Source organism: Miniopterus schreibersii (assembly GCF_964146895.1).
Source record: "Miniopterus schreibersii genome assembly, chromosome: 11".
NCBI lineage: Eukaryota > Metazoa > Chordata > Mammalia > Chiroptera > Miniopteridae > Miniopterus > Miniopterus schreibersii.
In genome coordinates this window covers 68,206,736-68,278,628 of record NC_138111.1, presented here as the reverse complement: position 1 = coordinate 68,278,628, position 71,893 = coordinate 68,206,736, and the positions used below count along the sequence as shown (strand labels likewise).

Here is a 71,893-nt window from a genome sequence, read left to right as displayed (position 1 = left end):
ATTGCTGTGTCTCTTTAGGCAATTTACACAGTGGTGGTTTTAGTTTCATTTATTTAATTTTATTTTTTTCAAAATATACTTTAATTGATTTCAGAGAGAGGACGGGAGAGGGAGAGAGAGATAGAAGCATCAATGATGAGAGAGACATTGATCGGCTGCCTCCTGTACCCCCCCACTGGGGATCGAGCCCACATCCGGGGCATGTGCCCTGACCGGGAATCGAACCTCCATCTCCTGGATCCTAGGTCGATGCTCAAGCGCTGAGCCACGCCAGCTGGGCTATACTGGTGTTTTTACATTCACGGCACAAAGGCTTTACTCAATGTGACTTTATTTCAGTTCTTGATCCATTCACCTAGATTTGGGCCCCTCCACCTGCTTCCTACGTGGCTCTCTGCTCACCTCAGCACAGGCTCCACTTTCTGGACAAAATTCAGAATATACTCCTGAGGAAATAATGGGAACTGATGGCCGCAGGGGACCCAGTCCGCAGAAATTAGGACCCACTCCGCAGACCCAGCATGTTGGGTGCTGTGTGCACGTCCTTCTTAAGGAATCAGGTCTGTGCCCCAGGTGCCCTCCAGCGCTGGGGCTCTGCAGGCTGCAGCCGGCCCAGCCTCACCAACGATGCCCTTTGCTCCCCGGTCCATCAGGGCAGCGCCAGTAGCCTGCACGGCAAGACCAGAATCACTGCTTTCTGCTTCTCAGTATTATGCTGTTCAGTGTTTAATATTTTTACCTTTTGAATGATTTTAATGTAACGTTTTATAGAAATAATGACTTTGCATAGGTCACAAACTGCAAAATGGAAAATGCAGTGATGAGTCTTTCTCCCACCGCTTTCTCCTCTTGCAAATGACCGGGAAGAGGGTCAGATGATTTCTGTTTCCTTGGAAAGTATGACAAACTCAGGTCAGGGAGCTGATTCTGCTACTACATATACATGTTCCATTGCCATCTGCAATTCTGCAATATAATATGAAAAAGGAGGGAGGGGAGGGAGAAATTGTTCCCGTGCTACCTGCTGTGTCACTGGAAACTGGCCAGGCTGTCAAGTGTCATAACCACAGCTCTGCAATGGAAACACCTGTGAATCAGCATTCACTGAAAAGCCTCCCGTCCTAAATAAACGCACCCAGGCAAACACTCCCGCACAGCGAGTGCGTCTGGAAAACCTCCAGGGACGGAGTGAGGCGCAGTCTCTCTCGAGCGTTTCCCGGGTCTAAAGTTCTTGGCCAGAACTGTGGGGTGGAACCCCCAGACTCGCCGGGAGGAAGGCCCCCTCCTTAGACACCAGGGACAGGCAGCGCGGAGGGCCCGGGGCGCTCGCCCGGCGCAGGGCATGGGCTCTGGGCGCGCCCCTCCCAGACCCAGGAGGGCGGCAGCTGAGCGCGCGGGTTGCGCGTTTGCAATTTTGAAATCGCGGGAGCTCGCTGCACGCTCGCTGGTTTGCACGAGGGAGAGTCAGGGAGGCTCCCGAGGGCCAGGACCTGCCCTCGAAGCTTCCCAGGCGCCCCCGCCCTGCGCCTCTCTCCTCCCCTGCAGGGGCGCCTGGGCCTTCCCAGGGCGCCTCGCGCCAGGACGCAGGGGCACGCCCCCTGGGGGCGGGGCTCCGCCCTGCAACGGCTCCCAGCGTCCGTTGCGGCGGTTGGCTGTGGTTGGTGCGCATGCGCTTGCGCGCACCTAGGGTCCCAACGGCTGTCCTGGCCCCGCGGGGCTGCGGGCGCCGGGCCTGGCATGGCGGCCTGCAGAGTCCGTTAGGTGACCATGGAGGTGAGGGGCGCGCGGGCTCTTCACCCCTCAGGCGTCCCCCCTTCGCTGTTGTTCGCCCTGTGGGCTGTTTGTGCCGGGTCTGTGTTCAGGTGACCCCGGGAACTGGCCCCGCGGGCACCTGGCTGTGCGGGGGGCGGGGCGGGGCCTGCGGGGCGCCGCGGGGCTGACGGGGCCTGCGAGCCGGGCACCTGCGGGCCGTCCGGTGTCCCTGCGTTCAGACTCTATTTGCCTTGGTGGTTTTGAGCAGCTGTCTGGGCCTGTTTCACTCTCCCGAGGGCACGTCGGTGCCTGTTGTGCAGGACAGGTGGGTGCTGGGTGCTGGTGTCAGGTCGTGTTTGTGGGACTTGATGTGGGGGCGCGTGTGTGAGTGGCTGTGGGACTGTGTTCTGCGAGACGGAGGAGTGAGTTGTGGGTGAGAGTGGGGAGCGTGGGGTCGTGCATGTGCAGGTCGTGTGGCATTGCACGTGTATTGGGACATGGGTATAGGGTGATATTTGCATATTTGTCGTGTGCTGGGTATTTGTGCGTGTGTTTGGGGCCTGTGGAGAGTTGTGTGCGTGTTGAGTTCCGTGTGTATTTGAGGGCCATCGCTGTTTGGAGGGATATTTGCTGGAGCTACGTGTTTGTAGTTTTCCGTAGGGGCCTCTAAGGCTCACATATTTCGGGAATTGAGTATTTTGTGTGTTGGGAATAGGTTTCGACCGTGCGGCAAATAAAGACCAAGGAATGGAAAGTAGTGGGCGAGGCCACTTCGCTCCTGCAGAAGGGCCGGCGCTCCCGGGCCAGGCGGCGAGCGCACCCCCGGGGCGCGCCTGGGCTCTGAGCCCGCCCCGAGCGCCCTGCGCCAGCCCTGTGGTCAGGGGGAGGCCTCCCAGTCTAAGCCCACAGCCTGACTGGGAAACCGCGCGTGGGGAGCGGGCCCTTGGGTTGGACAATTGCCTGCACATACTCTGAGTACAAGTGGGGGCTGCCACGGTGAAATGGGGGGTGTAAGGGGGGCATCTATTCAGTTTGGCCTGTCCTAATCCCTTTGACAGAAAAGATGATTTCCTTCTCACATGTGTCTATAATGGAGAGACGGGTTTCTTTGCTTATGTAGGGGAGTGGGAGACTTGTATCTGTTCGTAGGCGGTGGTGTGTGTGATATGGTTGTCAGTGTTTGTGGATGTGAGAGCTGAGTCGTTAGCTAGGGGTAATCTGGTATTTGGAAGTTGTTTCATAGGTGGTTTGCTGGAGATATTTCTGTGTGTTGCGCATGCATACTGGTTTGTGTGTATATCCATCACCGGGTGCGTGGATTGTCAGTTTGTTCATAGGGTTGTTAGGCATATTTAAAGCATATTTCTTTGGAGAATACTAGGGTGTTTCTAGAGGTGTTTGGGAGTAGGTAGTAAGAGGTGGTCTGTGTGTATATTCAGTGAAGGTGAGGGTGGAAATGTTTGTGTATGTTCATATATATATTCCTTTTAGGTTCTCTGCCTGGGGTGGGAGTTGAGGGTCCTACCCAGTGTGTAAGTGTATGGTGTGCACATATCATATGAAAAGGGATGGGCGCACTGGAAGTGGCTCATCCTAGCCTGGGATAGTCGATGGCATACCTCTCTCCTGGGCTAGGTGTTCAGTGACTTCAGGTGAGTAGCTTGAAATGAGTCATGCTGGGGATATTTGTACCAGGTACACAGCACACAGAGTGTTCCCTGCGGCCCCCTGGCAGGGTTAGTGAGCATTCACCAGCACACCACTAGTGAAAGAATTCCCAGGCATCGGCGGGCATCTGTATGGGAGGCTCTGTGTGAATTGTGAGCGAGGCATCTGGGGCTGTGGGCCCTTGTATGTGTGCATGGACCCTGGTCATTGTAAATCATTGCACTGCTCTTAATCAGGTCGGTTCACATTTTTAGGGCCAAAGAATTGCCGCAAATGTTGGTGATTTCTGGCCCCTCTTCATGCAGATGAGTGCAGGGGTGTCTTTTCCTTAGGCAGATGGACACTTCTTTAGCATTTGTACGGTCCTGGCATCAGGGACCCTAGATGGGTGGGCCTGGTAGACAGATAGCCCTGTAGAGCAGAACCTTCACAGGTGTGTTACTGGTGTGACAGGCAGCAGTCAGGAAGTCTTGGGGCTTCCTGGACAGGAAGTCAGGTGGCCAAGTGTTCCCCAAGGCAAAGTCCCTGAGAATCAGCTGGGCAGCTACAGGTATTGTGGCCCTTCTGGGGTACGACTGGTTGGCAAGGACTCCCTTCACATGGCGTTGAGGTGGTGAACGTCTGCAGAGCCTTGTGTCCCTGGGTCCTTCTGCCCCAGGGTGGTATCTCAACTAGGTCTATCAGTAGTTCTCAACCCACCTATCTCCATGGAAACCTCAATCCTTAGGTATAGGAAGGACTTCCGGGGTCAGTGAGGTGACAGGGATGGAGGTGGGGAGGCTTTGGGCCTGTGGAGGGCTGGGGGCTGTGACCCGGAGAGACTGGGGGTGTTACTCTGAGGAGATACATGTCTCTGACATTCCCAAACCCTTTAGACGTGCTCTCCTTTCTTTTCCTAAGGCTGGGGATGCTTCTGGCAGTGAGATTAGGCTCATTTCCGCTTCCTGTTTTGCTGGTAGTATGGCCTAACCCTTTTTTCTCTATTCCATGTATAGCTGCAAACCCACCAGAGGGAACCACGTGATCAACGTAGCCACCAGCTGACCCCACAGCTGCCTCCTGGCTCCCTTAATTCCACCCCAGAATTTCTGGGCCTGCCTTCCTTATGGCAAGTCTCCTTCTGGCCTTTCTCTCTCATGGTGAATCCTCCTGACAACAGAATGTGCCAACCTCCCTTGCTTGAGTGCCCAAATAACTGCTTGTCTCACTACAAGTGGAGTCCTAGTGGCTCTCACTGCCCCCTTCACGGCCTATTCGCAATAAAATGACAGTGTGTTGCACTGATCGTATTGTGTGGTGTTGGTGGAATGGAGCTGGGTCTGCTTTTATATTTTAAAATGTTTTATATTTTAAATAAAAATGCAGTATAAAGTGTATACAAGGTATGTGTTTTGGGTTTGTTAATTTGATAGGTTTGGTTTGGTTTTGAGATGAGAAGTCACAGGCTCTGAGTTTTAGTGGGGAGGGACAGGAGTATCGCAGTATCTTGAATCAGCACTGAAAACCCCTCACCAGGTGGAGTGAATGGAAATTGCTGGAATGGCTGAGGTTGGACAGAGCTAGTTGTCCTGGGCTGATATTTTTTTGGAGTGTATGTCATTCCCCTACCTCTCCACGGACAGAAGGAATCCTCTGCTCTTTTGTCTTAAAATAATTAAAAAAAAAATTTAAATTATATATGCCATTCAATATTATATTACTGTCAGGTGTATAAGATGGGGATTAGACATTTATAGAACTTACAAAGTGATTACCCTGATAAGTCTGGCGCCCACCTGACACCAGGCATAGTTCTTACAGTGTTATAGTAAGTATTATGCTGTCCTTTATATCCCTGTAGCTGTTTTATAATTGGCAACTTGTGTATCTTTCTCCCTTCCCCCTTTTCACCCATTCTCCCAACCTCCCTCCCATCTGGCAACCATCAAAATGTTGTCTGTACCTATGAGTTTATTTCTGTTTTGTTTGTTCACTTATTTTGTTCTTTAGATTCCACGTGTAAGTGAAATCATATGGTATTTGTCTTTCTCTGTCTGACTTATTTCACTTAGCATAATACCCTCCAGATCCACCCGTGTTGTCACAAATGGCAAAACTTCATTCTTTCAGCTGAGTAATAGTCCATTGCATACAGTAGCACATCTTTTTTATCCATTCCTCGCCGGACAATTAAGTTGCTTCTGTACCTTGGCTATTTTATGTAATGCTGCCGTGAACATAGGGATGCGTATGCTTTTTCGAATTAGTGTTTTGGGTTTTTTGAATAAATACCCAGAAGTGGAATTGCTGGGTCCTTCATTGTCTCTTGTTATAGCCTCTTTAAAAATAGCCAATTTAATCTGATATAAATACTGCTATCTCAGGTTTATATTGATTTCCATTAGCATAAAATACCTTTTTGCATCCCTTTACTTTCTGTGTGTGTCTTCTGGTCTGAAGGGGGTCTCCTCTAGGCAGCATATGTACAGGTCTTGTTTTCTTACCCATTCATCCATCCTGTCTTTTGATTGGAGCATTTAATCCATTTACATTTAAAGTCATTGTTGATAGGTATGTAGTTATTTGCATTTTCAAATTTTTACCTGTTTTTTTCATATATTATTATTAGTATTATTATTATTAAAGAAGTCCCTTTAAGATGTCTTGTAATACTGGTTTGGCGGTGATGAACTCCTTGAGCCTGTTCATGTCTTGAAAGCTCTGTATCTCTTCTTGAATTCTAAATGACAGCCTTGCTGGATAGAGTAATCTCTTTTTTAAAATTTTTAATTAATCTTTATTGTTGAAAGTATTACAAATGTCCCCCTTTTTCCTCTATTGATCCCCTGCACTCAGCATCCACCCCATTCACAGGTCTTCCCCATAACAATGTCTTTGTCCATGGGTTATGCTTATAAACATGTAAGCTCTTTGATAAATCTCTCCCCACCCATTCCCCTACCCCCACCTTCCCTCTGAGACCCCTCAGTCTGTTCCATGCTTCTATGTCTCTGGATGTATTTTGTTCATCAGTTTATTTTGTTTATTACATTCCACATATGAGTGAGATCATATGGTACTTGTCTTCTCTGACTGGCCTCTTTTGCTTAGCATAATACTCTCCAGTTCCCTCCATGCTGTCCCAAAGGATAAGAGATCCTTCTTTTTTACAGCTGCATAGTATTCCATAGTGTAAATGTTCCACAGCTTTTTTATCCACTCATCTACTGATGGGCACTTGGCCTCTTTCAGATCTTAGCTATTGTAAATTGCCCTACTATGAACATGCATGTGTTTGAATGTTTTTTAGTGTTTGCATTGTAGTTGATTTCTAATTTCATGCCATTGTGGTCCAAGAAGATGCTTGATATGATTTCAATCTTCTTGTACTTGTAGAGACTTGTTTTATGTTCTAATATATAGTCTGTCTATGAGAATGTCCCATGTGCACTTGAGAAGAATGTATATTCTACAGCTTTGGGGTGGAATGTTCTGTAAATGTCATTTAATTTAAATCCATCTGATCTAGTGTGTCATTTAGGGTCACTGTTTCCTTGCTGATTTTTTTATTGGAAGACCTATCCAGTGAAGTCAGTGGGGTATTAATGTCCCGTAGTATGATGGTGTTGTATTGCTGTTGATCTCTCCCTTAAGGTCCTCTAGAAATTGTGGTGTTTTTTTTTAATAAATTTAGGTGCTCCTAAATTGGGTGCATATTTGTTTATTAAGGTTATGTCCTCTTGTTGGATCGATCCCTTTAGTGTTATGCAGTGGCCTTTCGTGTTTCTCATTATGGCCTACAGTTTGAAGTCTATTTTGTGAGGTATGAGTATTGCTTCTCCAGCTCGTTTTTTCATTTACATTTGCATGGAAAATTTTTTTCCACCCCTTCACTCTCATCCTGTGTCTTTTTTTTTTTTTTTTTTTTTTGAGGTTGGTCTGTCGTAGACCCGCATATATTTGGGTCATGTTTTCTTATCCATTCAGTCACCTTATGTCTTTTGATTGGAGCATTTAATCCATTTACACTTAAGGTTATTATTGATAGATGCTTATGTATTGCCATTTTAATTCTTTATGCCTATGTTTCTCTCTCTCTCTCTGTTTGTTTCTACTTCTAATTACAGCAGTTCCTTTAACATTTCCTGCAATGCTGGTTTGGTGGTGATAAACTCCTTTAGCCTTTTTTTTTGTCTGGGAAGCTCTTTATTTCACCATCTATCATGAATGATAGCCTTGCTGGATAGAGGATTCTTAGTTTCAGGTGCTTGCTTTTGATTACCTTGAATACTTCATGCCGTTCCGTCTGCCCTGTAGAGTTTCTAATTAAAAGTCAGCTGACAGCTTTATGGGATCTCCTTTGTAGGTAACAGATTGCTTTTTTGTAGCTGCCTGTAAGATTCTCGTTTTGTCTTGAATTCTTGGCACTCTACTTATGATGTGTGTGGGTGTGGGCCTCTTTGGGTTCTTCTATCTTGGGACTCTGTGACCTTTTGAATTTGTATGACTTATTCGTTCCCCAGGCTAGGGAATTTTTCTTCCATTATTTCTTCAAACAAATTCTCTGTCCCTTGCGTATTCTCTTCCCCTCTGGCACTCTTATAAAGCAAATATTGTTATGTTTCATGTTTTCCCACAGGTCCCTTAGAATGTCCTCCTGTTTTTTAATTGTTTTTTTCCTTTTGGATCTCTGATTGAGTGATTTTTTTCTGCCCTGTCTTCAAGTTTATTGATCGGATCCTCACCTTCCTCTAATCTGCTGTTTATTCCTTCCCATGTATTATTATAGTTTCCATATCTTTTTTCAGGCTGGTGAGCAGCCTCACCATCAGTATTCTGAACTCTATATCTGATAGATTGCTTATCTCCATTTCATTTAGCTCTTTTTTCTGGACACTTCTCTTGTTCTTTCATTTGTGGCCTGTCTTTTTGTCTTCCGATTTTGGCTGCCTGTTTGGGTTTCTTTTCTATGTATCAAGTAGACCTGCTAAGACTCTCAATCTTTTTGGAGGGTCTCTGGTTCATGCCAATGTTAGACTTAGTTTGTGGCTGGCCCTGAGTACCCTGTTTGGAGCTATCAACAACCCTTGGTTTGAGGTCTCCTCTGCTGGGGTTGGGTGCATTTGGACAGGACCAAGATGCACACCATAGTCTGCTTTTCCAAGGCCCGGGTCCAGAAGCGGATCAGGCAAAGACTCAAAGCACTCTGAGGTCTGCCTCTGCCTGCAGGCTGATTTATCTGGTTCTCTCAATGAACCTCAGGCTGTAAAAACTCTTCCAGTTATGGAGAGATGTTTTCCAGCCAAGTGTGGCAATGTCTTTCCCCCGGATCCCCCAGGCAAAGGCAGCCAATGTCTCCTGTGAAAGATGTCCTCTGCAGTCTGGAGGAGTGACGCGGCACAGGAATCCAGAGGGGTGAGCTCTGAGCTCTATCTCCAGAGCGCACAACCCTAGATTATCCTCACACAGCTCCAGTGCACTCTGCTGCCCTTTGCTGGAGCCCAAGGTGGGTGGCTGCACAGGAACATTTGTGCATTGGTTCTTTAAGAGGGTGCCTACTTTTCCAGCCATCTCTCTCACAGACAGAAACCCTGCTGCTTTTCACAACCAGATGTTATGTGGGCACCTTTCTCAGTTCTGGTGCTCTTGCCTGGGAAGTCCAGCTTGGGGTTTAGGCCCCAGAGTTATTAGTGGGAACCCTGCACAGCTGATATCCCTCTGTACCTTCAGCTGCTGCCTGTGGGAATCCAGCCAGCCCTCTTGCACTTCCTTACTTCCTACCAGTCTCTATGCAGTCTCCGCTTTACATCCTTGGTTATGAGGGTGCTCTCCAGCTAGTCTTCACTTGCAGTTAATTACTCAGGATGGTTTTTCTATATTTTAGTTGTAATTCCACTTTGGTCCCGGGAGAGTGTCCGTGTAGCTCCCACTCAGTCCGCCACCATCTTTAATCTCCCCTAGAGTAGTCTTGATTGTAGGTTCTTGCTTTTCATCATTTTAAATATTTGGTGCCAATCCAGTCTGGCCTGCAAAGTTTCTGTCAGGAAGTCAGCTGACCGTCTTACCAGGAGCTCTGTTATATATAACCTACTGCTTTTCTCTTGTTGCTTTTCAGATTCTCTCTTCCACCTTAACCTTTGGCATTTTAATTATGATGTGTCTTGCTGTGGGCCTCTCTGAGTTCATGTTGTTTGGGACTCTATGCCTTTCCTGGAATTGTATATCTATTTCCTTCACCAGGCTAGGGAAGTTTTTCTTCATCATTTGTGCACATAGGTTTTCAGTCCCTTGGTCTCTCGCTTCTCCTTCTGGTATCTCCGTGATGTGAATGTTTTTACACTTGATGTTGTCCCAAAGGTCTTATAAACTATCTTCATTGTTTTGAAGTCATTTTTCTCTTTGCTGTTCTGTTTGGGTGTTTTCTGCTACTTTGTCATCCAAATTGATTTGGTCGTCTGCTTCATCTAATCTAATGTTGATTGACTCTAATGGATTCTTCATTTCAGTTATTGTATGCTTCACTGCTGACTGATTCTTTTTGATATTTTCTATCTCCATTTTCGTGTTTCCTATCTCTTTGTTAATGTTCTCACTGAGTTAATGTACTGTTCTTCTAAGTTTATCGAGCATCGTCATGACCAGTGTTTTGAACTACGTGTCTAGTAGAGTACTTGCCTCAGTTGGCTGAGTTTCTTTTGTTTTCTTTTTTCTGGAGTCTTGTTCTGTTCTTTCGTTTGGGATATGTTTCTTTGTCTTCTCATTTTGACTGCCTCCCTGTGTGTATGTCTGTGTATTAGTAGATCTGCTCTGTTTCCCAATCTTGGTAGAGTAGTCTTATGTATTAAGTGTCCTGTAGGGCCCAGTGGCATAGTCTCCCGGGTCACCTGTGCTGGGCGCTACAGGGGTTGTCCCTCGTGTGGACCATGTGTGCCCTCCTGTTGTAGTTGGCACATCAGTGTGAAGGATTGACCCTCAGGCTGTGACTGTGAGTACAGGAGACAAAAGGTTGTGCAGAGGCTGACCCCCCGGAGCAGGATTCACTTTAGCAGGGCTCTGATGCCTGCCGAATCCCACCTTTAGTTGTGTCATTTCTGGAGATGTTTGGGGGGTGCTCTGGTGTGGTGCTTCTGGGGCCTTTGTGAGAGGCTATTGGGTATGCCAAGGTCTTTTGCCCAGCCTACAGCCACCTGGCAGGAGCTACAAGTGATCTTCAGATGATTGGCACTTGTGCTAGGGTTGGAGACATGTGGGAGATGCTAAGATACGAACCGAGGCCATGCGCCTGTAGGCCACTCTTGGGGCCACTTAGCAAGTGGTATGGGACACCCCTAGGCCAGACACTGCTCATTTGGGTTTTCTGAAACTGTGAGAGATTTTATGAAAGTCTGCATTATAAACCAGGACAGGCCATTTGTATGGATATGCCCCTGGAAGTGATTTGGGTGTACCGTAACTTTAGCACGGTGGGGTCAGTGGTCTCAGCCAGGTTGATGGAGACTCAGACTTTGAGCCCACCTGCACCTGTAGGCTAGGGGGAGGAGGAAGGATCCACAAAGGAACAATGTTGCCTGACAGCACTTTTGTCCTGGAAAGAGCAGCCCCTCCAGCCCTTGCCCTGAAGCCCGACAATTCATTTCCTTCTCGTATGTCTGTGGCGTTTTTCGAGCAGCTGCCTCAACGCTGGAGCTCAGAATAAGTGAATCCATGAGCAAGTACGTCTGTGCATGGGCCCTTTAAGAAGAACACTTGAGACTCTAGCAGCCTCTGTCTCACTCAGCCACAGTCCTCACTGGTCTCCACAGCCAGAAGTTATGAGGACTTCTCTTTCCAATCACTGGAACCCTAAGGTGGGGAACCTGGTGTGGGGCTGAGACCCCTCACTGCACATGGGGGACCTCCTCAGCAGAGATATCCCTGCTGATTCCTAACTGCCCCACGCAGGTATGGGACCAGCACAGCATATTTTGCATCTCCACCTCTCCTACCAGTCTTGATGTGGCTTCTTCTTTATATCCTTAGTTATAGGAGGTCTGTTCAGCTAGTCTTCAGGTGGTTCCAAGAGTGGTGGTTCTATAATGTATTGGTAATTTTGATGTAGTGCTGGGAGGAGGGGAGCAGAGCATTTCCCTACTCTGCCATCTGGAAGGTCGGAATACCCTGCTCTTTACTGAGTGGACCATCTGCCCAAGCCATCAGAAGCCTCTGCCTGTTCTACTTCCCAAAAGTTGATGGGAAAAGGGTCATGAACGCTTCTCATCCACACTGTTGTGTGGGGTCCTAGGGCCCTGTAGCGACACAGTGATGGTTCTGACGAGACCCAGAAGCTGTCCATGCAGCCACTAAGGAGCTGCCCTGGCAATGGAGGCTGTTCAGATGTCGGCTGTAGGAGCCCGGATCGCAGGGGAGGAGGCTTGCTGCCTGCAAAGCCCAGAAAAAGCAGAACAGGCTCAATGAGACACTAGGAACAGGGCAGGGAGAGGATGGGAGCCCGGACAGGGCTGGAAGTAGGCTGTGACTGTGCAGGAAGATTTGGAGACAAATCTCCAAACTCAAGAGTGCCCTCCCTATGCTCTCCTTGGCCAGACTCACCTCCTGTGGCTGCAAGTAGCAGGCAGATTTATTTGTGGTCTCGCCGAGTTTGGAATGAGAAACTATGATTTGAACAGTTTTATAATCTTGCTCTTTGGGAGAAACTTGAGTGGATTTTTTTTTCTCCAGGCAAGATACTTTTGACATTTGAAATTAAATTTCAAAATCGTCTCTGGAAGAGACCAAGAGCATGAAGAAAGCGTTGGTGATTTGGAACTTCTGCAGGTTGTTTTGCCAAAATCTTCCATGAGAGCATGTGTGGCACTTGTTTGTTTCCTTAGTGTTTTGTGATTTGCTCTTTCTTAGAGGGTTGTTTAGAAGAAAACAAGTGTTTAATTTTAGCTTTAGTGAGGTATAATTGGCCAATAACATTTTAAGATATTTAAAGTGTACAACATGATGATTGGACATACGTATACATTGTGACAGGACTTCCTCATTGAGTTAGTTAAGACATAAATCACCTCAGATATTTATCTGTGAGTGTGTGAGTCTGTTTGCTCATGAGAGAGAGACAGAGAGAGAGAGAGAACTTCTAAGTTCTACTTTCTTAACCTCTATGGAAAGCAGTATGTAGGTTCCTTAAAAAGTTAAAGATAGAAATATCTCATTCCTACCAACACTGCACGAGGGTTCCCTTCTCCTCCCATCTTGTAATCTCTTGTCTTTTTGACAGGAGTCATTCTAAGGGCTGTGAGGTGACATCTCTAGTGGTTTTGATTTGCGTTGGCCTGATGATGTTGAGCACCTTTTCATGTACCTGCTGGCCATCTGCATGTCTTCTTCAGGAAAATGTCTGTTCAGTTCCTCTGCCCATTTTTTGATGAATTAGTTTTGTGGTGTTGTTTTTCTCTTGAGTTGTGTGAGTTCTTTATGTTTTGGATATTAGCCTCTTATTAGGTGTATGATTTGCAAATATTTTTTCCCATTTTATATTGATTGTCTTTGCATTTTGTCGATGGTCTCCTTTGCTGTGCGGAAGCTTTGTAGTGTCACTTGTTTATTTTTGCTTTCTTTTTTTTTTTTGGTCTTTGTTTTTGGTGTCATGAAGAAAAATATTTTAATTAAAAACAAAACAGATTCAGTTTAAAAGGTGACTTGCTATTAACAGTTGTCTTTTCTCTTTATGTCAACAGCAAAGAACACATACTGGTCTTTCAAAACCTTCAGTGTGATGAATAAAACCTGTAAAATCACGATATAATCGATGCATTTAATGCCTCTTTTAACAGTCACCATTCATATTACTTCGTACATAAGGAATACCTTGAATCCAAAATTCTCAAAATATTAAAGTCAGTTGCTCAATTAAAGAATATTTAGCCCAGCCGGGCGTGGCTCAGTGGCTGAGTGTCGACCTGGGATCCAGGCAATCGGAGTTCGATTCCCGGTCAGGGCATATGCCCGGGTTGTGGCCTCGATCAATGACTCTCTCATCATTGATGTTTCTCTCTCTCTCTCCCTCTCCTTTCCTCGCTCTGAAATTAATAAAGATATATTTTTTAAAAAAAAGAATATTTCACAGAAGCTATACATTTCTTACTTTATCCTAATGCTTAGCTAAGTGGTATCCGTAATTAACCTCTTTGCTGTTGATGCACATTGACGTACAGAAAAACTTCCTAGAAGCTGACATCTGTTACCTGAGACAGCGTGGATCGAAACTCATCGTGTCTTGTGTTCCAGGGCCCCCCACTACCTCTCTTGGTGCACTGTGTCCTTGGCCGTCCAGTGTTGGCACCTACACTGGGCTTTCTTCTGGGGAAGTTCCTTTAACATTGACATTGTAAATTAAAAATACTAACGAGCCAAAGGGTCTGTCCATGGACCTGGGAGAATCATGGAGGAATGAGAGCAGAGTCCTTGTGTAGGGCAGTGCTCTGGGTTCACCCTGAGACTCCTACCTTGCTCTACAGACAAGGACGTTGTCATTTCTCTGGAGCAGAGAGAGAGCACCCCGATGGCAGCCTGAAACCAGGTGCTGTGAGTGAGTGAATGGACATGGAAGGTCCTGAGTGAAGGGGGGGAACTTATGACCATCCAGTAAGGTGGTCTTTTCTTAGCCCAGGGAGTTCCTGCCATGCTGAATGAAGACTTGGAGCTGCTGGATTTGGGGGTTTTTTTCTTCTTCTTTTTTTTTTTTTTTTTTGGAGAAGCCATAATCTAGACATTTTTAATGGGAAATCTCTAAAATTTTACACATTGGTAACTATTTCTGTATTTTTTCAAAAGCACACTATGGGCCAAAGGAAACAGAAATGAGGGCCCACAGCCTTCAAACATGCATTTTCCCATTGTCACTTTTGCTGAAGTGGGACAGAAAGAAGGACCTCTGCTTGGGAAGGACTGACTGCGTGCTGCTTTTCGTCTGACGACATGGGTGAAGATTCTCGCCATCCTGCTGAACAGACTCATTCCAGGCTATGTTATCCTTAGGTGATCTCAGTTCACTGACTCCAAGCTGGGTTTCAGTGAGAGCTTTGAAGTAGTTCGTAAAATGCCCATGAAAATGTCAAGAAGGGAAGGTCCCATGGTTCCCCTCAGAGGATCTGTGGTCCAGAGAGACTCACAGGTGAACACGGGCCAGGCTAGGCAGCTTCTTTGCTGGCTTGCTTGGCAGTGCCCTTCTGCAACTACCATCTACCCTACCCTTTCCTCACATGTCCATGTGCTTGCTTGTTACGTGGTCCCACCTGGGATAGGAACAAATGAGGAAGTGTGTGGATGACCTGTTCATACGTGCCCTTCCTGGGAAATCGTCATCACCTTTCTTGCTCCTGCTCTGCACGCTGAGGAGGACCTCACCAATGGGAACCCTTACAAATGGGGGCCTTCACAAGTGCATTGAGATGATCCCACCAGGTGTCTCTGTATCTGCCACCATCCTGTTTGTTGTGGTGGTGAAGTGACTGTCTCCTGCGCTCGTATGACCCAGTAACTTTTCTCAGTGTCACACAAGGTGCTTTTGTCCTAACTCTGCCTTCCACTTGTGTTGGCACGGAGGAACCAGTGAGCCACCTGCTGGCTGCCAGTGTGGTGGAAATCAGATGAAGAACTAAGCCTAATTAAGGACGGTAGATTCTCGTCTCCCTGCACCCAGCAGAATCTATAATGAGTTTCTCAGCATTTCTGTGGACTAGAAAACTTCTAGTAACTCTAAGTATAACCTATTAGAATGATGGCAGAAAGAGCTGAAATAGGCCATGGCTGTCTTACATCCTTTCCCTGGTAAAGACGTTTATTTATCAAGCTTGTGATTCTGTCTAGATGGGTCGACACTCATCACCACCACAGAAGCTCTGCTTCCTGGGGTGGGAAGCACATAGCTCGCCTGTCAGGGAAAGGGTTTATTCACACCTAGTTGTCATATAAGTGCTTTCAGCTCTTTGCTGTTGATATAAATTACTGCTGGAGTACAGAGTGAGTATCCTCCAACAAGACTAACTCTTTTCATGCCATGGTGCTCTGAAGACTGATGCGTGAGGGTGCCCTGTGCACGTTGAGAGCCTCCCTTTATAAAGGGCATTCACTGTAATTTGGCACCTGCCACTGATGCTAATGTGTGAGCCTGGCTCTGGGAGCGTGCCTCATTGGCTGGGTCATCCACTGCGAGAGCCCAGACTGGGCAGAAAACTTAGCGTCACAATGCCAAGCAACCTCGGAGCAGATGAATCTGTGAGTCCCACTGGGAAAATCTGTTTTAAACGAGCATGTAAGGGCTTTTTTTTGTTTTTTTTTCCTGTGTTGTTTTTTTTTATATATCTTTATTGATTTCAGAGAGAGGAAAGGAGAGGGGGAGAGAGAGAGACAGAAACATCAATGATGAGAGGGTCATTGATCAAGGCCGCAACCGGGCATGTGCCCCGACTGGGAATCAAACACCAATTGCCTGGATCCTAGGTCGAGGCTCAACCGCTGAGCCACGCCCGACCAGGCATAAACGAGCATGTAAGTTTAAATAGCCAAGGCATTTAAAATAAAGTCCTTACTTTCTCTCTTTATAACACCTCAGGCGCTACTGCTAATGATTTTCAACTCAAGCCTGTGATTCCATCTCTGTGCACAATAAACTGACATGGAAATTATTCAAAGGGCATCTTTATTGCTGGACCTGGGAGTTTCAAAAACTAGGTATGTGTATTATATTGGAGTGTTTTAATAGATATTTTAATGAGGCCACAACAGAATAGAAACTGTTTTCAAAGTTGACAATAACTCCATGTATAATATGATCCAGATGGTTGTCAGAGACAGGCATCCAAGGACTGTGTGCCTCATATCCCTATAATGGAAAGTATATAAATTACACACTTTTTATTGGGATATTTGAATGTCAGTTAATGGAATCAGAAAAGTACCAACAGATGTAACAGGCAGACAATTTCAAGATGCAGTTCAAAAGATTACTGCCTAGTTTCCCCTGGTTTTGCAGGCTCTTTAAAATAGATCCTTTGGAAAGAGGTTTCCTTTTATAGTAATTTCTTCCTTAATTTGGCTTGTTTTTGATGGGAAAAAATGTTTAAACAATTTATTTTGCAGATTCTTATTTGAATGCATTAACTGCTTTTCTCACTGAAATCACTGGAGCCCATTGTTAACCTCTCAAAGACACATTTGTATAACCTCTACATCACCTTTCCATCTACAAACTCCAAAACACGTGCTCTTGGACTTGTTTTTTCAGATGTCCATACAGCAGCTACTTGTTTTGTAAAAAAGCTGGGAATATTATGAAAATTAGTGCTCTCTGGGAGGGGAGTGGATTTCTAGGAGCTCCATTCCTATTTTGCCTTCTTTTCAAGGGGATGCAAGAGTAGGCAGGCCTGGGCTCTGGCCACCACCCACTGTGCCTGGAAGAGCAGTTGCCCTGTGCAGCCTTGTCTGTTCCCCCCAGCCTCAGGCCTCACCTTCCGCTTTACTTGCAGGCAGCTTCAGATTGTCTCCCCAGCAATACCCAGAGGTCATTTGCATTGTAATATACCCAATTCCAAGAAGGTACCTCATGGAAATGTATTTGACTTCCCCAAACAGAAAATGTTCATATACCCTTAGCTGGTTTGGCTCAGTGGTTAGAGCGACGGCCCTCAGACTGAAGGGTCCTGGGTTCAATCCTGTCAAGGACACATACCTCAGTTGCAGGCTGGATCCCTGGCCCTGGTCAGGGTGCATGGGGGAGGCAGGCAGTTGATGTATCACATCGACCCTCCCTCCCTCCCTCCCTCCCTCCCTCCCTCCCTCCCTCCCTCCCTCCCTCTTTCTCTCCCCCCCTCCTCTCTCCCCCCTTTCCCCTCTCTGTGAAAAGCAGTGGAAAAAATATCCTCAGATGAGGATTTTAAAAAAAAGAAAGAAAATGTTCATATTAAAATGACACTAATAAGATAGAGTCTCCTGTCTCTGCACAATGGCATTTCCCCAGCTTTCTTTCCAAAGTGAAGAGGAAAGCTGGTTTTCTCAGACTGAGAAATACCATGGTGACAGTTCAAGGAATGTTTGATCTCATCGCCTGATTGTAAGAATGGAAATCTAGAGAGAGAAGCAAGCATGGAAGATGAGCAGTTAAGGATTTGGAGGTGCCTGCCATTAAGAGACTGAAAGTTTTTGATGACTAGCTCAAATACCTAACAATACCAGATTTTTGGCTTTAGATTTATTTTTCAGTGTAGTTCTCACCAGTCGCCGTGTGTTGTGTGTTGTGTTTTCTGTGGCACGAGGAGGGAAGATCTCTGTGCACAGGGCCTGGTTGCACCAGCAGTGTAGGAGCCACCAGACAGAGTTGTACTTCAAGTCACCCCAAGCAGGTGTTGACCTAGTGGGACACTTCTGCTCTATTAAGGACCCTTGGGAGCATCTTGACTTTAGTTCATGTGGCCATACGTCATGAGAGGTCCTGTACTGGTACACCAGTTGAGCTGTTTTTATGCTCTTGTCTCCCAAAGTCAGTTTACTGGGATCTCACCCCTTAGAGCAGGAGTGGGTATGTCTGGCCCGTGGGTCCTATATAGCCACCTGCAAAATCATTTGGTCTGGCCCAGCCAAGGCAACCGCAGGCGGGACTCAAAATTCAATAAATGTAGGAGCTTTTTTCATAGCTAATTTTTAAGTTGATAATTTTGTATGGCCCGCTGATGATGTTATAAATATCTAAATGGCCCTTTTCAGAATAAAGACTCCCCACCCCGGCCTTAAAGGAACACCTTTGAACATGTCATAGCACACTCATTTTTTAACAAGTGAACAAACATTATAAGGTACAGTTTACATAAGTAAGATGTATCGCTTTTAAGGGTTCCCTCTTCGGTGCGTTTTCACAAAGGCACACAGTTGTGAAACCACTGTCCCAGTCCTGACAGAGAGCAGCGCCGTCACCACAGGTTTCCTTGTGGCCCTTGCGGTCCATCTCCGTCGCCTGCCCCGCTAGGCCCCCACTAACCTGATCTCCACAACTGCTGCGTGGGTGGTTTCCTGCCCTAGAACTCGGTGTCAGCCGAGCCACAGCCCACGGCCCTTTGTGTCTGACTTCTTTGTGCTACATGACGTTTGATCATTTTTGTTGCGAGTAGTATTTCCTTGTGTGAAGACAGCAGCTTGGCTTAACCGTTCTCCTGTTGGTGGACATTTGGGCTTTCAGTTGGTAGTTTGGGAAACGCCAGTGTGGAGGAGTGTCATAGGGTCACACGCATGCACCCCGAGAAACCATGACGGCTTCCAGCGGGCTCCCAGTGGGAGTGGACAAGAAGGACGCTCTTTCAGGTTTCCTCCGTACTCATGTGCGACAAGAGTGCTCTGCACTCTACATGTTTGTAGTGATCAGTAAACGAGAGAGATTTTATGCAGTGGAGGACACATTCTTCGGGCAAAGTCTCAAAGGCGTATACTTTATCCACCCAGCTGGTTTGGTCATTTTCCTTGGAAAAGAATTAAAACTTTTTTTCATATAGCCTTTTAAAAGCGCATAGATGGTTTATATCAAAACATATGCTGAACAGAATAGTCAACTTAAAAAATATAACATCTGCCCTATCCAGTTTGTCTCAGTGGTTAGAGCGTTGGCCCATGGACTGAAGGGTCCTGGGTTCGATTCCCAGTCAAGGGCACGTTCCTCCGGTGCAGGCTCCATCCCGGGCCCCAGTCGGGGTGTGTGCAGGAGGCAACCAGTCGATGTGTTTCTCTCACATCCGTGTTTCGCCCTCCCTGTCCCTTCTGCTCTTTCTGAAAAGCAATGGAGAAATATCCTCGGGTGAGGATTCCAAATAATAGTGATAAAATAATAAAATAATGAGATAAAATAAAATAAAATATAATAATATAAAAAACAAATAAAATAGGACCAAGCAAAAGGAGACTGCAAAGATGCCAACGATAAAGGCCAAAATAATTACTGAGCTTACAGTTGGACTGGGCTCCTGTGAGAATCCACGCAAGAAACATAAGCCATGCTGTTCTTGTCACCACGTGACAAACGGAATCCCCGCAGAAGAGGTGACGTTCTAGCCTTAATGAAATTCTAGCACTGATGTAAAGAGACAACCAGTGAGTTCAACAGATAAGTTTTGTTTGCTTTTTAATCCTCACCAAGGATATTTTTCTATCGCTTTTCAGAGAGAGTGGGAGGGGGGGAGAGAGAGACATCGATGTGACAGAGACATCAATTGGTTCCCTCCTGCACACGCCTCTAACGGGGGCCGAGCCTGCAACTGAGGTACCTGCCCTTGGCCGGAATTGAACCCGGGGCCCTTCAGTCTGAGCACCGATGCTCTGACCACTGAGCAAAACTGGTTAGGGCCAACAAATAAGTTTTAAGATTTCAAGTGGTCCTCTGAGAAACTGGTTTCCTTTCTATGACTAACGTGTATGCACTGCCCATCTTCCCTGGTGCCCATGTGTGTGCCCTGATGGGGACGTTGGACTCCAGGCTCAGAGACGTACTTAATGGAAGAAGAACTTAGGGGGGACTTGGGCCATTGTACTTGGGAGCATATGTAGGACCCTTAAAATGTGGTGTAAAATTTCACAGTGGCAACCTTGTTCTTACAGGACCCAGAAAGAAACTGGATTTTAAGATGGTGCACAAAGGTTGAGAATGAGAACATATTGTAAGGCTTCAAAACCGTGGATTGTTAATTCTTATGTTTCATTGCAAATTTTAACTGGAACTCTGTTTCCTTTCTTAGGGACCACAAAGATTTTTCACGGCATGGGCAACAAAAGCTCTGAGGTAACAGGAGACACAGAGGTGACTTTCTTCTAGCAAAAATTGACCTACTGACAGGCCAAGAGCTTGCAGGAGCAACACGAGGCCACTCTACTCTTTATTTTCCCGCCACAATTAGCAAAAAATGTGTTTTCCGGTGAAGCATTCAGAAACAGGAATATAGAAAAATGCAAGTTTAACTTTCAATTTCCATTTATGTTTCACTTCAGACGAGTGGAAACGTCATTGAAAATGTCTCCCCTTGATGGTGGGAAGAGTCAGGGTCTGGAACAACTGGAGGCAGCGGTGGTGACCAGACTAACTTCACGGAAGGAAAGATATTTTGCATCTGCTCTTTCCACTAGAAATGCCAATGTGCTCTGTGACAGAGCCAGACTGGTTTCCCATCTCCCAGGAGTTTACTCTTTAGTTAAAAGGGTTGTTGGTCCCAAAGCCTTTTCAACTGCAAGATCTTCGGGTTCTGATGAGTCCCATGTGGCCACTACACCTCCCAATATATTCTTTTGACTAGTATGGCCGGATGAAATTTTGGGACCCTTTGGACCTCAGGACCAGAGATTCCAGCTTCCTGGGAACATAGGTTTTGACTGTCACCTCAATGGGACCATGTCACAGAAGAAAAGCCAGGTTCAGAAAACTTTAGCTGATGTTCTAGCAGAACCTTTATCAAGGGAAAGACATGAGTTTGTGATGGCACAGCATGTGAATGAATTTCAGGGCGACGGTGCCCCTGTTGAACAAGAAAGTAACAGTGCAGAAATGTTCTTTGAAAGTGCCAGAGTAGAGTGTGCAGTCCAAACATGTCCAGAATTGCTGCAGAGATTTTCAATCACTGTTTCCAGATATGGCCACCAACAAACCATCGATTCTGACTGCAACCCTGGAAACAGAATGGTATGACTCTTTGGAGGGAGAAGGGAGAAAGTGAAAGAGAAATGCTCTCAGAGATGCTCATCAGTGGTGCTAGGGAAATATGCTACGCTCTTCGAGCCGAAGGCTGTTGGGCTGACTTTACTGACCCATCATCTGCTTTGGCATGTTTTTGAACCATATACAGGCAACACCCCTTTTGTTTCTTCTTGTTGTTTTTTAATTCTCGCCGGAGGATATTTTTCCCATTGCTCTTCAGAGAGAGTGGAAGGGGGAGAGAGAGAGACATTGATTGGTTGCCCCCTGCATGGGCCCCAACTGGGGCTGGGGATAGAGCCTGCCACCGAGGTACATGCCCTTGACCAGTATCGAACCCGAGACCCTTCAGTCCATGAGCCGATGCTCTAACCATGGAGCCAGAACCGGCCAGGGCAAAACAACACTCTTTGAAACAGATGAATGCTATCAATATTTAAAATTCTCTGTCGATGATGTTGGCTGCTGTAGAGTGATTCGTCCTAGTCTCTGGGGTACCCATGTGATTGTAGGAAGTATCTGTACAAATGCAACTCCAGACAGCCATATTATGGAGAAATTTAGTGGAAACTAGTAGTATTGTCAATTTATTTGCCGTACAATTTCTACTTAACATTTGGGTTGACCTGTAAACACTGAAAGGCTTCAGTTCTTAAAATTTACTTATTTCTAGGTATTTACCTCTACATTTATGAATTTGCAACGTTGACGGGTTTGTGATTTTTAAATCTCAGAGGTTCATATTGTCAATGAATACATGTTAAGCACATCCACATTGTTCAGAAGGTGGTAATTAGCATGTAACTATGCTATGATCTCCTATTGTTATTTCTCCCCTTTATTGGAGAAACCTTAGTTTTAATTATTTTCTCCAGGATTAAATTGTACATCTGCTTACGATGATATATTTTATTCACCGCAGTATTTTTTGGTTAATCCTCACCCAAGGATATTTTTTTCATTGATTTTCAGAGAGAGTGGGAAGGAGGAGGCAGGGGGGAGAGAGCGAGAAACATTGATATGAGACAGACACATCGATTGGATGCCTCCCACACGAGCCCCGGCTGGGGCCAGGGATCGAACCTGCAACTCAGATACGTACCTTGACCCAAAGTCGAACCCATGACCCTTTGGTGGGCAGGCCCATGCCCTTACCACTGAGCCACACTGGCCAGGGCTCATTGCAGTATTTTAAAAATGTGGTTTCTAAGATTTCCAAGAAAGTGTAATATTAATCTTTTCAAGTGTTTTTTAAGATGAGTGCAATTGAAAATTCTAGGTTTAACTTTTCATAATTTTCTTTTTTTTGGTACCACTCTTAGTACTACTTTGAAATAATGTACATACAGGAAAAGAAGACTAAGAATAATACTCATCTTTATGAATCTCAAACATACTAAAAACATGATTCTTAACTCCTGGGTTGTAATAAATCAATGTCAGTTAACGTAGCTCTTTCTGAGACAAAAGAAGGAAAAGAAAATGCCTCCATCCACAGGCTCAAAGGCTTTTGTTAATTTCTTCTCCTTTCCCCCCGCCAAGGATCCAGGGTACTTTACACGGATTGCGATACTTTGGAAGGAGCATCCCTCACAAGTAGCGTATACGTTGTACCCTGAGTAACTGGGACACACCAAGGGACAATATTTAATTTGTCGTGACAGTCTGGTCAAAAGATACTTGATGGAAAAGATACAGACTGAACAAGAGAGCTATTACTGTTTCATCTCATATAAATGACCGATGTAAAAAATTGCATTTAGTAATTTATCAGCAAATATGACACATACCCTCATGTTCTGTCTGTCTGAATTAAAATGTGATTTTTAGTAAAACCTATCAGAAATCAGGCTACAAGTGACAGAAACCTCAATCCCATGGGGAGTCCATTGGCTCAAGCTGCTGAGAAGGGGCTGATGCAGCGGTAGGTGGCGCCCTCGAGTTGGGCAGCACCCTGGAGTTTGGCTCCTGGCCTCTGAGAGCCTTCCTGCAGGGAGCCGGCCCCTCCCTGCCCTTGCTGTGAGAAGGCAGCTCCCCTCAGGTTTCAGGGAGAGGGGAGCATCCTCAGGGCTCCTGCCAGAGTGGGAGCAGGGACTCTGCCCGTCCTGCGAGGCTGGCACACGCCCTCCCGGACCTCTCCTGTGGCCAGGGCGGTGGTTGCGCATGGGGCTTCAGCACAGCCCCGGCCTGCCCTGGGCTAGGAGCAGGGTCCGTGCCACGTGGGCCCATGCCTGAGAGCAGAGGGTGGTCATCAACTCCTGGAAGGAGGAGAAAGGGGTTCTGACCCAGCATGAAAAGTTCTTCTCCAACCAACCGAGAAGTTAGGAGGCATTCTCAAGCTCAGACGTTCCTCATGGTGCCTTGCAGGGCCTTTCAGCTGGTCCTCCTGTCTTGGGAGGACTGTCATGGCCGAACTCTTGCTTTCTTTACTATTTTTATTATTTATACAATCCATTGTATTTATTTTTAAATTTTTATTTTATTGTGATAGGCACACTTAACATGAGAACTACCCTCTTCACAAATGCCAAGTGCCTGTCACTGCCACAGGCACAGTCTCTAGCACTTTCTCCTGCAGAGCCAGCACTTTATATCCATTGAACAGCAGCTCTGCGACCCCCTCTCCCAGCCCCTGGCATTCACCATTCCACTTTCTGCTGCTATGAATGTGGCTACTCTAGGGCCCTCACGTAAGTGGGACATGAGGTGCTGGTCATGCTGCGACTGGCTGATTTTCAGAGCATAATGCCCTCCGGGTGCCCGCGTGCTGCAGCAGGGGCAGGGTTCCCTTCTCTTTGAAGGCTGTGTGATGCTCCGTTGTATGTCTGTACCTCATGGTTTTACCCACCATCGGTCAGTGGACACTTAGGTGGTTTCCACATCGAGGTTTTGTGGCTGAACTCTTTCCTCTCTCTCTGCAGATGGAGCAGTTGTCATCCAGGCAGATGTAACCTGGTGTGGTCAGCATCACTTGTAGCAGCAGTTTAGTGAGTGTTTGAATGTTTGTGGATGTCAGCATTTGTGAGCCCCCCATCCCTTTGGAAAATGTCTCCAGGATTTTCAAAACCAGTGACGCTGGGGCTCAGACGTGTCCCCAAATGCCCCAACCGATGTGGCTCTCGGACCTAAGGTGCCCCTGGGACACGGACCATGCCTCTCATTTCAGTCTCCAAGGTGTAGCTGAATGTGGCATTCAGACTCTCCTAATTTGTAAACCTGTGCCATCATCCAGGAAAAAGGGACTGGATTTAATAGGCCATAGAAAGATCTTTCAGGATTAGGGAGAATTAGAGTTTCAGAAGTTGGGCTGGGGGAGGCCTTGAGGGAAGCGGGAAGAGAGAAAGAAGCATTTCCCTGAAACAGAGGAGGGGCAGGCGTGGAGGAGAGTGAGGGCCTTTGCTCAGCACGGTGACATCAGGGGTCCCAGGCCTGCGGACCCTGTGCTCTATCCTGTCATCCCATGTGGTGCCCCACTGGGCGAATGTCCCAGGATACCCACCAGCCCAGGAAAATGGTGAAGTACAGGCGATGCACTGAGGTGATGGTGGGGAAGCCCCAGGATTGCCGCCCCGCTCAGGGTAAAGCCGGGGCCTCCCTGTGGTTGACGAGGTGCTCCTGGAGCTGACCTGCCCCCCATCCTGGGCTTCTGCCACCCAGGCCACACTCACTCCCTGACCGAGGGCTGCACCACCCTCAGAAATGAACTGAGGGAGAGAGGCCCTTCCTCACTCTCTGGCAGAAAAAGAGCACCCCGTCAGTCTCTAGCACTTTATTCTGCTCGACTTTTCTTGGGTATCATTCCCAGAGACTATTTATTTTAAATTATTAAATGGGAATACAGCGTTCAGAAAATAAACGATTTTCCTATTTAGTTTTGTTATTTCTGCTGTGCCCTAAAAGGTGCCTGCTGTTTAAAGACCGTCATGCTCACTTACTATTTAAGTTACCAAGAGAACTCCTTTTTCTGCCCCACCCCTCTCCCTCCTCCCCACCGCTCCCCCCACAGGAAGAGAATGCAGTGGCCAGAGGCAGCAGCAGATGGTGCTATAAAGACAGACTGTGTGCACCTAAAACCACTCTAAAAATACAGTATACTTAAGAAAAAAGTGCTAAATGTTGGACAAAATTGAGGAGTCTGTAGGGACTGCTCGTTTTGTTAAAAGCGAGTGACACTTGCTGTAAGACTTACCACCATTGCTCTCTGTCTCCACCCCTGAACTACAGGAAGCCCGGAGTGGAAAGGTTAGTGCCGGACCAGGGAAGCTGAGCTGCCCGATTTCCCACACTCACTCCAAGGCGGGGTGGCTCGTGGATCCCCAGCCTCTGGCCTCGGTCCTCTGTAAGGAAGGGTCCGCCACGTTGGGAGGAGGCTGTCCTGAAGACGTCTTCTGGGAAGTCTGCGAGGCCCCTGGGAATGTGGAGATGGAGAGTGGGTGGCACAGGCATGTTGGCAACTAAGGCCCTCAGAGTCCTCCTTAATGATGAAGGTGTTTCTATCTTCAGCTTTTAAAACTTTTTAAGTCTGGTCTCTTTTGGACATAAATAAAGAGTGTGTGTGTGGGACGAGGCGCTTCTCTTTTGTCACAACAGCGTTTCATAGGGTCTCAGCACCAGCTCGTGTGCTTTCTCCAAATGGGAGTAATGGGGGAGGGGCATTAGTCAGGCTTCTCGGGGAAGCAGACAACAGGGCGTGTGTTTGGAGAGAAAGATGCATCATAAGGAATCGGCTCCCCTGGCTGTGGGCTGGCAAGTCCACAGTCTGCAGCGAGGCGGCAGGCGGCAGGCCCAGGAGAGACGATGGTGCAGGAGGGGTCTGAAGCCGTCTGCTCGAGAACCCTTCTTACTTGGGGGAGGTGAGGCTTTTCGTTCCCCTCAGGTCTTCAGCGGATCGGATGAGGCCCACCCACAATGGGGCCCCTTTAGTCTACTGATTTCAATGTCGGTCTCATCCAAAACCATCCCTGCAGAACCACCCAGAGTAATGTCTGGCCAAATATGTGGGCACCGCATGGCCCGGTCAAGTTGACACGTGATATTGGCCTCACGCTCGTTTTTCCCTTCCCCCTTCCCCCTTCCCCCTTCCCCCTTCCCCCTTCCCCCTTCCCCCTTCCCTCCTTTTCCTCCTCCTCCTCTCCTTCCTCCCTTCCTTCCTTCCTTCCTTCCTTCCTTCCTTCCTTCCTTCCTTCCTTCCTTCCTTCCTTCCTTCCTTCCTTCCTTCCTTCCTTCCTTCCTTCCTTCCTTCTCCTCCTTCTCTTCCTTCTCCTCCTCCTCCTCCTTCTCCTCCTCCTACTCGCCTTCTTGCTTCCTTCCTCCCTCCCCCCTTCCTCCCTCACCCCTTCCTCCCTCCCTCCCTCCCTCCCTTCCTTCCCTCCCTCCCTTCCTTCCTTGCCGGTACATGTCTTCCACCCTTTTTTACCCCAGACTGCTTTCCTCTGCTGTGTTACATCCTGCACCCGACTCAGTATAAACTCTTATAACACAAAGTAGACCAAGGTCTGGATATTGTGCCTCATAAATAATCTGAGGCAGGGAAGGCAGATATTTAATTTAATTTCATCACCAATAAGTGGTACTTCAGAATTTGTTTTTTAAATCTTCAGCATGGAAGCTGTTTTAATGTGAAATCTATTTGTTTTATACTGAGAGACCATTTAATTTTGGTCCATTTATTGATGAAAGTTAAATATTTTAAATATCTCTGATAGTGTTTTTAGTCACATATAATGTCATATTTTCCACATGCTACACTCTCTCATTCCATCTAAGATAGGTTGAAACTTTCCATATAAAATGTCACGTGTGAACTTTATGAATAGAGTGTCTGAATATCATCATCTAGAAGGTATGGACTGGGCAGTGAGGGTAAGGACTGGGCCTTAAGGTCATGGGCATAAAAGTGTACACATTCAAACTCATTTTTTAAGGAAAGCACTTTGCATGGCCCGCCAGAGTAGCAATAAACCGCAGTGCGGGCGCACACTCACGCTGACTCCCCTGCTCCACAGGGGCACTGGCGAAGTCAGCACAGGAGACGCACACACTCAGGTGCCTGTGACGTCCAGACAGGTAACCCAACTAGATGACATGCTGACCGCTGCCGTGGAGCTGCAGAGGGCACACTTGTCGCTTTCCTCCCGCAGCAGGAAGAGGCGTCCGCATGTGCAGGAGGGGGACGTGCCCGTGTCTGAAATGGAATGGGGAAGTCAGGGAGTACATGGGAGGGAATCACGACAAGTGTAAGGGATTTTAAAGACAAATGCTGTCCCTATTACGCAAAACCAGAAGACCATTTTCAGAGGCGCCTGGCCGCCCCAGCGCTCTCATGGCTCATCACCTGGTCAGCAGTGCGAGCGGGTGAATGATGAACTGTGTCTGCATTGAGTTCTCAGCTGGCAGGTAAGCCCGGGGATGCTGGTTTTCTACAGCGACTCTGCAGGGGCCTGAGCTCCGACCTAAGGTCACGTCTTCTCCCATCCTGTCCCACTCCCCCAGCCACTGTGGGTCCTCTCTCCCACAGCACACGTTAGCATGTACACTACCTGTCATTCCGGCTTCTGTTTAACTTATTTCCAGAAAAGTCCAGGCAATGGTTTTATCTGCAAAAGAGGGAGAAGGGGAGAGAGCACCGCGTGTCTTTCAGTGTTCACAGAAACTGGGCAGGTTGTGTTTCAGGCCATAGTCTCCTTGAGAACGCAAAGAGAACTTTGACCACCTCTTTGGTCTGGTTTGTGAAGAGGGAGACTCTTGTGCCTGCTTTGAAGGTGTTTTTAACATCAGGCGTGTTGAACTTGACACTTTGTTCCAGAGAAAAACTCATTTGGGGAGGCAAAATAATTTCCTTCATTTGGAGTATCCAGTAAGACCTCCCTGGCTCGAGCCTCGGTGCAGCCACTGACTGCGCCGATCACCCGGGCTCGCCACTCTCGCAAAGCCTCAGGCCCTTTGCTTGTCAAGCAAGCGTCTCAACATCCCTTTTCGGTTTCCTTAGCCTCGCCTCCGCTTCCACGTGGAGTCCTTTCATTAATGTGCTGATTTTCTTTTCTTTAGTAAAAATTCAGTTTGTTCATCTGTTTACGACACAGTACACTAGAGGCAAAGTGTTTCACATCACAGATTTCACTCCCAGCTCCTTGGAATGCTCATTTCTTTGGCCGGAAGGAGAGACTGCACGGGAAAGCCCGGCGATGCCGAGGCACCTGAAATAAGGATGGGGCAGGAGCAGCGCTAATGCCATTCACAGGACTGGCACAAGGCGGCTGTCAGCTGCAAACTGCGTTTCCAGGATTGTTAGCGGGAAGTGGAGCCCCGCCACTCCCGGACGCTGGAGCCATCGCAGCTCTGTCACCCCCCCCCCCAGGAACAGCAGCGCTTCCTGGGGGCCCCCTGAGTGTCTTTCTGGAGGTAGCAGTACAGGGACTTGCTGTGCTTTCTCTTCAACTCACACCCAGCTTTCAACACGTCTGCTTCACTGCCGGGGACCATGATCCTGACCCGGTCCTTATCGGGAGTCCCCTGCCCTCCGTGAGTACGGTTGGTCCACAGAATACACCCCCAGTACATCCCTGACTGGATACACTGGGGCAGGTTCAGGAGAGCATTTTCCAGGGCTCCAGGGACCTCCTCCTCGATGCTCTTCAACATGTCAGAGGGGCTATAGCTCTTGTACCTGTCAAATACTTTCTGGAGGTGACGCAAGCTCTGCTCGGTCATGATGCTGAGCCACTTGGGAATGCCAGTCCCTTTCCCCTTCACTCCAGCATCACAGATACTGGGGGCATCTTGGTGAGTCGGGGCATGAGCCATGACAGAGCCATCTCTGCTCTTCTGCCTTTTGCGAGGGCAACCAGCTTGCGGAAGTCACAGGGGGCCCTGGAAATCATGTCTCCTACATTTCCCTGTAGACTGTCAGTTTCCTGCAGCTCCTGTTGGTCCTTGAGCGAGGATCTCAATGGGAGAGCCCTCGTCCGTCCCCAGCTCTTTCATGGAGGCCTTTGGCTTGGAAGCATCATACTGAGCGGGTGTTTCAACAGGCCCCCAGGCCCCATCTCCAGGTGGCCAGACGAGGCTGACGTCAGTGCTGAAGCAAGTTCCTTTTTGGCCCTTCTCTGGAAGGAGAAGGCAATATCTTGCCTCTGCTTGTTGCTGTGGTTGGTCAAAATGTTGAGGATGGTGGCCTCATCCACACTGTTGGTTAATGGCGGTTTCACTGCTCAGAGCATCCTGGTGGGCACCAAGGTTGGTGTGTGCTTTGACTGACCCATATGCACTTTGGGGTGTAGAGTGATCCCCTTCCAAGCTGAGCTTGTGCAGATCAAGTCTCATGGTCACTGGTGTCTGTGGAGCAGGACGTGAGATGCACTACAGTGGAGAAACCATTCAGAGGCAAAGCCCTACCAGGCCGGGGTGTATCTGGGCTTTCACACGGATCACAGGCATCCAGTCAAATGCCCTGCTGGAAACGTTCCCCTGAATTTAGTTTTTGGAGGCCCCAGAAAAACTAATTCTTGCAGGTTTGAACTTGGACTGTGTAAACGGAAGAAACATTCAAACCTGTGAAGAAGTTTTGTGAGTTTTTGAGCCAAACTCTCGACACATGCGGCGAAGCAGAATCTCAATGATTTGAGTTAATGCTCCTGAGAGTGGCAGTTTTGCGCCTTGTTTTATGCATTACAGTCAAAAGAGGAGACCCAAGTGGGCTACATGAAATCCATTGGTGACAGATTAGGGAGGCGGGAGAAAGCAGAGCGGGGAAACCTCAAGAATTGGATAAAAACTAAAATGATGGACACACACTTCTTTTATTTAGGTGGGTGCAGGATAGTTAACAGTTAACAACTCATTAACGATGAGGGGATTTGCGGTCTCTGCAGAGCAGTGCCTGTGCTTTGCGGGGTCCGGAAAAAGGGAAATTACTTTGACATTCCAAGGATATGGTAGATGCCAAAAGACAATAGACAGGCTCGGTTAAGGTGAAGATTGACATTTGTCAGGGAAGATCCAGCCTAAGACATGGCTACCCACCATGAACTGCTCTTAGTTTAAAAAGGTTTCATTTCAGACCATCCTTTGTGGTTACTTAAGGCCTCTGGGTTTGGAAGTGCGCTACGCAGGCCTCCCCTCGGCGTGTCAGGTTAGCATGTGGCCCCTTTTCATGGACAACTGCATAAAAATAGGTAAGATAATTTGGGGGAGGCAGTCTCATGAAAGTCTCTCCAGACATTATTTTCCTCATCTGCAAACAATGGTGAGGGCATGGATGCTTTGGAAGCTTCCGCCCAATTCCAATGATATCAATCTTTGATACTTAGCTATAGCAGGAAAACATAATTTAAAATATTTTGGTAGATCAGTCTTGGACTTAGAATTCTCACTCAGGACTGAGATTTTAAATTTCCCACCTTACCCCTTAAAGGCAGGGCCACAGCTTGTTCCGTGAGAGCTGGGAGAGCAGGGGCCTGGGGCTGCTGGGGCCATGCACCCAGCACAGCTGTTCCCTCTGCACGGTGGGGAAAGCAGCCGCAGAGCCCGCCGTCCTCAAGGAGAGAGCGCGAGCATAGCGTTCGTTGGTCAGCGGGAAATGGACGGGTCGGCAATTGCCCTTAACCAGGGAGACAGACCCCACGCCTCCTCAGGAGCTGTGGGCTGACAGGAAGGTTAGCTCAAGCCCTTCCTTGAGATCCAAAGAAATGTAAATTTATCAGTTGTGCTTTGTTATAATATCTCAGGAAGGCGGTGCCTTAGAAAACAGGTTTTGAATCTGTGTGGCTAAAGGGAAACGGGTCCATGGGTGCGTGGGTCAGGGTGAAATGAGCTCCTCCCGCACCTGACGGTCCCTGAGCAGGAGTCCCGGTGGTGCAGATGCAGCAGGCAATAGCTCACCCCTCCCACACTCCCTTTGGCTTTGACCTTGTGCTTTTAGCTTGGAAGTCTCCCTCTGAGGAGAGCAGCACCGCATCAACTTTCTTTTTAAATGTCATATTGGTGTATAAATGCACTCAGTCAACAAGCATTTATTGAGCATCTACTAGGGGCCACACATTGTTCATAGTGTTGTAGATGCAAAGTTCCTCCCTTGTAGCACTTTTTAGTGAAAGAGACTAAAAACAACAGACAGGAAGTCAGGTAGGGTGAGACGATGAACAGAAATACAGCACAGACAAGTGACAAATAGTTCCAGTGGAGTGACCAGGGCTGCCTCTCAGTGGTGGTGGTTCTGGGCAGAGAACGAAGTAAGGGGAGGGAGGGGTCCATGTGACTAACTTGGCATCACTGCTCAACAGAACACAAGCCTTATCTGTAATTTTATATTTTCTGGTCACCACATTATGAAACAAAAAAGAAAGAGATGGACTTTGTTTTAATACTATATTTCATTTAACCCAGTATATTAGAAATATGATTATTTTGACATGTAATTGACATAGTGAATTTCAATGAGACTTTTTTTTCATAAGAAGCCTTCTAACTCTGATGTGTATTTTAAATTTACACACATCTCAAAAGCAGCCAGACAGAGTGCAAGGTATTGGTAGCCACATGTGGCCAGTAGCTGCCAGATGTGGATGCCACCTCCAGGTTGGGCGTTGGCCATGGACAGTCCCACACCAGGCCAGGTATGCTGCTGTCCAACAGGAAGTTTAAACAGTGGCTTCTGATGGGCCCTGGAGTCCTCGTGTGTGTGACTTTGTTGTGGAAGCTGTTATAAAAGTGTGAACATTGTGTACGGTCTGAGTGACATGGAATATAGAAGGGAACCCACAGTCTCATCACCCAGAAACAAGACTGTTGAAATCTTCTCTCCTTCCTCTTGAGCCATGAGGGCAGGCTTCTGGGCAGGAGGACCATTATCCCGAGGATGGAGGAATTTGTCTGGAGAGGATCCTGTCAACACAGGCTCTACACCCTCCACAACACCCACAGATCTTTGGACAAGCCCACACCTGTGGCCTGTTTGAGTTTTGTATAAAAGCAGATTTTTTTCTGAATGTTTGTGCAACTGAGAAAGGGAGAAAGCAACTCAAACTCTATGGGTCCTGGTTTTGTCGGCCACCACTGTGGTCTCAGACAGGCTGCTTCTCTTACCCAGGCTCGGGTATGAAAACCTGAGGTGGGTGGAATGGGTGATGTCTCCCTTACAGGCTACATGATTAAAATTGACCACGACCCCTGGTTGGTTTGGCTCAGTGCAGAGAGTATCAGCCCACAGACTGAAGGGTCCTGGGTTCTATTTCAGCCAAGGGCATGTACCTCAGTTGCAGGCTTGATCCTGGCCCTGGTCGGGGTGTGTGTGGGAGTCAATCATTCAATGTCTCTTTCTCTCATCCATGTTTCTCTCTCCCTCTCTCTCTCTCTCTCTCTCCCACTCTCTCTGAAAAGCAATGGAAAAAATATCCTCAGTAAGGATTAAAAAACACACAACTGACCGTGAGTATCATTAATCTAGGTGAAACAGGTTCTATTGGTGCTTTTGGCCAGTTAAGATTTCAAGAAACTTTCTTTTTTTACAATTTTTATTAAATTTATTGAGGTGACATTGGTTAATATGATCTTTTGAGAATTCATTCCTAAGGTAGAGGATTCCTGAATAGAATACTTAGAAATATCTCACACAAATTACTTTAGAAATGCTTTTTTAAATAACCTGCAATTTCACCCAGCAGGCGTGGCTCAGCACTTGAGCATTGACCTGTGATCCAGGAGCTTGAGGTTCGATTACGGGTCAGGGCACATGCCCAAGTTGACGGCTAGATACCCAGCAAGGGGCGTGCATGAGGCAGCCAATCAATGACTGTCTCTCATCATTGATGTTTCTCTCTCTCTCCCTCCCTCTGCCTTCCTCTCTGAAATCAATAAAAATATATTTTTTAAAAATTAAATAACTTGCAGTTTCTACTATTAACAAAGCTGGTTATATCCCTCCCTACAAGGATGTGTATTTATGAAGTGTGTGTCAGCTGGTAAGGAAGTAAGGTGCAGAAAGTTAGACACTCTGGGACAAACAGGACACGTGCATGTCAGGAACACACACATGTGAATGCTTATGAACACTTTTAATGGGGACACGTGGGTAGCCACCATTAGCTTCAGCCACACAAGGCCACAGCATGTGCACTCAGTGGCACTAAGCAACACTTTTGGGGCCTAATAGCCCAGCTCCCTAAGAACCTCCCTCATCATGGAGGAGTGATGGATATTCAGGAAAACAGAAGGTGCTGTTTGGCAAACTTAAAACAGGCTATAAGTGATCTGGATACTTGCTTAAAATACAGATTTGGGCCCCAACCAGGGAAATCTCGCTTGAGCAGCCACTCTAGGTTGAAGTGAAACCTCCAGTACCAAGGAGGAGAAGGAATTTGGGGTTCTTTGTGTCCCCTGCCTCTCCCAGCTCCCAGCTCTCTCCTTGCCCTTGACAGCAAGGAGGACACGGGGGAATCTGGAGAAGGGCAGGTGTGTTTTCTGTGTGTTGGCTGGGAGTTTTCTTGACCCTATATTTCAGAGGCACCCTGCTGACAGCAAATAAGGATGGCTTTCTCCCTGGGTGCCTGTCCGTGGTTATTTAATTGAGCGCTTTGGGAATTCATTAGTACATTGTGAAATTCTTGAAAAGGCAAATCTCCAGTGGATTTTAGTCTCTGGAATGGTTTTCCGTGTAGCAAGCTCTCTATGAATGAGGATGTGCTGCATGCCTCCATCCTGTGTGTAAAATACAGTATAATTAGAACATGGGCAAAGATATTGATACACGTTCACTGTGGATGCTAGACAGATGGCAAATGAATGCATGAAAAGATGTCCATTAGCCATGAAGGAAATTCAAATTAAAACCATGGTTGAGCCCGGCTGGCATGGCTCAGCTGTTGAGCATTGGCCTATGAACCAGGAGGTCACTGTTTGATTCCCAGTCAGGGCACGTGCCCGGGTTTCGGGCTCGGTCTCCAGTAGGTTGCATGCAGGAGGCAACCGATCCATGACTCTCTCATCATTGATGTTTCTCTCTCCTTTCCCCTCCCTTCCTCTCTCTGAAATCAATAAAAATTGAATATTGCTACGGACCAATAGAGTAACTAAAATAAGAAATAGGGACACCACCAAATGCTGGTGAAGATGCAGGGAAACTGAATCACTCCTGCTTGTTGGTAGGGGTGTAAATTGGTGTAGTTACTCTGGAAAACAGTTTGGCAGTTTTTACAAAACTAAACTAAACATGCAATTACCATAAGACCAAGCAAGCAAACTCTTGAATATTTATCCCAGAAAAGTGGAGACTGATGTTCACACAAAACTTGTATTTAAATCTTCAGAGCAGTTTATTTATAGCAGCCCCAAACTAGAAACAACCCAGATGTTCTTTGGAGGGTGAATGGTTACACAAAGCCTGGTAACCTCTATACCATGAAATACTATTGAGCAACCAAAAGAACTATTGATTTATGCAACAAATTACAAGGGAGTTCTGAGTGAAAAAAATTCAGTCCCAAAAGGTTACATACCATATGCTTCCATTTGTATATCATTCTTGAAATAACAAAATTATAGAGAGGAGAACAGACTAGTGAAGATGAGTGAGTTCCGAGGGTTAAGGATCAGGTAGGAAGAGAGGGGTGGATCTAGGTCATCTCAAGGGGCTGGACAGTGATAGAAACGTTCTGTGTCTGTTTCTGTTGGTGTTCATGTCCTGGCTGTGATGTCATCCTGGTTTTGTAAGATGTCACCCTCGGCAGAAACTGGGTGAAGCATACTCAGGATCTCACTGTATTAATTCTTACAACTGCATTGTAAATGCACGATTTTCTCCAAATAAAGGTTAATTTAATATAATGTGGTGTGACTATAGATGTGTTGTACCTCATTCCTATTGTTACACACCCCAACCCCACATTTATACTATTTGCATACCTGTGTAGGTATTTGAATTTCTGAACTCTTCTAAATGACAACTAAATGACCAAATAATTAATCATTAAAAGATGTTATTGCTTGTTGTATGTCAAGAGTTTGTTGTTTTTCTCCAATTTACCTCACTGATTTATTTCCCCTTATACATATCACCAAGGACATAGAGTTGGAAGTACTGTATAACTTTTTAAAAAAGATATATGTATATCTTCAACCTTAATAACTAGACATTGAAATTCTGCAGTGGTTTCGCTGAACTGTTTATCACAGAATGGCTAAGCAGAGAAGTAAATGGGTGCCATGAGCAATGAGACCTAGAAAGTTGGAAAGAGACTGTCATCTAAATGAAGCAGTGACAATAAATGAAGTGTTTCAAGTAGGCAAAATTGCATTCAATAATGGTGCCTGCAATATGTAAGCAAGTGGTACTAGGGAAGTGAGGATTGCATTGTCCGTAGGCTCACACAAATAGAGGACAAAGAGTAGGAGCGAGGTCTGCAAGTGAGGAGAATTACAACATAAAATGCTGTCTTCCCTGCCATCTTTCCTAAGGAGCATGAAAGACTCAATCAAAAATGAACCTACAGGCAGTGCATTGAGCAGACATCTCTGAAGCTGAATGAGCCTTAGGTGCTCCAGGGAGGAACAAATGAATAATGAAACGCTTGAAAGGCTAAAACACTGTATAATTACGGAACCTGCTGAGGAAGGAACAGCTGTAAGGAAAGGCACAGGGAAAATGTAAAACAGAGCATTCTGGGTAGTCCTCTAATCACACTTTTTAACAAGAGAAAAGCCATTTCAGGCATGTCCTTTTATTCCCCATAAACTCCAGCCTGAATTATTAAAACCAATAAAATTCTTTAGAATTTGTCTCTACTCATTCAGAAGAACAAATGAAGGATAAATGTTCCAGAAAGATAATCGAGTTCTATAGTTCTCTGTAAGGGATGTTTTTTTCTGTCCTGAGCTCAGAGCTCTTTCTGGCTAGAACCCAATATTATTACACTCTCCAAGGCAGACTTGACTTCCACCCCAGTATTCTGTGGACAGCTGTCAGTGGCCTTCGATTGTTGGGGGCAGAAATATTAATCATGCTCTGTTAGCTATGATTAATGATTGTTAGCTATAGTTATAAGAAATATTGATCATGTTCTGTTAACTGTGATCATTCTATTCTAATTAGAAAAAGCACTTTCTAATCTGGCTGGGAGTTGTACGCCCCCGGGATATTTGGAATGTGAGCCATTCTCCTTAAGTGCCTAGCATCATGAAAAGATTAACAACCTTGTTCTTGAAACAAAGGAGTCCCAGAGGCATCCCACCCTTTTGCAACCCTCAGTCTACATTTCCTGTAACCTGTAAACTATTACACCCATTCTTATTCCTTTTGCCCACTTTCCCATGTAATCTTTGACCTTCTACCCAATATAAGGAGCTGGCTTATGGGGGGGAGGGGATGTAGAGCAGATTTTATGTAGACAAATCACTGTGCTCTCCCATTTTTCCGGCAATATTGGAATAAACGCCATATATGACTCAACCTTGTCTCTGCTTAAATGGCTGAAGTAGTGACAGGCAGCCCGGGACACATTGTGTCCAGTTTCAAGACCTCTCTCTGTTCCTCTGGGATGGTCCTACCTACATCTGTTCATGGCCATCATTCCCATTATCCCCAGCTCAACCAAGTTACTCCATTCATAGCTTTAGTTAATGCTTAAATTGTCTGCCACCTAATGTATTATAGAGGAATGAGCTCCTAGTTCCTCATGTTCATTGTTGACATCCCTCCATGAAATTAATTTTAACTGACAAGAAACATGATAGCAAGTGTGCACCCTCTTCTTTCTCTATGAGTCACCTCAATAAGTCCTTTATCTTTCTCCTTTTCCCAGTTATCTATAGATTGCTGCAGAACAAACCCCCAAATCAGTGTCATAAACATTATCCACTTTATTATGCTCTTTGAATTCTGCAGGCAGGAATGTAATCAGGGTCTTGAGAGGATGGCTTCTCTGCTCCTTGGGACCCCAGCTGGGGGGACTCAAATGCAGGGTGGTATCATCAGGAGGCTTATTTACTCACTCATTCCATGCCTGTACTGGGTGACTCGAAAGCTGGGCTCAGCCAGGCTTGGAGCTCCTGCATGTGACTTCTCCATGGAGAATGGGCTTCCTCCTAGCATGACCACCTCAGGTGGGGTGGAATTCTTACCTGAGGGCCCAAGGACCTTCCAGTATCTAGTAAAGGAGGCAGAAGCTACATGGCCTTCTATGGCCCAGTATCAGAAATCTCACAGGGTCCCCTCCACGTTTTATTGGTCAAAGCAGCCACAAGTTTGTTGGATGCAAAGAGAGTGACATGGACTTCTGGATGGGAGTGATACCTGTTAACATAAGAAACATTCAAACCTTTGAAGAATTTTTGTGAGTTTATTTAAGCCAAACTATCAACATGTTCTGGGAAGCAGAATCTCAATGATTTGAGATAATGTTAGGGAGAATGGCAGTTTTGCACCTTGTTTTATGCATTACAGTCAAGAGAGGAGACCCAAGTGGGCTACATGAAAGTCATTGGTGATAGATTAGGGAGGCGGGAGAAAGCAGAGTGGGGAAACCTCAGGAATTGGATAAAAACTAAAATGATGGACACACACTTCTTTTACTTAGGTGGGTGCAGGATAGTTAACAGTCAACAATTAACTCAGTAACAATGAGGGGATTTGTGGTCTCCACAGAGCAGTGCCTGTGCTTTGAGGGGTCTGGAAAAAGGGAAATTACTTTGACATTCCAACAATATATTATGGTAGATGCAAAAAGACAGTAGACAGGCTCAGTTAAGGTAAAAATTAAACTTTGTCAGAGAAGATCCAGCCTAGGACATGGCTATCCACCATAAACTGTTTTTAGTTTTAAAAAGTTTTCATTTCAGACCATCCTTTGTGGTTACTCTGGGTCTCTGAGTTTGCAAGACCACCATGCAGGGCTTTCCTGTACTTGTCAGGTTTAGCATGTGGCCCCTTTTCATCCACACAGGAAAACTTTCACGGCACGAGTCCAGGTGATTTTTAGAGGATGCTTACTAAAGCTGGGGACAGTGAAACAAGGAAGGGCCAAGGATAGAAGAAGAAACAGGAGACAGACGAGGCAGGGAAATGAGCCTAGCCTGGCTCACTAAGAAGTCAGAGAAAAGGGGGCCTTGGAGACAGGTTCAGGGGGGTTGCCCGGGATGAACTGCTACTGCCCTTTGCTGCCCTGGTTGCATGTCTCTCAGGGCCCCTTAACATTTATGAGATATATGTCTGTGGGGGAAGAAGATGAGAAAGGCACAGGCGTGCTCCAAGTATGACCCACCCTGTAAAGCTTGGACTTGACAGACCCTACAATCATGTGATTAATTCCTCAAAATCACCATATCTCTCTCTGTGTGTCTCTCTTGATCTGTTTCTCTGAAGAACCTTGACTAATGCAGTCAGACAGCTTTCCTTAAGCACCTCTTCTAAAGATTGATGCCAAGTCAAGGAGTAACATCAGTGCTATTTCTTGATGTCCTTTGGGCATTTCCACAGCCTGGGTCATTGTGTGCACTTGCTCCTCCGCTAGTCCAAGGCCTGTGCTCTGAGCAGCAACTCTGTTTATCTACTTAACTGCACAGCTTCTTTGAAGTAACTGCAGGATTTGACCAATATGATTTAAAATATAGGAGTATTTGGAAGTGAATCCCCACTTTATTATGTTTAGAAACTTGAACAGACTACAGGAACTAGAATTAAAGAGTGATTCCTTGATAAGGCAAAATTCCTCTAATAATTCATTAATTCATTAATAATTACAATAAATAATTATAAATAACTGCAATTACTCATTGGTAACAAGCCCTATCAGAACCTTCCCATTAAAACCCAAACCTCCCTTTTATTATGCCAATATGTAGCCCTTACCCCTAGTTTTTCACAGAGCACTCCCTTTTGCGTGTTCCCACACACATGAGAAATGAGCTTCGCTCCTGTTAAGCAGGCTCCGGACCACTCAGACCTAAGTTGGTAGAGTCAGTTTTCCTCCCACACCAGGAACTCCTATATTAATGCTTTGCTGGTGGTTAACTCTGTTACTGTTCTTTAAAATCTACCTCATGAGTTTCTATTTATTACTATGCTATAAGTTCTCAGTTTATTTTGATTCTCTTATTGTTTATCTTAATACATTTAGACAACATCTTTCAGCTTCTGTCCCTGTTTTGTCAACTTACCTTGCCTCTATTTGAGACTAAGCACCCACTCTGCTTGGCCTCCAGCACAGCCCCTCTTGGCTTTGGCTAGCGGCACCTGGGCCTTGTCATTGCTGAGGCTAGCCCACTGGCATTCTATTCTGTAGCCACATTGAAGTCATCTATGGTTGTGCCTAAGTGCCGGTTCCACAAGATGAAAATCAGCACGCAGCAATTGCATTATATTAGCTATATAAAAGTGGCCTTTATAAACCCAAGTGAAGTAATTTCCCAGGGCCAACATTTTTGAGTGTGCATTTCTGACAGTGAGCTAGTTTCCCCTATTTTGCAACAGTGCTGAGATCTTGGTTGTCCAATGGAATTACCTTTCATGTGGATAACCCTGATCATTGTCAAGGCCACACAGACAATCACCAACCTGAGGTTGTCCAGACCAAGCATCATTGTCTTGATTCAAACCTGCCCAATGTACATAAGTTTAGAACCCGTATCTTGATTGTTGCACTCTCTTCTTTAAGCATACATACAATGCACTGTTTTCTTGCTATACTGAATTTCATGGGATTCTGCCCATGAAAAAAAGAAACTACAGTATTAAAAAGCTTCCATCAACATTGGGGGTTTTGTAATCAGAGGTGCCACCACCAAGGGCAGAACATAGTCTCCCCTTATTTCTCTGTATAACGCATTCCCCAAATATGGTACAGCCCTTGGCCAATGAACACCCTGAGTCAATAATTCAACCAAAAGGACACTCTGTTCCCTAAATGGCATTGGAAAACTGGCAGCCACATGCAAAAGAATGAAACTGGACCACTATCATACGCCATACACAAAAATTAACTCAGAATGGATCAAAGAGTTGAATGTAAGACCTGAAATCATAAAACTGCTAGAAGAAAACATATGTCACAAGCTCCTTGACATCAGTTTTAGAGAAGATTTTTTGGATTTGACACCAAGGACGCAAGGACAGTGAAAGCAAAACTCAGCAAGTGGGACTACGTTACACTGAAAGGCTTCTGACGCCCAGCAAAACCAAAAGGCAGCCTACAGAATGGGAGGAAAGTTCTGCAAATCATATATCTGCTAAGGGGCTAATATTCAAAATGCATACAGAACTCATAGCTCAGTAACTCAATAGCAATATAGCTCAATAGCAAAAATAAATAATCTGATTTAAAAAATGGGCAAAAGATCTGAACAGACATTTTTCCAAAGACATGCAGATGGCCAACAGGTGCATGAAAGGTGCTCAACATCATTAATCATCAAGGAAATGTACTGAAAACCACAGTGAGCTACCACCTCACACTGTTAGAATGCCTGTCACAAAACAAACATCAAGAGACAAGTGTTGCCAAGGACACAGGGAAAAGGGAACCCTTGTGCACTGTTGGTGGGGCGTAGAACGGTGCAGTCACAATGCAAAACAGTGCAGGGTTTCCTCAAAAAAGTAATAATAGAACTATATGACCCAGCAATTTCACTTCTGGGCATTTACCTGAAGAAAACAAAAACACTAACCTCAAAAGATATTTGCACCCCACAATCACTGTAGCATTACTCACTATAGCCAGGACAGGGATGTGGCATACAATGGTGTAGGATTCAGCCCTGAGACAGAAGGAAATCCTGCCATTTGTGACAACATGGATGTCCCTTGAGGGTATTATCCTAAGAAATAAGCCAGACAGAGAAAGACAGATACCATATGATTTCACTTATATGTGGAATCCAAAAAATAAGAACTCAGGAATAGAGAGAACAGATTGGTGGTTGCCAGAGGTGGTGGGTTGGGAGTGGGTTTAAAGGGTAGAGAGGGTCAAAAGGTAGAAATTTCTAGTTATCACAAAATGTTATGGGGATGCGGTGTACAGCTTGGTGACTGTAGTTAATAATACTGTGCTGTCTATTTGAAAATTCCCCAGAGGGTAGATCTTTAAAGTTCTCATTGTGGCGATAGATGGTAACTTGGCTCATTCTGCAATGTGTACATGTATTAAATCACTATGTTGTGCACCTAAAACTAATATAATGTTCTATGTCAATTATATCTCAATTTAAAAAAGAATAATTCAACCAGCTTTGGTTGTTTGTTTAGTTACTGCCTGTCATAAACAACACGACACACCATTTCTGTGCCCTTTGTATTTAAGGTTTTTTCTTTTAACAGTCAGTTGCTCCATAGGACTCAGAGTCCAGGCCAGAATCAACGCAGAGCACATTCATCAACATTTTTCAGCTTGGAGCTCTCCTTTCCTTTGAATCGAAAGGCTCTTGGTGACTAGACCTGTTTGCTATGTACGTGTGGAGGGCATGGAGCCAGATGCAAAACAAGGAGCCAGCCTTTTTAAAATTTAATCCTCACTTGAGGATGTGTTTATTGGCTTTATAGAGAATAAAGGAGAGTGAGGGAGAGAAACTTCAATCGGTTGCCTCTTGTATGCCACACAGGCCAACGGGGGACCAAAGTCACAGCCTAGGTATGTGCCCTTGCCAGGAATCAAACCCAAGACCCTTGGGATGACACTCCAACAAACGGAGCCACCCCAGCCAGGGCAGATGGAGCCTCTGAGGGTCTATGAATGCATTTGTGAGCAAGCTGCTGCGCAGGTCAGAGTGCACATCATCGAACCCCTTTCTGAGTTAGCCGCGAGCAATAAACGGGTACCTAATAGATCCATGCAATTTTTATTTCAGGGACATCTTTAAATCCCTGACAGGACTAAGAAGCCACTCATGTGACAAAGCAGAGGAAATGGGAATGGGAGTGGACAAAGAATCACACAAGAAAGAAGTTGCGAGAACAAGGTACACAGGGAAATGAATGTGAGGATCACGGACACATCCTTCAGCTGCCCAGTTCGCCTCCTGACCTTGCAAACAAAGCTTTATGGTCAGTAACTGTCTCTGCCTTTTGCAGTTGCACACGAGCTTGTGACCCCCTTCCAGGCCCCCAAGCGCTCCTGGAGGGGCCGGGGCAGCTGATGAGCGCAGCCCCTGTGTCTGTCTGCTGTTCGAGGTTCACACCAGCATGTCTGAGACCTTCGTCCTCTCATAATGATTTGGAACTTTGATAGTAAAAGAAATGACAGATAGTATAATACTTGGCTGCGATTTCCGTATTCCAGAAATGTACTGTTTCATGGTGCATTTTAATAACAAGAGTGATCTGGGAGATGAGTATGCTCCCCCATTCCTGCTTCTTTGGGAGAACCCTTGCTGGGGAGGGGGGAGGCCACAGTCATGCTTCCAAGTCCACCTCAGTGGGAACAAAAAGTAATACTTGTGCTCTATTGGAACAAATCTTAACCCGACGTGCCGTGAGATGCATAGCACGGAGATGGGGAGGCAATGAGAGCAGTGTAGCTGGCAAATGCTACTGGGGCCATCGTCCGCTCCCCAGTAACGTCTGTATTTCAAATCCCTTTTGATAGACACAAGATGAAAATACAGCCATGTTGTGTCTGTTAGCTTTGGCTACGCTGGCACTCAGATTCAGGGGGAAAAGTCTGCAGAACATGGGGCCACTAATTATAAAAAGGACCGAGAGAGAAAATTGAGGCAGAATCTAAAGAAAGAAGACTTTTGGAGTTCATCGTGGAAGCTGCTGGAGCAGGGTTTGCCTTTGACAGTGTCTCCGTGCCAGTGGTTCTCAAACCTTGGCATACTCAGAATTCTCGGAAGTAGAGCAGCCAGATCAATGCAGAGCCCCAGTTAAATGTGACTTTCAGATCAACAATAAATCATTGCTTTGGTATAAGTATGCTCCATGCAATATTTGGGGTATACTTATACTAAAAATGATTCACTGCAGATCTATAATTCAAACTTAACTGTGTCCTGTCTTTTTATTTGTTATATCTGGCAACCCTACCTACCTCTAGGGCCAGTTTAAACACTGAGTTCCAAGCCCCACAATCAGGTTCCCGATTCAGTAGATCTGGGGTGGGGCTCAGGAATCTGCATTCCCAGCTGCTGCTGGTCCAGGAATGCACTTTAAGAATAGCTGCCACCCGGTGGTGGTGGTGTTTCTGCATCTTTGGCCGCCCTACACCAGACCACTCACAGGAGGGATGCTCCATGACCCAGCTGTGCACCCTCTGCCACGTCATCTCCCTGCCTTCCTGGGAAGCATGCTTCCCTTCATTTTCAGGCTGAAGCACTGTGGGCTCCTGTGAATTAAGATGCAAAGGGCTCCTTATCCCATGAGGGGCCACAGTCCCAAAAATGCCTGCTCTCGCTCAAGTGCTCAGTCCAGAAACACAAGCGAGTGAGGGGGGTTGACAGTTTGCAGGCAGTTCGAAAACAGTTCTGCCCTAGGTGCAGGCACACAAGAATCCTCTCTCTCCCCCCACACTCCACAGGGTTTGCTACCTCTGAGCTTTTCTCCTACTGCAGGAAACACTGCTTTTTAACCAGAAGCATTAGTGCCTCATCAGTATTTGTGATTTAGCTGTTGCTAAACATTTTTATTTTTTATTTTTTAAATATGTTTTTATTGATTTCAAAGGGAGGAAGGGAGAGGGAGAGAGATAGAAACATCAATGATGAGAGAGAATCATCGATTGGCTGCCTCCTGTGTGCCCTCCTCTGGGAATCAAGCCTGCAAACCGGGTCTGTGCCCTGACTGGGAATCGAACCATGACCGCCTGGTCCATAGGTCAATGCTCAACCACTGAGCCAACATGAGCTGGGCTGTTGCTAAACATTTTTAAATTAATAAGTTTGTTCATTGGAAACAGAACACCTACAAAGAACTCTCATTCCCTAATTAGCCAAAAGCACTCCCCATGAGTGGAAATTGTCCCCTTTGTGGGGGTGGGGGCACTTGGTATGCTTGCTGGCAGAGGCTTCTTTCTTCAGGCCACTCCTGTCTAGAAGCCATGTGTACTAGTTTGCTGAGGCTGTCTTAAAACTCTGCCCTCTGCCCCTCCCCCCAATTCATATATTGGAGTCCTAACCCCCAGGACCCCAGAATGCTACTGTATTTGGAGACAGGTTTTTACAGAGGTAATTAATGTAAAATGAGATTGGTGGGGTGGGCCCTACTCCAATCTGACTGGTGTCCTTATGAGAGTGGAGATTAGGACACAGACAGGCACAGATGGATGACCATGTGAGGACACAAGGAGAAGACGGCTTCTACACACCAAGGAGAGAGGCCTCAGGAGAAACCAGCCTTGCAGACACCCTAATCTCAGACTCTCAGCATCCTGGACTGCGAGACCATAAATTTCTATTGTTTGAAGTACCCAGTCCATGGTATTTGTTACGCAGCATGAGCTGACTAACACTGTGGGAAAGCAGGTTTCCCCTTACAAGGAAGAAGACTGAATAGTACCTACAACCCAGGTGTGATGATTAAAATGTAGAATTCCATTTGAAATTCACCTTGAATTTACCTGTGACTGTGAATTTAAGTTTGCCCCCTGAACACATTTTAGTGTCTGATCCTTTGATTCCTCTCTCCCTCCAACCAGAGACCACAGGCAAGCTCACATCTGAGGGGTGGACCTGGGGGTGCTTAGTGAGCAAGGACTGTCCAGGTCACCCCTGTTTCTGCAGGCTCTGAATGTGCCAAGAATCATCCTTAAAGACGATCTGCTTTCTTACTTACTATTTTTCTGCCTCCTAGCAACATGCAAAATTTATTTCTCCTCATCTTGGCATTGACAAAAGGCAACATTCTTTGCTAATTTGGGGTGTGATAAAGCATGCAGAAAAAGATTTCTGATACACTCTGCTAATCAAATGTTTAGAAATCTGCTTGTATCAAAATAATGTGACATTTCTTCCCATGCCTTTTATTTCCTCTAGTAGAGTTTTTTCTCAACAAAGTTTCATTCTTGATAATTGCTTTCTCCACATCACTTGCAAAACTGTTAGAAATCACTGATCTAAGTTATAATGTGATTATATAGCTTTCACTGAACATTTAAGATTTTTGGATAGAAATTCACAGGGTATACAAATAACCAGGCCCATCACAAACTTTTTGAAAACTTCGACCATGCAATCTTCTATACAGTTAACAAATATTTTATTTATTCATGACTCCCACTTTTAGCCATCACATTGACTGGTACCACTCAAAATTATAATTTAATTATATTAACTTTCTATAATCTATAATCTATATTTAATTAGCTTTCCTCCTCCCCAAATAGTAAACATTTTCTTTGATTAACCTAGCTGAGTCATGTACACCCTTACGCTTATCTTGCTGTCAGTTGCAAGTATAGTTTAAACAAAATAGCTCACCTTGCACTGTGCAAAAAATGAGTTAGGAAGAAGGATGACAGATGTTTGGGAAATTAATTTCACAGGTAAATGCACCCACTATTGGCTCTGACAAACTGGAAGAACCAGAAAGCAAGAGTATGACCCTTTTCTATCCTCAGCTCTATTTTGCATATGCCAATCAAGTGGTCTCGTATTAAATAGTTATAGTTCATTACTGCTTTATTCATTACCACTTTGTTTCATGTCAGCTGGGCCATGACAATTTAAGGAAAAAGTCCTACTACAAGGGTGAGGATATCAGTGGGTGGCGGGGAGAGTCCCTGGTGCCCAGGTGCCCACTGCCCCGCAGAGGAAGAGCTGGACCTGACAGCCTGGGGGGGCTCCCACTGTGCCACCAGGCCAAGAGACTCTGGAATAGACAGATGAGAGGCCCCGGGACCTTACTGGAAGGGCCATCACCAGTAGCATCATCACCACCTGTGAGCTTGTCTGAAATGGGAATTCTCAGGTGCCACCCAGACCTGCTGATCAGAAACTATGGTAATGTTCTGCCATATGGCTTTTGGTTTCATTTTCTCTTGTGCAGATTGAGACCAGAACCACAATTCTGGTTGTCACAGGATCACAGGACATGTAGCACATGCATGAGGGAGAACCCCTAGCCCTGCCAGAGGATGGGAGAAGCCAGATCCAGCCGTTTCCTTCCACACTGGATATCAATTAATGGGCTGTGGTTGTCTTCACCTTCTGATTCTAAGTAGGAGTCTCATGGCTTCAAGGTGCCTCTGGAAAAATAGCTTCCCCTCCTTTTTAGTGAATTTATTGGGGTGACATTGGTTATCAAAATTACAAAATTATACAGGTTTCAGGTGCACAATTCCACAACACATCTATACACTGTACTGTGTGTTCACCACCTCAAGTCAAGTCTCCGTCCATCAGCATTTCGGAACAATAGTTTTTAAATGTGTTGCCACTAGATCTCTCAATTAGGGAATCTGTAAGTTCATCCCTCTTCTTTGGGTTTTGTTTTTTGGGTGTGTTTTTTTGGGTTTTTTTTGGGTCACTATTTCCATCAATTGTAGTTTCAAAATGGCATTAACAAATAACAAGTTGTATTTTTTTAAAAACATTCTTTGGGGCTCCTGGCCAGGCATCTCAGTTGGTTACAGCATCAGGAGGTTGCCAACTGGATTCCTGGTCAAGGGCACATGCCTGAGTTTCGGGCTCCATCCCTGATAGGGGCATGCAGGAGACAGCCGATGGATATTTCTCTCTCCCTCCCTCTCTCTCTAAAAATCAATGAACTATTAAAAAAGAAGAAAGAAAGAAACGAGACTTTATTTTAGTCAGGTCTGAGAGAGAAATGGAGAAAACGATTGGCCAGCTCCCAACGGTCCAAATCGGATACTCTCTTCTCATACCCATCTTATAATCACGGATGTGCGAGGTAAATCCAGAAACGTTGATGCGAGAGGCAGGATTGATGATTAAGTGGCAATATGAAGGAAGGGAAACAACTGATTTTTTTTCTCTAAAATAAAACTTTTAAAAAATGGAAACTCATTTCTGCCTTGAAGGGTTGTTTTCCTGCGCAAGCTCCATCAGGAGTCTCTCTGGAGAGCAGGGCACTTCCACTTAGGAGCAGGTGTGTCCCCCTTGTAGGAAACTGGATCCTGGCAGACACCGGGCTGCAGGTGGGGAGGGACCAGGAGTTCGGGCAGAGGAAGTGCTCCATGCTTTTCCAGGTGGCCCACTGACTGAAGGGAAGTGAGCGGGATTCAGGCGTCCCACTGGAGAACAGGAGAGTACGCCAGTCCCTAACCGGAGAGGCAAGGGGCTCACTGTGAGGGCTACGGGACAGAGACAGCGGGGCAGTGCCCTGAGCTCTCGGAACCCGATGGGGGAGCGTCCTTCCAGGACAGGGCCCCACACTGAGGGAAATGTGGTTCGTAGGTCAGTGCTCAACCACTGAGCCATGCCAGCCGGGCAAATACTTTTTTTAAAAAAACTTTAAAAAAGTTTTTTAAACGTTTTCTTTCATGTTAGAACCATCCTTTAGCTTCTTAATGATCCTCCAATATTCAAGTTTAAGAGTAAGGCGCTGAAAAATATGACCGGAAGCTTGATAGGGAGTTGTTGTGTACGTGCTTCTCCAGTTCAAGTGCAGAGGAACCATTTCAATGGAGGAAGCCCCTACCCCCAGCATCTATAATTTTTTTCTCTTCTGTTGGTCACTTTTCTAGAGAGAATCCTTATGTCTTCTCTTTGCACCTGGCAGGCAGCCTCGCTGCTGGTTCTCTCAGGGCTGAGTGGGGATAGATGGCTGGGACGGGTTATCTCAGCCATTTACTGTATAGATTTACATCTCAACTTCCTTTTCCTGTGTCATCTCCATCCTCAACTTTACCTCACATCCATGGAACCAGAGCCTTCTGATCACATTTTGGCCTTTTGCTGTGAAGGGGGGGCAGTGTTGCTGTACTTTGAGGATGCAAACGAGAGCTGCTCCATCTGATAGTTACATGCAGGATGCTTGAGAGCAGGGTGCTAGGCAGGAGGGTGGGAGAGTATATTCATTTGCTTTAGTAAGGAAATGGCTAAATTTGGAATTATCACATGGTTTAGTTTACAGTAAAAACATTATAATTTTGCAAAATTCTCAGTCTTGGTGTTTTTTTTTTTTCAATTGAGCAAACCATGGCAATGGTAGGAATGTCATCTAGACATGTTTTAAGACCTTGTTGGTGACATTGGTGTCTATGTATCTTCCAGGGACACAGTCTTACTCCTGATACACTATCAAAAAGACTTCTGCTAGACCCTCCTGAGCTAGTGTAAGGAGCTGCCATTGAGGTTTGCAATTGCTGAGGGCAGCCATTCCGATGCTAAACTCAGTAACCAGGAATTGCTAATAGTATGTGCCTGGGGTCCCAGTGGATCATGAGCAAGTGAAGTTTATTTTCAAGACTCCCTTGACAACTGGAACCATTAGCTCCCATCTGACCAGTGGAGTAAAGAATTGATCCCAGGACTCTCTGGGTTACCTAAGTTTGCACACTTCCATTGTGAAGTTTAGTAGACACACTGCCAACACCTGCGTAAGGTTTAAAGCAGAGTCTTTATCAAGACTCTCCTGCTCCCCTTCTTCCTGGCAAACTCTGCTCTGCATGTCAAGTAGATCCCAATAAGCAACTGTGTGATATGTGGTGCCTCTCTTACATGGTGACTAAAGTCCATCCTTTGTTAACCACATCTGGTTTTTGCTGGTTTAAGGAAATTGTCTGCCAAACTCAACACATGTGTTTATATTTCATGTTCTTCAATAAAATATTTACTTAATCCAGACAGTGTTGCTCAGTGGTTGAGCCAGGACCCACCAACCAGGAGGTCATGGTTTGATTCCCAGTCAGGGTACATGCCACCTTTGGGGTTTGATCCCCAGTAGGGGGTGTGCAGCAGGCAACTGATCCATAATTCTCTCCTCATTGATGTTTCTCTCCCTCCCTCCTTCTCCCTTCCCCTTTCTGAAATCAATAAAAATATATTTTTTAAAAAATAATAAAATAAAATATTTACTTAATAACATCAGATATTGATAAGTGTCCAAAGAATTAAAATAATGTGATACTATAAAGGCTAAGTATTTAGGCTGGGGTTATGGGCAGGGCTTTTGATGAGTTGATATATATATGTGTGTATATATGTGTATACTTATTTATTTTTATTTACAGTTGTGTTTTTATTACCTCCCCCTGTTTCAAAGCAGTTCATGAACGGCAGAGTGCTTTGAGGACTTTTTTTATTATTATTACAATAAATGGGAGTATTCCTTCAAGAAGAAAAGCCCTCTTCCTTCACACAGGTGAAGTCTGCTCCTCCCTTCCCTCTCCCCTAGACACACTCAGCACAGCGAGCCCTGGGCGGGGCCAACCTCCCCTTACACCTGAGTATTGGGGGAGTTGAGGGAAGGTTCTAACATGAAGGAGACCAACACAAATATATATTTTTAAGTTATTTAAAAAAAATATCTGCCCTGCCCGGCGGCCTGGCTCAGAGATCCAGGCTGGATTCCCAGGGGGGACACAGGCCAGGGCTGCGGATGGGTCCCCTGTGGGGAGCGCGCAGGGGGCCTGTGGTCCATGACTCTCATCACTGATGTTTCTCTCTCCCTCTCTCTTCCTTTCTCTCTAAAAATCAATAAAACATAGTTTTAAAAAGCCACTGAATGCACAGCAAGATAGGAGTAATCTGATGTGCATACACAAAGCAACACAAAGGAGGGAAGAACACTCAAAAGACTGGTTTTCTTAGAAAGACATAACCAGATTATATACAGTGGTGTGGATCAGGGTGGCGCTGAATTCTAATTAGCAAACTACGAGTTAAACAGTCATGAAGGAGTATGACTTCCAGGCATGCAGTCTTGAAAAATTAACTCTCATGCAGCCATCCCCGGAAAGCTACTTGAGGGCATGCTCCACAAAATGATAGAAGGAAGAAGAAAACAAACAAGAAAAAAAATAATACAAGTTCTGGAAAATGTAAGCTATGGGATAGCAAAGAGGCAGAAGAAAGTCCCAAAAGGATAAAGAAGGAAAATTCCAGAAAAAACAGCGGGAAGTCAAGCCTAGAGAGCAAGTAATAAAGATTGGAGTAGGGGGCTGAAGCCTCCAGAAGGAACATCTCAGAATAAAAGAGAAGTGCCCAGCCAGCCTGGCTCAGCGGTTGAGCATGACCCAGGATCCAGGAGATACTGAGGTTCAATTCCCAGTCAGGGCACAGGCCTGGGTTGCGGGCTCGATCCCCAGCAGGGGGTGTGCAGGAGGCAGCCGATCGATGACTCTCATCACTGACGTTTCTATCTCTCCCTTCCTCTCTCAGAAATTAATAAAGATATTTTTTTAAAAAAAGAATAAAAGAGAAGGAAGAGGAGAGAGGAAACAGAGAATATCTAATGTGGTTGGTGGGCATGCCCATTAGAGGCGTGGGGAATTAATGAGTGATTTATGCTTGGAAAAATTGAGCCTAGAGAAAGGAAAGTTGTACCACCACAAAGAGAACACATTCAATATACACTATAAATATGACTAATATACTAGCATATAATTTCCTAAATGATAACTGATTATGGTAATGCAAACACTGTAATTTACCCAGAAATTATGATAGTTTATGATGAGAAAATGGAAAGAAATAAATATTGAGGAAGTGCCAAAAAATTACATTCTCATTGGCCATAGTAAGAAGTTAACAGTTAACTAGATATCAAGAAATAGCATTATAAGCTTATTGTGTATAAATATAGACATAAAGCCATAATGAACCCCTAAGTTTTAAATCATGCTTCTAAGGAACAGGAGTTAGTAGTGTGGAGGGTCGGAGCAGGACACTGCTGTTTCTCTTTATAAGTATTGAAAAAACAAGGGGGGCTGGGAGAGCTGGAGGAGGGTATAGGGGGATAAACTGGGGTGGAAGGAGATCTTACTTGGGGTGGTGAACACACAATACAGTGTACAGATGATGTCTTGTGGAATTGTGCACCTGAAGCCTGTATAATCTTGTTAACCAGTGTCACCCCAATAAATTCAATAAAAAGGGGGGGAAAATCAACACTCTTTGGAGCCCTCTTCTCTTATATTAAGTTCTCCCATTGGGAAAGCTGTTATTTGTTCTGTCTAATAAGTCTTGCTCAAGACAAACCTTGTTCCTTTGTGTCCTGATGTTAGGGACAGGGGCCGGCCCAGAGCAGGTCTGCCTCAGGCCGCCTGTGCTGTGTGGGTCCTTGAGTTCCTGTAGGAAAGATTTCAGAGCACGAGTCCAGAAGGCTTTGAGAGTATGTTTATTAACCCTGGGGACAGTGAAACAAAGGAAGGAATTGGGCAGAGGAAACAACGGGAGAGCCTAGGCAGTGCTCTGCTTTGGCTCCCCAGAAATGTTACAGGAAAGAAGTGAGCCAGGCGGGGCTGCTTTAGCTCCCTGGGAAGTCAGAGGAAAAGGGGCCTTGGAGACAGGATCAGGGGCTGAGCCTGGGTCGAGCTGCCGCTGCCCACTGCTCCCCTGGCTGCAAGTCCCGTGGGCACCCTTAGAAATTAGGAAGAAATAAACAGGTCATGCCCAGGAAGGGGCATGGGCTTGCTCTATAGTGAGCCCTCACTGAGTCTTTGTCCTGAGGGCTTTTTATCCATTTTTTTCTCTGTAGGCGAGAATCTTAGGGGAGGGTTTCAGCGGAATATTCATCAGCTTTCCAGGTGCATTTTTAATATGTTGATGCATCAGAATGAGTGTATGGGGGAGTATGAGACTATTCTTTGGTCTGTTTTACTGTTTCACTTTGGTCTGTCTGGCTTTAATGGGGTTTTGCTATTTGTTCCCCAACTTCATCTGTCCTTGGGTTTAATGGCATGAATGGCATTAATTGGGTCTCTGTTCCCTATTTCCCAGGTCAGGGTGATTTGAGCTACGTATTCTCTGGTTAGGGAGGAGGCTAGAAACCATTTGCTCTCAGGTGTCTTTGGTTGGGGGAGATAAAGTCTGTAATTCACAAGCTGGCTGCAAGCTGCCCAAACTGTTTGGCCTTCTTTCATTTTCTTGTCTCAGTTTCCCCATTCCACTCATCCAGGGATTTTCCTAGCTTTTTACTGTCCTGCTACACTGGAGCTTTATGTTTAAGGTCAACTGCAGAGGACCCTGGGGGCCTTTTGACACATTTGCTTTGCTGTCACCATTCACTAACTTCTCAGCTAAATGTTGAATAAACCTGCTTTGAAATTTCTCAATATTCTTTCAACCACTTTAAAGTTCTGAAAAATAAATGACCATTTAAAAAAACACCTAAGAGGCCTGGCTGGGAGTGGCTCGAGGGTTGAGCATCAAACTGGGATCCAGGAAATCATGGTTCGATTCCCGGTCAGGGCTCATGCCCAGGTTGCAGGCTCCATCCCCAGCAGGAGGTGTGTAGGAGGCAGCTGATCAATGATGCTCTCTCATCATCGATGTTTCTCTCTCTCTCTCTCCCCTCTCCCTTCCTCTCTCTGAAATCAGTAAAGATATGTTTAAAAAAACCAGCACCTAAGAACACATGTGTAGAGACTGACTCACACTTTCCCTTTTGCCTCAGGTTTCCCAGCAGAGCACTGTGAGATCTTGCCTTTTTTTAATGTTTCCTTCATCATGGGTTTTTTGGCTGGTTTGGGTTTGTTGTTGTTTTGTTTTTGCATGTGTACTGATTTTTAAGACACCACATTAAAATAGTGTTCATCTTGATCACTGAGGGTTTTGGCATCCCCTTAAATTTTGCACCCAGGGGAATGCCTCACTCTAGCCTAATCCCAGCCCTGCACTATTTGCACCCAGTCCCGCAAACTCCTGCTCATCAGCCTAGGGCTAGGCTTTCCTGCTTACCTGGGAGCCTGCCTGGGGCCATTGAGGGAGGTGTGGAAGAGGCCCTCACCGCCCTCCCCACTGGTTCCAGGAAATGCTCCCATATTCCCAGCTGCACCTTAAGCCCACGGCAAGGGAGGTCCATGTGGGGCAGTAATTAGTTCCCCTGGTCACCTGGAATGTTGCCTGGGTGCCAGGCTCTCCAGGAGTAGGTGACCCAGAGGAACAGGCTGGCAGCCTGGCCGGAGGAGGAGCTTGATGTGCTGGAGGAGCAAATGTTAACCACACTGGAATTTTCCCCCTTGAGATAACAGTTTCTCTTTTGGCTGCGATAAAAATTATGCCATGAACATCTCTGGACTTAACTCTGTGGCTATATTTCTAATTATATCCTTAGAAGTAGCTCAGTAAAAAAGACTTCCCGGGTCAACTGGAAGAAAAGCTTTGAAGGCCAGTGCATATTTTCTTGCTGCTTTCTAAAAATTGTACACATTCACCATGTACAATATGAATATAACAGCCCATCAGAACCTCACTTGCATTGAATCTTAAATACTTATAAAATTTTGTTCATCAGATAGACTAAAGATGACATCTCATTATTATATTTTTAAATATATCTTCATTGATTTCAGAGAGAGGAAAGGAGAGGGGGAGAGAGATAGAAACATCAATGATGAGAGTCATTGATCGGCTGCCTCCTGCACGCCCCCGACTGTGTGTCGAGCCCACAACCGGGGCATGTGCCCTGACTGGGAATCGAACCATGTTCTCCTGGATCCTAGGTGATGCTCAACTGCTGAGCCATGCCCGGCCTGGCAACATCTCATTGTTTTTGTGAATTGTCTTTGGTTATAATTTGTATTTTACTTTTTATTCTCTCTATGTGCAAGATCTGCACCTATTGTCTATAAGGATTTTGGTGTTTTCTTATTAAAAACTGTTTCTTATCAAACTGTGTATATATTAATGTTTTTTCTCTCATTTTAGTCATAAATATGTCCCTTAATTGTTTGCATTTTAACTCCTCATGATAATTTTTGACAGGAATGTTCTTTTTTCTTCACTCAGTAGAATCTATCACTCTGGAGATTTTTTTCAGTACTTCTGACCAGCAACCCTGAGACACTGACTCACATCCATATATTTCTTCACTTTTTAAACAATGTTATGGTGGGTGGCAGGGTTCACTTCTCACTGTGGTCTACTTGAAATGGCCTTTTTGGTTTATGAAGTGAGGTAGCTATATTTGTTTACTCCAGATTTTCCGAAACCCAATGAAAAATGGTTATTTTGTGCCTGTTGTATGGAACGAGTGAGTGGAGTGCTGGGGCAAAGTTTTGAGGAGGAGGAAGTAGGACTGTGTCTCGAGCTAGAGTATTCAGATACTGCTCACAGACAGTACTTTGCTGAATTCCAGGCCCAGCATTTCCCAGCTGGGTGACCTGAGGCAAGGAGCTTAGACAGGCCTTTAATTCTAATGTGGTTTACTTACCTATATATAAAGTGGGGTTAATTATCATGCCTACCTCATGGGCTGGAGTGAAGATTAAATGCAATGATATGTGTAAAACAGCAAGTTGACAGAATATAATAGTTACACCAACAGAAGTGTTATTTAATATTATTATCATGCAAGACAACTTCTGTCAACCAATAAAACAACTAAAATTAAAGCTTAAGGAATATCTAGAAAATATTCAGAAAAATTAAGTGGTATGATGAGGACAATATATTTGAAGGAATAGTATTGATCTACAGGCGACAAAAACTGAATGTGGGAAAGAGTGAGGGGGCCTGGAGCTTGCTCTCCTTTCAAAGGGGCCAATTTTGACTTGCTTTTTCTTTTTCCTTTTTTTTCCCTTTTTAAAAAAATTTATTTATCTTTATTGTTGAAAATATTACAGATGTCCTCTTTTTACCCCCATTGATCCCCTCTGCCCTGCATCCATCCCACCTCCAGGCCTTCCCCAGACCAGTATCTGTGTCCATGGTTATGCTTATAAAGATAAAATTTCTTTGATTAATCTCTCTCCACCCACTCCCCCCCTCCTCACGTTCCCTCTGAGATCCCTCAGTCTTTTCCATGCTTCTAAGTCTCTGGATCCACTTTGTTCATCAGCTCATTTTGTTCATTAGATTCCACATATAAGCGCGATCATGTGGACTTGTCTTTCTCTGGCCGGCTTATTTCGCTTAGCATAATACTCTCTAGTTCCCTCCATGCTGTTCCAAAGGGTAAGAGATCCTTCTTCTTTACAGCTGTGTAGTATTCCATGGTGTGAATGTCCCACAGCTTTTTATCCACTCATCTACTGATGAGCACTTGGGCTGTTTCCAGATCTTAGCTATTGTAAATTGTGCTGCTACAAACGTAGGAGTGCTTGAGTTCTTTGTGACTGGTGTTTTGGGTTTCTTAAGATATATTCCTAAGATCACTGGGATCACTGGGTCAAATAGCAGGTCAATTTTTTATCCTTTGAGGAACCTCCATACTGCTTTCCATAGTGGCTGAACCAGTCTGCATTCCCACCAGCAGTGCATTAGGGTTCCCCTTTCTCCACACCCTCACCAGCACTTGTAGTTGGTTTACTTGTTGATGGAGCCATTCTGACAGGTGTGAAGTGACACCTCATTGTGGTTTTAATTTGCATCTCTGATGATTAGTGACATTGAGCATTTTTTCACGTCTCTTAGCCATCTGTATGTCCTCTTTGGAGAAATGTCTATTTAGGTCCTTTGCCTATTTTTTAATTGGATTGTTTGTCTTCCTTTTGTTAATTTGTATGAGTTCCATATATATTTTGGAAATTAACCCTTTATCAGGTGTGTCATTGGCAAATATGTTCTTCCATATAGTGGGTTCCCTTTTTGTTTTGTTGATGGTTTCTTTTGCTGTGCAGAGGCTTTTTAGTTTGATGCAGTCTCATTTGTTTATTTTCTCCTTCGTTCCTCTTGCCCTAAGAGATGTATCAGCAAATATATTGTATGAGAACTGTCTGAGATTTTGCTGCCCATATTTCCCTCTAGGATTTTTACGGTTTTGCAACTTACATTTAAGTATTTTATCCATTTTGAATTTACTTTTGTGTGTGGTGTAAGGTGGTGGTCTAGTTTCATTTTTTTGCATGTACCTGTCCAATTTTCCCAACACCATTTATTGAAGAGACTGTCTTTACTCCATTGTATGTTCTTGCCTCTTTGTCAAATATTAATTGACCATAATTGCATGGGTCAACTTCTGGGTTCTCTATTCTGTTCCACTGATCTATATGTCTGTTCTTGTGCCAGTACCAGGCTGCTTTGATTACAGTGGCTTTGTAATATAACTCGATACCTGGTATTGTGATCCTTCCAACTTTGTTCTTCTTTCTCAAGATTGCCGTGGCTATTTGGGGTGTTCTTTGGTTCCATATAAATTTTTGAAGTGTTTGTTCTAGATCTGTGAAATATGCTGTTGGTATTATAATAGAGATTGCATAGAATTTATAGATTGCTTTGGGTAGTATGGACATTTTAATGATGTTAATTCTTCCAATCCATGAACATGGTATATATTTCCATTTGTTTATATCTTCTTCTATTTCTTTTTTCAGTGTCCTGTAGTTTTCTGAGTAAAGGTCTTTTACATCTTTGGTTAAGTTTATTCCTTTTTTAGTTGCAATGGTAAATGGTATTGTTTTTCTAGTTTCTCTTTCTGAGAGTTCATATTGGTGCCATTGATTTCTGGGTGTTAATTCTGTATCCTGCTACCTTGCTGAATTCATTTATTAAATCTAGTAGTTTTTCAGAGGAGTCTTTAGGATTTTCTATGTACAATATCATGTCATCTACAAATAATGACAGTTTTGTTTCCTCCTTTCCAATTTGGATATCTTTTATGTTTTCTCCCTGTCTGATGCAGTGGCAAGGACTTCCAGTACTATGCTGAATAAGAGTGGTGAAAGTGGACACCCCTGTCTTGTTCCTGTTCTTAGGGGAAATGGTTTTAGTTTTTGCCCATTGACTATGATATTGGCTGTAGGTGTGTTGTATATGGCCTTTATTATGTTGAAATATGACCCCTCTATTCCCACTTTGCTGAGAGTTTTTATCAAAAATGGGTGTTGGATTTTATCAAATGCTTTTTCTGCATCTATTGATAAGATCATCTGATTTTTGTCCTTCATTTTGTTTATGTGATGTATCATGTTTATTGATTTGCGAATATTGTACCAGTCTTGTATCCATGGAATAAATCCCACTTGGTCTTGGTGTATGATCTTTTTAATATATTGCTGGATCTGATTTGCTAATATTTTCTTGAGGATTTTAGCATTTATGTTCATTAGGAATATTGGCCTGTAATTCTTTCTTTGTAGTGTCTTTACTTGTTTTGGAATTAGGCTAATGCGGCCTTGTAAAAAGAGTTTGGAAGTGTTCCTTCCCCTTGGATTTTTGAAAGAGTTTGAGGAGGATAGGTGTGAATTCTTCTTTGAATGTTTGGTCAAACTTCCCTGTGAAGCCATCCGGGCCAGGGCTTTTGTGGCACTTTGATTACTGTGCTGGGAGCACTTTGATTACTGCTTCAAATTCATCAGCAGTTATCCGCCTATTCAGGTTTCTGGCTCTTCCTGACTGAATTTTGGAAGGTTGTATTTTTCTAGGAATTTATCTATTTCATCCAGGTTGTCCAGCTTGGTGGCATATAGTTGTTCATAGTATTTTCTTATAATCCTTTGTATTTCTGTTGGGTCAGTTGTTATTTCACCTTTTTTGTTCCTGCTTTTGTTTATTTGGGTCCTTTCTCTTTGTTTCTTGATGAATCTGGCTAAAGGTTCATCAATCTTGTTTATCTTTTCAAAGAACCAGCACTTGGTTTCATGGATCTTTTGTACTGTGTTTTTAGTCCCTATGCCATTTATTTCTGCTCTGGTCTTTATTATTTCCTTCCCTCCACTTACTCTGGGCTTTTCTTGTTGTTCTCTTTTTAAGTTTTTAAGTTGTAGGGTTACAGAGTTTATTAGAAGTCTTTCTTGTTTTTTGAGGTAGGCTTGCAGTGTTATGAACTTCCCTCTAAGGACTGCTTTCATTGTGTCCCATAGATTTGGGGTTGTTGTGTGTTCATTTTCATTTGTTTCCAGGAAGTTTTTATTTCTTTCTTGATCTCTTTGGTAATCCATTCATTGTTTAAAAACATCCCTTTTAGCCTCCATGTGTTTGTATATTTATGAGTGTTTTTATTGTAGTTGATTTCTAATTTCATGCCACTGTGGTCCAAGAAGATGTTTGATAAGATTTCAATCTTCTTGAACTTGTAGAAACTTGTTTTGTGTCATAACATGTGGTCTATCTTTGAGAATGTCCCATGTGCACTTGAGAAGAATGTATATTCTACAGCTTTGGGGTGGAATGTTCTGTAAATGTCAGTTAAATCCATCTGATCTGGTGTGTCTTTTAGGGTCACTGTTTCCTTGTTGATTTTTTGTCTGGAAGACCTATCCGTTGAAGTCAGTGGGGTATTAAATTCTTCTAGTATAACTGTATTGCTGTTGATCTCTCCCTTAAGGTCCTCTAGAAGTTTTTTTTTTTATGAATTTAGGTGCTCCTATATTGGGTGCATATATGTTTATCAGGGTAATATACTTTTGTTGAATTGATCCCTTTAGTATTATGTAATGACCTTTCTTGTCTTTCGTTAGGGTCTTCATTTTGGAGTCTATTTTGTGAAGTATGAGTACTGCTATCCCAGATTTTTTTTCATTTTCATTTGCATGGAAAAATTTTTTCCATCCCTTCACTCTCATCCTGTGTGAGTCTTTTGTTCTGAGGTGTGTCTCTTGTAGACAGCATATATTTGGGACATGTTTTCTTATCCATTCAGACACCCTATATCTTTTTATTGGGGTATTTAATCCATTACATTTAAGGTTATTATTGAAAGATACTTATCTACTGCCATTTTATTTCTTTATGCCTATGTTTCTCATTCTCTTTATTTCTACTTCTAATTATAGCAGTCCCTTTAACATTTCCTGTAATGCTGGTTTTATAGTGGTATGTTCCTTTAGCCTTTTTTTGTGTGGGAAACTCTTTATTTCACCATGTATCTTGAATGATAATTTTGCTGGATAGAGAAGTGTTGGTTTCAGATCCTTGTTTTGCATTACCTTGAATACTTCATGCCATTCCCTTCTGGCCTGTAGAGTTTCTGATGAGAAGTCAGCTCACAGCTTTATGGGAGCTCCTTTGTCGGTAACAGATTGCTTTTCTCTTGCTGCCTTTAAGATTCTCTCTTTGTCTTGAATTCTTGGCATTTTAATTATGATGTGCCTGGATGTGGGCCTCTTTGGATTCTTCTTGCTTCTGACTCTCTGTGCCTCCAGAACCTGTGTGACTTTTTCCTTGACCAGGTTAGGGAAGTCTTCTGCCATTATTTCATCAAATAGGTTCTCTAACCCCTGCTTACTTTCGACCTTCTCTGTCACTTGTATAATACGAATATTGTTACGTTTCATGCTGTCCCACAGCTCCCTTAGACTGTCCTGTTTTTTAATTGTTTTTTGTTTTTGGGTCTCTGATTGAGTGATTTTTTTCTGCTCTGTCTTCTAATTCACTGATCCTATCCTCAGCTTCCTCTACTCTGTTTATTCCTTTTAATGTATTCTTTATTTCTGCTATGTCATTCTTCATTTCTGACTGGTCATTTTTCATAGTTTCCACATCTTTTTTCATGCTGTTGAGCATCCTTACAATCATTATTCTGAACTCTGTATCTGAGAGATTGCTTCTCTCCATTTTATTTAGCTCTTTTTCTGAAGACTTCTCTTGTTCTTTCATTTGGGGCTTGTTTTTTGGTCTCCCCATTTTGGCTACTTTTGGGGTTTGTTTCTAAGTATTAGGTAGATGTGCTAGGACTCTCAGTCTTTTTGGAGGGTCTCTGGTACAGGCCAATGTCAGACGCAGTTCTTGACTGGCCCTGAGTACCCTGTTTGGAGCTATCAACAACCCTATGCTTGAGGTCTCCTCTGCTAGGGCTGGGTGTGTTTGGACAGGACCAAGATGCACACCAAAGTCTGCTTTTCTAAGGCCTGGATCCGGAAGCAGATCAGGCAAAGACTCAAAGCACCCTTAGGTCTGCCTCTGTCCGCAGAGTGATTAATCTGATTCTCTTAATGAGCCTCAGGCTGTAGAATCTCCACAGGATGGGGTGGCTGGTTGTTATCAGTCTCTTCACAGGACTCAGACTATAGAAACTCCTCTGGGCAGGGCGAGAGGTTTTCCAGCAGGGTAAGGCAATTGCTTCCCCTGCCCCATGCAAAAGCAGGAAATTGTCTGCCTGAGAAAAATGTCCTCTGCAGTATGGGGGAATGACTCAGCACAGGAATCCAGATGGGCATCTCCTGATCTTACTCTCCAGAGCTCACAACCTCAGACTCTCCTCACACAGCTGCACTCCACTCTGCCCTCTCCTTGCTGGAGCCCAAGGTGAGTGGCTGCACATGATGCTTTGTGCATTGGCCCTTTAAGAGGGTGCCTGCATCTCTAGCCATCTCTCCCTGGCAGACAGAAACCCAGCTGCTTTTCATAGCCAGATGTTATGTGGGCACGTTTCTCATGTCTGGTGCTCTGGGCTGGGGATCCCAACTTGGGGTTTAGGCCTCAGAGTTATTAGTGGGATCCCCCCACAGCTGAGATCTCCCTCCAGACCTTCAGCTGCTGCCTGTGGGAGCCCAGCCAGTCCTCTGGTGCCTCTGCACTTCCTATCAGTCTCTATGTGGTCTCCACTTTTCCTCCTTGGTTATGAGGGTGCTCTCCAGCTCATCTTGAGTTGGTTTTTAGGATGGTTTTTCTATGTTTTAGTTGTAAATCTAAATCTGATAAGGGAAAACTCGATCTAGAATGGCCGACAGTCCCCCCCCCCTCCCCACCAGGGCTTCCCCTTGCTGCACTCCTCCACTTTCCCTTGTGCCAAACTAGATAGGTTAGCCCCGCCCTCCTACCACAACATAGGCGGAAGCATGTACGGTATATAACTCCTTGCCCAATTGTGTTTGGGGCTCAGACTTTGGACTTGGACTCCTCTGGGCCCGCTGGCATAAAATAAACCTCCTGAACCCGGAGCCTCTGAGTGCCGCTTGGTCTTTCCATAAGGTGAACATCTCTGGTTCCGCAACATTTTTGGTTCTTTGACCAGGAAGCCCAACTGTGCTGGCCCCTTGCAGCCACCAGTTTGGGTGGGAGAGAGGGGTGGCAGATGACAAGGAGGAGTCACAGAGGAGAAGGTGCACCCTGCCCTGATTTGGCAGTCTCCGATCCTGCTGCCTCCACCGGGCCCCGCACCGCAGTCCCCACCGAACTCGAAGGGGCAGGGCATGAGAGAACTATGACCAGGTGTCGGATACGGTAAGGCCCCGGGCCCCGACCAAGTTAGGCCTGAACCAACGGGCAGAAGGGGAGCCTGATCTCCTCAAGGACCTCTAGTGGTCCCCAGGTAGGGTTAATCAGGGAGGGAATGTGATAACCTCTGAATGACTGTGAGAGTGAATGTGTCTGTGATCCCACGGCGCTAGCCATGGAACCTCAGTGGGCCCTAATCCACTTCCACAGTCGGCAGGAACAACATAATGGTGAATCAGCTTCGCTGCCCAGGCCCGGAGGTTATACGGGTGCACCTTAGTCAAGGCTGGCCCAAGTCACCGAGAGGCAGCAGAGGGACGGGCATCTGAAAGGTCCCTCCGGGGACTCCCCCACCCTTTGTCTGTATCCGACACTGTACACGGGAACATGGGAGGACATCAGGGAAAGCCCACCGTCCTAGACTGTATGCTGAAAAACTTTGAGAAGGGCTTTTTCGGGGACTATGGCATCAAAATGACTCCCAGCACTCTTCGCACTTTGTGCCAACTTGAATGGACCACCTTCGGGGTTGGTTGGCCCTTGGGGAGAACCTTGGATGTCCCCACAATCCACTGGGTCTGGCAAGTTGTCACCAGAAACCCTGGCTACCCAGACCAGTTTCCTTATATAGATTCCTGGTTAGAAATAGCACAGACTCTCCTCGCTTGGGTACGGTTCTGCACCAATAGGCAGGGAGAGGCTAAGGTCTTCGTTGCTCAGCCTGAAGGAAAACAGACCCCTCGAGTTTTTGCAGGAGACCAAGAAGATGAGCCTCCCATTGGGCCGCCCCCCTATCTCAGAGAGTCTCAAGAACCCACAGCCCCTCTGGTGCCAGATGTTAATACTCTCACTCTGCTTCTGCTCCTCGGGGCCTTGGTCTGGTCTGAGGCCTCAGCCACGGCTCAATGTAACTGTAAAGAAAGGGTGGGAGGCTACTGGATGAACATACAGCCTACACATACGTGCCCGTTGCCTGTTACCAGACTAGCCAGGCCACCCTGTGCACCTACAACAGTAAGAGGAAAGTTAGCCTCCCAGCAGTGGCCCTCAGAGAGAAGGGATTGAGAGGGCAAAAGAAGACTAGCCTGCCAAAGGGGGGGAAATCGACGGACCCCACTGGCGGCAGACCAGTGTGCCTATTGCAAGGAGACTGGGCACTGAAAAAAATGAGTGTCCCAGTAAAGGAAAACCTCAGAAACTTAGCAAATATCAAGGGGAGTCACAAGAAGGCAACCTTGTTGGGTTAGCCAGCATAGACTCTGACTGAAGGGGATCAGGCTCGATACTCCTCAGCCCCCACAAGCCCACGGTCAGGATGAATGTTGGGGGCCAAAACATGACTTTTATGGTAGACACCGGAGCAGAACACTCCGTAGTCACTACGCCTGTGGCCCCCCTGGGGAGGAGAAAAGCCACAATACTTGGAGCAACTGGGTACCGGACCATCCAGAAATCTTTCTGCCAAGCTCGCTTGTGTGAACTTGGGGGCCATTGGGTATGGCATGAGTTCCTGTACATGCCTGAATACCCCATCCCTCTCCTTGGCTGAGATCTCCTCTCTAAGCTAGGGGCCCAGGTCACCTTTGGACCAGGAGGGGCTACCACCCTGCAGCTACACCCTGGTAGCGAAGACTCTGCACCCCTCATTGTGGCAGTCATCACCCCAAGAGAGGAAGAAAGAGTGGAGGCTGTTCAGCACTCTGGAATCGAGTGAACCCCTCCCCCCCAAGTTCCGGGCGGAATTTCCTCTTGTCTGGGCTGAAGATAACCCTCCTGGACTTGCCCTCAACCAGGCCCCAGTGGTAGTTGAGCTAACACTCAACTGCAGAGCTCACCGGAGCTCACCTGGAGGCAAAGGCGGTATCCCACCCCCCGAGAGGCACACCTGGGTGCCCGAGGCCACCTAGTCAAGCTCAGGGACTCTGGTATCCTGGCTGAATGCCAGTCAGCTTGGAACAGTCCCCTGCTGCCTGTCAAGAAACCCAGGAGTGGATACCGGCCAGTGCAGGACCTCCGGGCCATCAACAAAGTAACTGTCTCCTTGCGTCCAGTGGTTCCAAACCCATACACGCTCCTCAGCCAGGTCCCTGGCACCGCCGCGTGGTTCACCTGCCTAGACCTAAAGGGTGCCTTCTTCTGCCTTCAGCTTGCACCCCAGAGCCAGAGCTTATTAGCCTTTGAATGGACAGACCCAGACACAGGAAGACAGGTGCAACTGACCTGGACTTGGTTACCACAGGGTTTTAGGAACTCACCCACCTTGTTCGGGGAGGCTCTAGCCGCTGACTTAGCCACTTACCCATGAGAGGCTGTCCAGTGTACCCTTATCCAGTACGTGGACGACCTACTCCTCTCCAGCGAAACTAAGGAAAATTGCATGGCAGGAACGCGGGCCCTCCTCAAATCACTGTCAGAAGCTGGGTATTGCGTCTCATGGAAAAAGAAAGGCCCAGATCTGCCAATGGCAAGTCCGGTACCTCGGGTTCCTCCTTTCACAAGGCCTCCTAGCCCTAGGACCTGAGAGAAAAAAGGTGATTACCTCGCTGCCTTGACCTCAGATGAAGAGAAGCCTTTGAGAGTTCCTAGGGCTGCGGGGTTTGCTGGATCTGGAGTCTGGGCTTCTTGGCAATAGCAAGACCCCTTTATGCTGCCTTAACTGGTCCCGATCGGAGTCCTCTGTGTTGGAACAGAGGAGGCAGAGGAGGCATCCGGAGCATCAGATCAGCCCTTGGACAAGCCCCTGCATTGGGATTGCCTGACATTGAGAGACCATTCAACCTGTTGGCCCACAAAAAGGAAGAGATAGCTCTAGGGGCACTCACACAGCCTGTCAGCCTGTGGCAGAGGGCCATTGCATACCTGTCTAAGAAACTGGACTCAGTAGCTGCTGGATGGCCCCCCTCTCTCTGCGCCCTAGCAGCTACCGTCCTCCTCGTCAAGGAAGCTGGCAAACTCACCCTAGGACAAGAGTTAAGCATCAAAGTGCCCCACTCGGTCATGTCACTTATGAACAGCCAAGGACATCGGTTCCTCTCAAATTCTTGCCTGGCTCAATAAGCATTCCTTACCAGGACTGAGAAAAGCCAAGAGGTAGCAAAAGCTCTCCTACAGGAGATCATCCCCAGGTTTGGCCTGCCGCTGAGCATCCACAGTGATAATGGACCCCCAGCCTTTGTAGCTGAAGTCATCCAGACCTTGTCAATGGCTCTCGGCATATCGTGGAAACTCCACACGGCCTACTGACCTCAGAGCTCAGGGATAGTAGAGGGCATGAACTGTACCCTTAAGGAAACATTAGCCAAATACAGCCAAGAAACCAGACTCTCCTGGATAGATCTACTGCCCTTGGCCCTGCTATATACCCATTGCACCCCTGGAAAGTTAGGCTTTTCCCCTTTTGAGTTAGTATATGGAAGGCCTCCCCAAGTTTAAGAAGCATCCTGGGAGACCTACATCAAGTAGGTGTTGGGAGCCGGTGACGTGTCTGGGCATGGTCCACATAGCCTGAGGCTCTGGAGCCAAGGACTCAATCCTCCCCAAAAGTTCCCATTAGAAGCCGAGATAAAAATAATCACCCAGGTCTGAGCTCATGCAGGTGGCAGAGTGTTTACTCTGAAAGAGCATTCATATGGCCTTGAAGAAATGTGGGGAAGGGTGCTATTCAGCAAAATCAATAGTGCCTGTATATATTGAGCTGGGAAAATAAACTCGGGGCTGGCAGCTGGCAGCAGTCATGAGCTGCAGCCCTCCCGATCCCATCTTTTTTGTGTCTGTCTTTTCTTTATCCTCTCCCCTTCCTCAGGACCGTTCTACTCTGCCAGTGGGCTCCGGCAAGTGGTGCCCGAACAGGGACCTGAGAGTAAGGAACCGGTGAAGGACGTGGCGGGAGGGACGCGTCCGAGAACAAAAGTAAGAGGTTGGTGCGCGACGATTTACAGTCGGGAGTAATAAATCATGGGGCAGGGAAATAGTAAAGAATTGTTCGTCCAAGTGCTGAAAAGTATGCTTAAAGCCAGGGGAACTAAGGTCACTAGTGCACAGATATTTAAGTTTCTGAGCTTTGTAGAGGAGATCTGCCCCTGGTTCCCCAAAGAAGGCACAGTTAACAGGGAAACGTGGCAGCGGGTTGGAAAACAGCTACAGATGTACTATTCGCTCCATGGGCCCTTGGAGGTGCCGGTAGAAACACTTTCCCTCTGGACCCTGATTAGGGACTGTCTAGACCTTAACCCAGAAGGCAAGTGGTGGGAGAGAGCCACAGAGGACGGTGGTCCTGGGGCTGCGGCTCCAAAGGATAGAGAGAGGCCTCCACCTGAGAATCCTTGTGCCCCGGCCTTAGAGACTTTAGCACCGGTTGGTGGGGAATGTGAGGATGGCGATGAGCTCCGTCCGCGGGACAAGGCAGACTTAGAGGACGCCGCGGCTCGATACCGCAAGGAGGATGAATGGCTCATGGTAATGGAGGAAAAGCCCAAGGAGGAAGGGTCTGGAGGACAGCTGGGACATTTAGAGCAGCTTATGCTAGGGTTACAAGAATGGATGCAAAAATTGCATAGCTGTCTGCACGGAGGCATCCTAAGAAAACACCGCAGGGAACATCAGAATAAAACTGTCTTTTTAGAGCAGTAAAGTGGTAAAGAGGAGAGGGGGACTGGAAATATACGGCATGGCTTGTGACAATCAAGGACGCTGTAGTAAAACAGTGTGTGCAGATCTTAATCACACCAGTTTCTAGGCAGCTGGTTCACCCAGGTAAGCAAGGGCTGAACAGCAAGATGAGAAATGGACTTTTTCACTTTTCCTCCCCAGTAACGGCCACTTGTTTATTGTGATTTATTTCCTACTTCTGAGTTGACTTTCCCTGGAAAGGAGACTGCTTAACGTGTAAAGCTTTGCCAAAGAATAGGGTGCATGAAAGATGCTGAGTTCTGGGCTGCACTCACACCAAGGTCTGCTATTGTAGAGCCAAGACTGAAAGCTTTATTTATAGAAAGCAAATTATGGATATATTTTTTTAAAAGATTGTCATTTGATATATACGTATATATACAACTCACATGGGGTTAACTAATTACCCCCATTTTGTGGTTTTCAGTGGAAGCACTGAGCAATTTATTGACCGTTGTTTCTGCCTGTGCTTGTATGCATGCATTTTTGAACCAGTAATAGAGCAGCCTCATATCATTCTGGATGATACTGGGCTTTAGATATAGACCCAGTGTTACAATCAAATCTATTGATAGCATCCATCCAAAGTTCTTTCGGAATTCCAGGGAAATGATATAATGACCTGATATTTTTCTACAAGATTATTTTCAGGCACCACATAGCATATTACTGATTAAATGCTTTTATCTTTCAAAACAAATTAATTAAAAATACACCTAATATTTGGTTTAGGAATCACTTTCCTCAAACCCTGAAAATTAGCTCTAGAATTTCTATAAGCATTTGTAACCCTTCTTTCACATACAGTTTACATAGACAAATAGTCTGGGTTAGATTTGTGTGTGTTTTTTCCAGAACCATATTTTGGTAAATACCTATGCAAAGAGCTTTAAAAAGTAGAAACTGTTAAAGGAATGTGATTTTGCTCACTCAGACATAAGTGTTTATTGAGTTGCAAAATTTTTATTTTAGATCAGCATGTCCCCAATATGTATCATGTAACACTAGTTCCCAGGGCCACTGCGTGGTGTTTTGTGGGGGTGGCAATAGAGGCTGGTGATCAGAAATGTCAAATACCGAGTTAGGAAAGGTCTGGCAGATTGTAGGCCTCCTTGAGAGACTTGAGTGAACATTGCAGTTCTTCAAAGGGGGATCGGTGTGCCGTCCCCTGCATTTAGAACTCCTTTCTAGCAGAGTATCTTAGGAAGCTGGTGTTAAAAGAAAAAACAAAAACAAAAACAAAAAAAAAGAAAAAGGGAAAAAACTTTGGAAGGCACAATTTTAGAACATTGATTTTCTTTTCTTCTGGTTTCCTATTTCAAAATGCTGAAGAGTGTCAAGTCCCAGGCTAACTATTGTAGGAAAGTTTTGATGCACTTGTAAATTACACTGCACTCTTTCAGTATATATTTTCAAAATCACTGGAATGTTGTTATACAATAGAATCATATTTGTGATTGTAAATAGCATATTAAAATACATATATTAATGCCAGTAGTTTAATTCAACAACATGTGATCTAAGGTGACAGCGCTTTTGGCAGGCCAAGTCTCTGTCGACCTACGCCCTCGTGTGGTGGAAAGATCCACTCACGGGGCAGTGGCAGGGTCCAGACCCCGTACTCATTTGGGGGCGAGGGCATGTTTGTGTTTTCCCACAGGACACCGAGGCGGCCCGGCGGCTCCCGGAGAGGCTGGTGCGGTTCGCGGAGAACCAGGCGACTGACTGACGGGATGCAGCTAGAAGCAGACTTAGATTTGTTGGTATTGCACCAACCTCCGTTTGTAATGCTTCTAGTTAAGATGCAAGGACGCTGGTATACTAATGAAGGACTTGAAGTGTTGCAAGAGTTAAATAAACTGTTGGAGAGACCTAAAAAATCCTTGGGATTATTAATAGCTGGTATTGCTGCTTTAGTTTCTATTATTGCTACTGCTGTTATTGCTGTTATTGCTCTTACTCCAGAAATACATACAGCGAGTTTTGTTAATGGGTTAGCAAAAAATATATCTAATGCTTTGAAAGCTCAAGAAAGAATTAATAAGAAATTAAAGAATAAGTTGAATAAACACCTTAGAAGAAACTGTGTTACTTATAAAAAATCAAATTCGAAGTATGAAGGTTAGAATGTCACTACAATGTCATGCTCAGTTTCAATGGCTTTGTGTTACTAAAAAGCCATATAATCACTCTGAATGGGGGTGGGATAGGGTTAAAAACCATCTTATGAGGATATGAAGTCAAGATAATGTATCTATTGATGTTGTCCGCTTATATGCTGATATAAATGCTATAAAATCTGCTCCTCCTTTAGATACCTCACCTGCTGACTTAGCTAAAGAACATATTGACAAGTTTTCTAATATTATCTCTAGACATAGTTTATCTTCATTATTCTATTCTGGTGTTAAGTGTTGTTGGATTTAGTGTTAATATTCCTATGTTTATTCCCAGTCTATGTCTGAGTAAAGATACAAAACATCTCAGAGCTACAGATAAAAGTCCACTGACTCAAATTAAAAAGTAAAGAAGGGGGAGATGTTGGGAGCCGGTGACGTGTCTGGACATGGTCCACGCCACCTGAGGGTCTGGAGTCAGGGACTCGACCCTCCCCACAATGACCCTTGATATTGAGAGCCTGCTACGTGTCTGGGCATGGTCCACATAGCCTGAGGCTCTGGAGCCAAGGACTCAATCCTCCCCAAAAGTTCCCATTAGAAGCCGAGATAAAAATAATTACCAAGGTCTGAGCTCATGCAGAAGGCAGGGTGTTTACTCTGAAAGAGCATTCATATGGCCTTGAAGAAATGTGGGGAAGGGTGCTATTCAGCAAAATCAACAGTGCCTGTATATATTGAGCTGGGAAAATAAACTCGGGGCTGGCAGCTGGCAGCAGTCATGAGCTGCAGCCCTCCCGATCCCATCTTTTTTGTGTCTGTCTTTTCTTTATCCTCTCCCCTTCCTCAGGACCGTTCGACTCTGCCGGCGGGCTCCGGCAAGTAGGGGACCAGAGCCTGACAGAACAACTCCAGACCCTGGGAACTACCCTGTTAGAACTCCAGCAGTACACAGTTGAAAGGGTCCCCATCCCTCTAGGGATCCCAGTCCATCCATTCTGGGCTGGAGGCCTAGTATGGGTCAAGGACTGGAAAAAGGAGCCCCTCAGGCCACATTGGACAGGACCCTACAGTGTAGTTTTAACCACCCCCACTGCTCTTAAATTTACAGGGATCACCCCGTGAGTCCATCATTCCAGAGTCAAGAAAGCCCACGACATTCCTGAGGAGGAGCGCCTGGATGACTGGAGAGCCAGCCCGGACCCAGGTGAACCCCTCAAGATCTGGCTGAGGCGGACAGCCACCTGCTGAGCACAGAAGACCTCCGGTTCCTAGTTGCAGCCGTGTTTATCACCCTGATCCTTGGACTTGGACTTGCTGCAACAGCCCCTCCTGACTAGACTTTACTTGCTAGAGCTGTATTGTTTGCTATTTACTGTACCCTGGCGCCATGCATTTTCTTAGGAGAGGAATGCTGCTACTTCCCAAATCAGTCAGGAATAGTAGTTAACAAAGTAAAGGAACTCAGGGAGAGACTCAAACAACGGAGGGAGCAGGAAACTGCCGGAGGTTGGTGGGAACAAGGGCAATGGTCCTCCTGGTTACCCGCCTCGCAGGGCCACTCATCACCATTGCCCTCCTTGCACAATGGGTCCTTGCCTCCTCAACCTACTAATGAGGTTCATTGAAAATTCAGCCTCACCCTGCCGGGCGTGGCTCAGCTGCTGAGCATCCACCTAGGATCCAGGAGATCAGGGTTTGATTCCCGGTCAGGGCACATGCCCGGGTTGCGGGCTAGGCAGCTGATCAATGACTCTCTCATCATTGATGTTTCTATCTCTCTCTCCCTCTCCTTTCCTCTCTCTGAAATCAATAAAGATATGTTAAAAAAAAAAAAGAAAAAAAAGAAAATTCAGCCTCCCGCCTAACCACAGCCAAGGTCCTAGCATTACGAGGGTATAGGCCGCTAGATGACTTTAATGATGCCCCCTGAGGCTCGCCCTCCGGGCATCCAAGGGGGGAATGATAAGGGAAAACTCAGTCTAAAATGATCCACGGTTCCCCCCAAGGCTTCCCCTATTGCCATCCTGCTATGTTCCCGAGCGCCAAACCACAAAGGGCCTTTCCCCGCCCTAAGCGAGGTGTAGCTGCCACGTGTGTGGAAGCGTGGGCGGTGTGTAACTCCCTGCACGGCTGTGCTTAGCGCTCAGACTTTTTGGGCTCGGGCTCCTCTGGGTCAGCCAGTGGGAAATCAATCTCCTTGCCCCTGAGCCTCCGAGTGCCGCCTGGTTTTTCTGTAAGGTGAACGCCTCCGGTTCTGCGACAAACCCAGATTTGGTCCCAGCAGAGTGTCCGAGTAGCTACCATCACCCACCCAGGTTCCTCTCTCCCAAATCTCCGTGGGGGGGAAGAGATGATGTCATTATAATCCCAGGGTATTTGCCTTTCTCAAAAAGAAGAGTTCAGGATGAGGAGAGAATGGGATGAGGAGAGAATGGAGGGAAATCCTTCCCTTCTGAAAGATAAAAACAGAGGGGAGAATGGATGGGAAGAGCGGGGACATGCCAGGTGCTTCTCCACAGTCAAACCCAACAGAGGGATTCGGTGCCCAGGGCTGGAGCGGGCAGCAGGCAGGAAGCTTGGAAATGCCAAGGTCTCATTTGGAGAAAGAACACCACTCGCCCAGCACTTTAGCGCAGGCAGTCTGTGCCCTGCGTGTGCTTGGTGAACCAGTGTCTTCTCTCTAGTCCCCACCACAATCCGGCACGGGTAAGGGCCAGTGAACACCTGTGAATCCACTCCGGTGTGCCCTTCACACGCTGTAAGGTGTTTTAGAGGCAGAAAGACTGAGTCAGAGAGGAAACCTTGCCCTTTAGTCAGCATTCAGCCTTCACTCTGCTCCATCGGAACAGGACGGAGGTGGCGTCCCCTGCCACACAGCCCCACGCCCTCCCTTCTAGCCCTGGGAAGTCCACATCCTCTCAGGAACAGAAACACGAATTACAGCCCACTCAGTTGAGACTGTCATCTGGGGAAGAATAGGGGTGGGTGCCCTGGGATTGGATAACCCCTCCCCAGATTTGACCTGGAGAGAAGAGATGCCAATCTCTCTCCTCAAACCTGTTCATTTCCCACCTAGACCTAGGTTTGTACCAGGTCCTGCAGGGTGAGTTGGGAGAAGAGGGGGGTTTTCAGGACACTGCCCAGTAGCAGGCAGCTAAGGGTTCAGAAAGAAGCCACACATGGCTGAACATAGGGAGAGGTGGAAGAACTGGTCAGGGAGCGCTGGAAAGGCAAGGACGAGGGGAGTGGCCACCTGCACAGAGAGGGAGGACCACTTGAGATGAACAGAAACGGCTGAGGTCTGAATGTGACATTTTATTGATAGCCAGATACAGTTCCACACAGTGGCCCTTCACCCTGACCCCTAACCCCTTCTCTCCAAGAGTTTACAGAACATTGTAAATGCTCCATGTTTACAAGTCAATAAAAAGCAGGACAGATTTTCAAAATCCCTTTTCCCCAATCTAAGGAAATGCCTTAGTTTCTCTGCCCTAAGGAGAGCTCTCCATGCCGCTGTCCACAAGTCTCACACCCCGTTCAACTCTGCAGTGTTAAATGTGCAAAGGAAGGAAAGGTTAACAGGGTGGTGCAGGCAGGCTAAATAGTCATCTCAGACGGGTGAATAAAAAACGGGAATTTATTAAAGGGGGTGGGGATAGCCAAAGGGAAAGGCCACACAGCACTGAGCCAAAGGGTACTGGCTCCATGATGGCAGCAAATATATTTGGGACAGTGAGACAAGGAAGGGCATAGAAGCAACAGGAGAGCCCAGGCTGGGCTCCTTCAGGGACCTTGGAAATAGGTTCAAGGGTAAGCCCAGGATGAGCTGCCACTGCCCATTGCTACCCTGGTTGCAAGTTTCATG

The 71,893-nt window shown here is 45.8% G+C and overlaps 2 pseudogenes across 2 annotated transcripts; one reads left to right on the top strand and one right to left on the bottom strand.

The window, feature by feature from the left end:
• Positions 1-20,431: 20,431 nt before the first annotated feature.
• On the top strand, positions 20,432-21,680 carry LOC308563595 (cobalamin trafficking protein CblD pseudogene; annotated as a pseudogene). The gene is made up of 2 exons: positions 20,432-21,238; positions 21,487-21,680. The product of its transcript is annotated as a cobalamin trafficking protein CblD pseudogene (transcript).
• A 1,320-nt stretch (positions 21,681-23,000) lies between these two features.
• On the bottom strand, positions 23,001-29,428 carry LOC308563594 (annexin A2 pseudogene; annotated as a pseudogene). Its single transcript has 3 exons — positions 28,549-29,428; positions 27,199-27,290; positions 23,001-23,123 (listed from the first exon to the last, which is right to left on the bottom strand). The product of its transcript is annotated as an annexin A2 pseudogene (transcript).
• Positions 29,429-71,893: the final 42,465 nt, after the last annotated feature.